We start from the raw sequence: 50,689 nt of genomic DNA, 5'->3' as shown, positions 1-50,689 counted from the left end.
TGTGGTTTACACTATTTGTGCATATTTTTTTATTTTTTTAAATAAGATAATAAAAAGGACCTTGATTAGACCTTAATCCTTAATGACATTTAATTTAGTCAATAAAGAAAAATAAACATATACATGCATTATACTCTAAACTTTAAAGTGTAAATTGCATAAAGAATGAAATAAGACTAACAAGTACTCCGTAACATATAAACAAGAAGAGAGTAGTCCATAGACTAACAAGCAAAATTTCCTAGGATAAATTATTTTCAATGTATGTACGGAGTATATATTTTCTCCATATAACCGAAAATGTTATTTTGTTGAGCATGAGAATTAGAGTCTCCTATGAGAAATTCTACTTACTTAATTAGGTATTTAGGTAGTTGCACGTGAGTAGGCCTAATGACCTATTTTAACAACTTTCTCTGGTAAAAGGTACTGTAACTTCATAAAAAAATAGGACTTTTTATGATTTTGCTAACTAAATAATAATAACACGATATTTAATTCAAACCAAACAAGCACCGCTAAATAAGCCGAGAATATTAGTATTTGTAGGAAAAGTGTTATTTTATATTATGGCAGCTGGACGTACATATTGTACGTGATATTGGATTTTCAAAATCTTGAAAGCTCACCAATGAAGACTTAAACTTGTACATACATTCGATCAATTATTTAGAAGGCCACCAAACTAGAATCATTCAAAGGATCGATCGATGAGGATGTACACGATCCAAATAATGTATTGAGTTGACTATATGTATATTTTTTTTTATTTTTCGCCTACCATATAATTTGAAATATACTACATGTGCTTGTTGATTTTCTTCATTTAGTAATAATGTTATTAATTATTATGAAATTATAAAAATTATTATTAATCATTAATTATAGAACCATGTGAAACAGATTCTTAACAATCAACTAGGTTAAGGCTCATGCCATGCACGGTAAGTCTAATTTTTGTAAAAAAAATTAATTATATCCAACAAATAAAATTTGATAAAACATACAAATCAATTATATAGAAATAATGTCATAATATAGGCAAAACAAAAAAATTTATCTAAAAATAGATTTTTTAGGCTGCCCAAACCCGAGAATTTTTCAGACGGGACTTGGGTTGATCGTGTCTAGTGGCCATATTAGTAATATTTATTAATAAATGCATTTTTAATAAACATCAAAAATAAATCAAACAACAAACTAAAATCTTCTTTGTCAAAAAAAAAAAACTAAAATCTTTACTAAAACTATTAGCAAAAGTGCAAACATACACAAAATTAAAAATACTATATCACCTTTTATATCTAAAAACTCATTTGTCAAACACAACTTTTATTTTATAACTATACACCTATACTATACTCTATAAATCCTTAATTTGTGATAATTTGTACGCATAGTAGTTAAATTTCAGAAACAAATTTGTAAATAACTTCTTTCTTTTTTTTTTTTTTTTTTGAAACCATTTGTAATTAACTTAAATATATAGTATATTACATTGAAATTGAAATAAAATATTAGCTAGTTGAGGTATTTGAAAAAAAAATAAAAAATTAAATGATGTTTTAAAGTAATTTCTACAACAGCTATTATATGAATCAATTTATTATTACTTTTTTTGGAAAAATCTAATAATACTCCATATAAAAGATAATAAGAAAGGAGTTGAAATAATTATTTAGGTAAATGTATATAAAATAATTATGAACACCAAATAAAAAGGAATATATATTTGTCATAAATATAATATAAAAGATTTGAAATGATATTATTATAGAATCAAATATTAACAAAAAAAAAAAAGAATGGGAGTTTTGGAGGGAAAAAACAGCACCAGGATATAGAAGTTGTGAAATTCTTTTTGGTAACACTATACTTTTAAATTTTCTCAGTGGTGATTTGCGAAAAAACTTATTATCCTCGGTAAACCTAAATTATTGATTATTTGATTACCAAAGAGAATAGCTATTTTAATATAAATTCTTTAACCATGGTTAATATAAAACCCAAATAAAATAATTTTTAAAAAAAAAAAAACCAAACCCCTCGACCCCTCCACACCTCCGGCCGGCGACGCCCAGGCGCCCAGCCTCCCCAGCCCCGCACCTCCTCTTTTTCCCTTTATCCCGACCCCCACGTCCTCCCATTTCCCCCACCGCAGCCCGTCAGGCCCTATTCGCACCCCAAACCACCACGAAAACCAGCGCCATTCCCCGACGAACCTCCTACTCGGTGAGCCAACCACGGAAAACCTAAAACCCACCCAAAATCACTAGAAAACCAAAACCCGTTTCCTGGGTTTGGGTATTTTCTGGTTTTTGGGGTGGTTTTTAGGATTTTTGGCCGGCGAATAGGGGAAGAGGGTCGTCGAGGAAGGGTGCCGGTTTTGTGGTGGTTAGACTAGTCCGCGGTGGGGATTTGGGTGAGGGAAATAGGAAGGGTCGAAAAGGGGAAAAAGAGGAGGTGGGGGTGGGGGAGGCTGGGCGTCACTGGCGGGATTGGGGGAGGTCGGGGGTGTCTGCAGGCGCTGGGGAAGGAGTGTCTGCCGGTCTAGTTGTGGCCAGCGCCGGGGGTCAGGGTGGTCGGACTGGGTTGGTGGTGGGGGAGGGTTAGGGATGTAGTTTTTTAGGGCTGGTGGGAGTGACTTAGGGCCTGTTCACATTTACTTAATTTCAGTTCAGTTCAGCTCCAATCAGTTCAGTTCAGTTCAGTTCCAATCAGTTCAGTTCAGTTCAGTTCAGTTCAGTTCAGCTCTTAATTTCCCTCTCACATAAAATATTCATTTCAGCTCAATTCAGTTCAGTTCAGTTCAGTTCCAATCAGTTCAGTTCAGTTCAGCTCCAATCAGTTCAGTTCAGCTCAATTCAGTAAATATGAACAGGCCCTTAATAATTTTTTTTTTTAAATGTGAAAAAATAAAAATAAAATAAACTAACTATAGTTACATATTTAACTACAATTTATCATTAATGTTATAATTAACTTAATATAAAAAATTCAAATTTACTAAGGATAATAAGAATTTTTGAAATTTACCACTAAGAAAATTAAAAAGTATAATGTTACTAAAGAGAATTTCCCATAGAAATTTGATTATTACCGTCGATGTCCAAATCTCCTATTCTCCTAATGTCCTTCTCCGTATTATTGTATAGACTTGCTTACATTATTACATGCTTATCCTATACTAATCTACAGTAATATTCTACTTTTATACCAGAAATAAAAGCAAAGTTCCGGTCCTGAATTCCTCATTGTTGTATGTTAGTTTGAGATTAAAAGGGAATTCTTATTGCTGAATTGGACCAACTAATAGAGTAATAGGTCTTATCACAATACAACCATGCTTAATTCACCTTAGTTTCACTTATATTTATGTTATTGAATAAGTTCTGATAATCTTTATTTTTCATTGTTAATGTTACTCCGTAAATGAATTTCGAATCAATGGATTAATTTTAGTAGAGAGTATATAAACTTAAACAGAGTAATAAATTTAATAATCTATGAGCACATGCCAACAAAAATTAGTTAGGCCTAACATACATCAGTGCTATAGTATTGTATGGCCCAATTCAAGTTTGTTATGCTCATGTTTTGCTCAATAATCATCGTCAATTCATTACTGACAATTGATAAATTGAAAGTAGTTCTTAATTTATGAAGACTACAGCAAATTGATGCAGTATTTACGGACGTTGAGGTGTATTATTGTTTAGCCAAATCAAGGAAATAAGGTTATAATCAGAGAAGCTTTGCTAAAGCATAAATATAGCAATACATAGGCAGTTTGCGGATTTTGTGAAGCCCATACAATCAAGGATTGAGGGGAGAGATTAGGAAAATAAAACGACTCGTATGAAGAGAAGAGGGTAGAGCGAAATCATACTCAAATAAGAGTAGTATTCTATCGCTCCTTTTTGGTGGTTATGCTTTTCTCTGACAAAAACATTCCAAACATGACCATCAAATAGGAATGGAGAGAGTAAGAACATAGATCAGTCACTTTACGATCCAGTCATTTGTCTCAGTAGTAAAAACTAACAAGGGATGCGAATTCACCATTGTTTTGGCTTCACAACAGAGTTCATGTATTAACATATGGTGATTGCAATGAACATAATCAAGTGATTTATATACATGATCAAGTGTACTGTTTGGATTACAATGATAGTGAGCTCATTACACAGAGCCAATTAGGTTGATTAGAGACATTAAATTGATGCTACAGCTTCCATAAAGCTAATTACAACCACCCTATCCAATATTAAGAGGAGAAAATAATGTTAGCTATGTCAGCCAACTAAATTAGAATGCTTTACAGAGGCTGTTAGAAGAATACTGCAGTTGGACTGAGCTGCTGTCGGAGAAGCACAGCCTACTTCTTTTCGGTTCTGAAATCCTAACTTGTGAGATTGCTACTACAAGTACATCCATTAGACCACAGTCATCTTGCTTGTCAGTATCACCAGCCACGAGATGCCTGGTTGTTACAGCCGGATCTAAATTCTCATTTGATGGGCAAGAGCTAGGCAGGAGTTTGTGAGATTCAGGCAACGAGGTTTTGTCTGATTGGTGGGAAGGAGTCACAGATACATTTCTTGAATTAGGCTTGATGGAAAGCGATTTTAATGTCCTCTCCGTATAGAACATTATAAATGGATGCCCTGAAAAATACAAATCAAGGAAAACATATACTTGTATTAGAGTACTCTTCCATCCGAAATTATATAAACTATTGTTACTCGTATTAGCTTATTTGTCAAAAAAAAAACTTGTCATACTTCCTATGATAGTTTCTCCCTCCCACAATTAGATTAACAAGAACTTTGTTTGTCGAAAAGAGCTTATACATAAGTAATATAAAAAAAAACACTTACCAAGAACTTCATCTGCTGAAATCCTTTCTGAAACATCCCTCATCAGCATTTTCTCAACTAAATCTCGTGCAAGTTTGGAAACCGACAGCCATTCACCAGAGTGGAAATCTAATTTATTATTCTTGATTGCCTCAAAAACCGTTTCTATTGACTTCCCTTGGAATGGAAGAGAGCCTGTCAAAAGGGCATGAAGGAGAATGCCAGCACTCCAGATATCCACTTTCTCCCGGTAAGCTCCAGAGAGTACTTCAGGTGCAACATAGGCCGGACTTCCAGCTACTCCATTCAAGCTCTGACCTGTTCACATACACAAAATGAATACAAGCCAAAATTTCTAGAGACTAAATTATGCATAGCATCCACAACACCTAAAGAATAAAGAAACCATCGCACAGAACCAGAACACTGCAGCTTAAAAGACAGTGACTATTAATATTAATCTAAAATATGATCTGGATTACCCTTAAGAAAATATCTAATCTATAAATATAACTAAAGTAGCAACCGCTGACATCATATTGTCCACATGGCAGCTTTACAAGAAAAATTTTCCCACCTAAATAAAATATGATGTCATTATATAAATTTCTTTCGTTTCAAATTTCAAATTTTATTTTACCTCATCTCAATTTATCTATACTCTTTAATTTATTTAATTTATTTAATTTTCTTTTTCACCAACTATTTGTATCCAATGCATACTCTATATTTCTTATATGGGGTAATTAAGCAATATGAATACATACAATATATACTCTATGTTTCAAAGAGATTTCTAATATCGTGCATCGCACGAGACTAATCTAGTACGTAGTATAAAATAACTAGAAAAATCATGTAATCTAAGTATCGAGAAAAATCTAGTATATATCTAGTATCAAATGTATCAAGAAATCAACTGAGGAAAAATCTAGTATATTAATATCGGACTATCTAAATTAATCAAGAAACATTGTAAAAATTATTGTAAGTTGGTAATGCATGACACTGACATAAGTACATGATCTAATATGAAGCAATGTAATGAATACAGGATAATCAAGTTCCACTCAAGTAATTTACCATCAATGCCATTTTGTAACATTTCCTCTCCAGATATAAAATAGCCCACTACTACTTCTTTACAACTATTTCCAGCAGTGACAATAATGTGCCATTCAACCAAAAATATCATACTCATATACTCCATGTCTCATGAAAAAAAAAAAAAAAAAACACATAACAAAATGAACAGATATTGCATGCAGTGTGCATTTGCAGATGAAACACAAGTTTTAAAAAACCCAGCAAGCATAAAGCAAATAACAATTGGCAAGTCAGTTATTTTGGACACTGCACAATGGATGAATCAAACGAATTACAAGTCCACAGGCAATACATTTTGCAGCAAACATCTGATAAGAGCCTAAGAAAGAGTTAGGGAAGCAAAAATCCATCTACAAAAACTGAACTCCCAAATTGGATACATTAATGACAATCTACAGCCAGCATTGTTATGATTGCATTGCTCCATGCTACTAATTTCGATAGACATAATCGTTTAAAAAGTCGTGCAAGTATTGTTCACAAAAGCACATTCCGCAGGGTGCAGGCAACATGAGTTATTACTTGCCAAGCACATACTTCAAATCGTACGCAAGCTTACAACAGCTAACCCTTTTCAAGATCGCATATTTCAAATCGCACACCTTATTTTTCCTGTAACATTCAAATTCAATAGCAGAAAACAACGGGAAAGCACCAGAATGTATCATCCAGATAACAAATTAACAACTAACATACATGATTAATGATAACATGATATTGGACAGCAGAAAATTCCAAGTTTTAAGAGATTTACCACTAGCAACTCTGACAGCCAAGCCAAAATCAGCAAGTTTCATCTTCCCTGAACTTGTAAGCAATATATTCTCCGGCTTTATATCTCTATGCACAACTCCCATCTCATGACAATACTTGATCACAAGCATCAATTCCTTCAATATATGCGCAGCTCGTTGTTCCGAGCACCTATTCTCCTTCATCTCATCAACCAACCTCCCACCAGAACACAACTCCATCACAAGATGAAAACAATCAGAATCCTCATACACTGCATTCAACATTACAATCCCAGGATGCCCTGATAAATGCTGCATTATCTCAACTTCCCTATGCACCGTCTCTTCGCCTTTCTTCAAGGTTTTACAGGCATATTCACGCCCACTCGCCTTACACCTACACAACCAAACCGACCCGAATTTCCCCTGCCCTATAGTCTTGATCATAGCATAATCATTCTCAAGTTTATTCTTCCTACTACCAATTTGTGTAGCAACATCAATACACCCAATCTTCCTCTTCAAACCCCTACTCGGTTCGACATAGGACAACCCAATCGAAGGGGGCACAGTCGAAACCCCAACAATTCTACTTCTAACACATGATGATCCATCAAAAACATTATTACTACCCACATCTTCTTTACACTTCTTCTTCAACCTAGAACAATCTTCAAGCGATAAATGTGCCCTAATAATCGACCCTCTATCTTCATTATTCAATTGCAACGGATTAATTGGGGTCTTAATTAGGTTTTCACAATCATCATCATCAATTCCGCTTCCTTTTCTTTTCTTCTTATTCATCATAATTGTTCGAATTCTAACAACAACAACATTGCCATAAAAATCCAAACTTATATATCTAGAATCGAATTAAGAATAAACTAATTAACCAACCCTAATTTCGGCAATAACCCAATAATATAAATCAATTTCTAGGGTAAGAAAAGCACAAACCTGCGGATCAATGCGTTGGAAATCAAAAATTGAGGGTTTGAAGAAACGGATGATTGAAGAAATAGGAACGAAGAAAAAGGGAAGATATTTGGTGAGAGATTACGTGAAGATGCGGGGATCAGACATTAGAGTAAAGTTGCGCGGAGGTTAGATTTGGGAATAATTTTTTGGTATGGAATGTGAAATTTAACCAAAAAAGTTACCTAGAATAAGGATATACTCGTACGAAGTACGAGCATATACAACTGTATACTTTGTATAATTTACCGAAAAAAAAAAAAAAAAAAAAAGACCAAAGTTAACAAAACTATAATCAGAAATCATGTTGAATTGAATGTAACTTTAATTCACATTATTTTTTCTTCCGATCTAAACCTTATTTTTCTGAAGCGATTTGTCTGATTAGATCAAATTTTAGCGTTATACTCCTTCGTTTTTAAATTTTTGCTCCACTTTTCTTTTTCGGCCGTTTTTAAATACTTGCTCCATTTCCTTATTTGAAAAACTTTTACAATATTTAATTAATTTCTCTTACCAAGTGGACCCAACAATAATTCCATATTCTCTCTCCTTCAATTTTCTCCACTACTTTCGGTTTTTTACAATTTTTTATTTTTTCACCAATCCCACTACCTCCATATGATATTATTTTATCCAATTTCTCCTAAAACTCCGCGCATAGAAAAATGAAGTAATTATTTAAAAACGGAGGGAGTATATAGGTTAATCTTTGAAAAGTGTATTTCTACTATAGTATAAGCCAAGGAGAAAGGGGAGTAAAAAAAATTATTTTATGTGACTAGTCACACCGTGTGGCCATTCATCATAGGGTTACTTTGTTAGTGTTATAGGATTACTCGATCACTATTGTAGGGGTTACTTTGTTAGTGTTGCAGAGGTTAGTCGATCACTATTGCAGGGGTTACTTTGTTAGTGTTGCAGAGGTGACTCGATTAGTATTATAGGTGCTACTTGTTGGAAATAATGCAAAGGAAGTTTTTTTATTTTTGGAGGAAAACTCTTTGTCCCACATTGGTGGGATAAGGAAGGTTTTACTTGGTTTAAATATGTATGTTTATACTTTGATGTTTGAAGTGCTTTCCCTATTGTTGTGGGCTAGGAGGGGGCATCCCCGAGCGCACACCCGCCGTCCGGCCGGTTCGGTTCGTGTTCGTGGCACGTGCGCGGTGTGTTGTGGTGTGACTTGGTTTTTTAAACGTTTGTAACTGTCCATCTCCGATTGCACCATAGTCGGGGCGAATTTGCTTCTAAGACAGTGTTCTAAACACATCACAGCTTTACACATACATTAATTCGGCCCACATTTCAATCTATATTTTCCTGATTTTACAATATATTCTACCTACAATTAGTGTTATAAGGGAAACTTTGTTTTCTTACAAGTGCCTACGTGGTGTGGCCAATTGCACACAAAACGCGTTGAAAAAGGAAATGAAATTTGTTGCATAATAATGTGAGTTTTATGAAATAAGTGAAAATAAGAATAAATCTTAATTATACATTATACAAATTATTATCTAATTTTTTCTACTTTAGTTTGATTTGATATATTAATTTGACTTAAATTTGATCGGATTTTTACACTAATATGTATAAGAATAAACATTACTAATTGGATCTTGTTATATTCGCCTCGTTGTATATTTTTTAAATTTGTAATTTTCAGTAAAAAAATGTAATGCGGAATTTCAAATAAGCAATGATAAGCTAAGTAAACGAGATTTAAAAGTTTTAACCTGGTATTATCTACATATTTCTAGTCTGTTCTGAGTTGATCTGATCAGATTTTATCTTGACAACAAATGTATCAAGTATTTGAAATAAATTGAGAGAAGAAGTCTTTAATGTATTTTTTTTCACAAATTATAGATGACTTTACTTTTAAAAAAATATATATTCTTTTTTTTATTATTTTTTTTTTTCTTTGGTGTTAAAAAATAGAACTAATAATGAGTTGGAAGGTAAAGAAAAATACCGACGAATACATGAAGTTATTAGGTATCTAACAATGGTATCGGATTCATGTAACATTTTCTCTTGTCTAAATCTCAACTAATTGATCAATATTAGGGGAAGTATTTCGTGATATGTTTGGAGTAATAAATATAACCGAGGAGTATACTGATTTCGTTTCATAATAATCGCATTTAATTGGCACATGTGTCTAACTTTGACATTTAATATATATATTCATAAGGACTAATCTTAACTAATGGATCGATATTATGGTAACAAATATATACTACCTCCGTTTTTTTAGTTGATACGTATTCCTTTTTAGGAAGTTTTTTTTTTAGTTGACACGTTTTCTTTTGGGGTAAGTTTGTTACCTTACATTTTCAAGCTACCCCACTTGCTTTATAATTCTCTCTCTCTCTCTCCTCTCCTTAATATACGTGCTTAAATCAAACGCGTCAACTAAATAGAAACGGAGGAAGTATATAACATGGGGCCTTGTTCACTTCACCTTAAGAAAATAATATTCGGTAAAAAATTTATTCCAATTTCAGTTCAGCAAAAAAAATTTGGTTTTGTGAAAATAAGGTTTGTAAAAATAAGTTCAGTTTAGTAAAAAAATAAATTCACTTCATAAAAAAATAATAACTTTAAAGAAAAAATACAACAAATAATTAGTAAATCATTTAAATTCAATAAAAATAATTTACTACTCAAATTCGTAAAAAATTTAATTTCAATAAAATTAATTTCATTTTCGGCAAAAATAAGATGGAGTGATAGCCGTAGTATGAAACTAGTTCGGAACCTGTGCTACGCACGGTTTTAGAGTACAATAATACTTTCATTATTCGTTTATTTAAAAACGTGTAAAACGAAATCATTGTCGGTAAGAAAAACATAAAAAATTTATAATAAACATTGTATTGTGATATTTTATAGTACATGTGAAAAGGAAGGAATACGGAGTAATAAGATTTTTAGTATTCGTAGTATTAAAGCTTAATCTTATTCTCAATTAAGTAACATTTTTTATATACTTTACTACTACACTTTTATATTTTTATTTAAATTATTATGGTTATGCATCATCCCTTCCCTAAATATAAGGTAAAACGTAACAAACTTCTTTCAATAACCGAAAAAAAAAAAAAAAGTAACAAACTTTTAAGCGGGAAATTTTTTTATGAAGTAATGCCAAGTGTACCTTAGGGATAATTATGGGGTAGGGGTCGTTTGGTTTGTATAGGGTAAACGGAATGGAATGAACAAAGGGAAAGAAAGAGAATGGAATGAAAAACCATTCCATGTACAATGTTGTTTGGTTTAAAAAAAACAAAAGGAAACAAACCACCACACCATGATATGTCTATTTTATATAGTGTTTTACCCCCGTCCCTTGGTCATAATTGGTAGTGTTTTTGGCTCTCTAGAGCCATTTTTTATTACTACTTGGTGTTTTCTAGTGTTTTCGTAGTTTTGGTTGAGTTTTGTAGGGAATTGCACATTTAGAGCATTTTCTCGGGATTTTATGAAAGGACTACGAGCATTGGAGGAGCACGACCGTTATACCGAGACAATTGGACCAAGTAGTCAAGCCCCAAGGAGGAAATTTAGTTTGGGCCGAAGTAATATCCCAATCAAGAAGTCCAAGATAGCCCAAGTGGCCTTTCCCGGCTCAAAAGGCTCCACCCGAAGGCGTGCCCGGCCGGGTGGGGCGGAAGAAGAAGAGAAGCCCTCTTCGCCCGATCTTGGGCCTGGCCGGGCGCGAAAGAAGCCTTGATGAAGAAAAGGCGGGCCCGGTTTTAGGAGGATAATTAAGCTCGATTTTAGTTCGTTTAAGTTTAGGATTTTCGAGTTTAATATAAATACGTTTTTGTTAAGCAAGTTTAGTACCCTTTTCTCTTAGCTTTCTCTCTCTACTTAGTTTTCAGATTAGTATTCTCTCATTGTTTCTCTTTGTACAACACTACAACTTTGTTCTTAATTCATTTCATTGTTTCCGTTAATTTAATACCGGTAAATTAACTCTGTGATTATGCATTGATGATTGATTATTGTATCTTACCCTGGAATATAATTTATTGGTGAACCTATGCCCTAGGATTTTATTAATTGATTTCTCCCTATTTTTATCTCCCTTAGTTTAATTCCTTAATTCCTTTTATCTATAATTTAATTACTTTATAATTTAGATTATTTTAATTAATTAGGAATAGGAAGACTTGTTTCCCTATGGATCGACCCTTCTTCCCTATCTGCATAGTTAAAGGAACTTAGGAATTATTTTTTGACTAGGTGATACGACTTTATCCTGTCACACCACCATCACAAAACCACCTATTTCTTTCACCTTTAAACCTTTTCCAGCCACCCCACCACCCAACCACCACCCAGCCTCACTCGTCGCACATCCCCCGCCCTTCGCCGCACATCCTCTCTCCCCGAAAAGCCCTCCCCCTCCCCTGAAAACATTCACCCACTCGCGAAAAGCCTTAGAAACTCCTTCCCCTCCTTGTAAATCCGTCGGCCACCCCTCCCCACACCCTCGAAACCCTAGCTGCCAGTGGTGGTGGTAGGAAACGTGCAAATGGAGGGTGGTTGTGGTCAGAAACATGCGAATGGAGGGTAATGGTGGTCGGAAACGTGCGTGTGGAGGGAGTAGTGGTGGTGTCGGAAAAGTGAGTTTGGAGGAGGGAGTGGTCGAAGGGGAGCTAATTGGAGTTCCGACTTCATCGCCGGTGGTGTAATACCCTGTATTTTTGAAACGTATTTTCTAATTAGTATTCTCTTTAAAAGGGTATTTTAGTAATTTATTTTACTATTTGAATTTTGGAGCCAAAATGATATTTGAATTTCGACGCCTAAAGTATTTTAAAACTTAATTATTATTTTTGGATTTTAGATAAGATTTATTATCCATTTATTTTATTTTAAAAACCGGATTATTTATGTATATTTCGGATATTTTAATTAAACAAAATTATATTTTATTATTTATTTAAAATGGCCGAAAATTCCTAAATTATTAACTATGATTTTCGGATTTTCTATGTGTAGAAAATATGATTTTCTTAGTTATTTTATTTAGTGAATAATTGGTATTTTCCTAATTAATTATTTTATACAAAATATATTATTTACACAATTATTTTTAAGCCTAAAATCTAGCAAAATAATTTCCTAAACACTACTAATATGGTCCGAAAATTTGGAGCTATGGAAGCTCAAAAATTTTCGGCCACTTTGGTTGGATTTTGGGTGATTTATTTTGTTAAATTGTATTTTTAATTATCTCTTTAAAATCTCTTAATTCCTATTTTCCATCTCACAGAGATTTGATCATCTTATTTTCCTACCTTTTATTTCTCTTGATTATTCCCCAAGTAATCTTCCTTGCCATATTATTTTTCATGACAACATACCTTCCATATTTTTGTTATACATAATCACCTTAATATCAAAAGTTTCCATATTTCTTTATTCACTTCTCCAAGTAATTCCTTAATACTTTTTACCATAATTCTTCCCACATTCTCTTGTCATAATTCTTGCATGAGCTAGCCTATAAATACCCCTTCATACCTCTCATATTCTTCACACCAAAACTCAATTATCTTCTTCTCTCTTATTCTTCTTTTCCCTAAACCTTTTCATACTTTTCTTCTCCTCTTTTCATACAAATATTATCCCGTATACCTTTGAAGCCAGTTTTTAGGCACTTCTGGTCAGTTTTTGGGGTATTGATGTTTCACAGAGATTGTTCCTCTCAAAAAATCCTTGAGGTTAGGGTCAAGAATCACCCAATTCGGAGTTATATTAAAGGAGTTATGAGCTATGCAAGTTCTGCCTATTCTTTCCAACGAAAATTCAATTCTCTTTAATCCTATTCTTTTATCTTTTTCATGGTTAGTTTTCTAAAATACAAATACCTATTTCAAAGCAATAATTTTATATTAAAGTATTATTTTAAAAGAGTTTTATAGCCCATGCACATTAGATTTGAGTTTATGTTGTGATAACCTTATGGTTATGTTATTTGCAAGGTGTATTCGTAATTGAACTTTGAAAGTGCGAAGTGTTGATTGATATTTGGAATCAAGGTTCTTGAGGTTCTTTTTGTGTGGTTTTTCTAGCAAGGATCAAGGTACGTTTAGGGGGCTAGATACCTTTGAAAGTGATTGGTTTGAATAACATGTTTTACATGATTTGATTGGTGATTAAATTAAATTGATTTGAATTATGATTTTGAAATAAATTATGTTTGAAGGTATTGATTTTAATAAAAGTATTTTGAATGATTGATTTTTAAATCATGTTTTGAATGGTTTGAATTATATTGGAATTTATTGAACCATTGAATTATTATTACTAATGCTTTATAAGTATGTTGGTAATCCCACTATGCGGATTTGGTTTGTTGATAAGGCCTTGGACTTTGTATGACCGGGTCTTTCCTCAAGAATAGCCTTGTAATATAAGGAGACTAGCTTGGGGGGTGTGCACACTTAGGTGAGGAATTGAATTAAAATAAATTGGTTCTTAATAAAGGAATTGGTTTTATTAACTCTTATTTTGAATATTGAATCATTGGAATCGGTTTTGGAATAATGAATTTGGAATTTATTGGATTAATTATTGGAATTGATTTTTAAAGCATGTTTGCAAATAAATTGAGTTTACATTATCTTGCTCTTATCGTACTTAGCATATTTTGCTAATCCGTATTTCTTGTTTGTTTTGGTTCGCCCTGTTACCTTAATGGTAAGCAGTGTTGACTAATTTCAGGTGGAGTCAATAATTGAGCATATGGAGTCCCGGAAATGGTTTCACCTAGATTAGGAAGTGTTGGTCTTGTGTTTTATTTTAAGTACTCATAACATTGTTACTATCTTTAAGTATTAATAAAAGAAAGTTGAATTTCCGCTGTAAGTTTTGTTGTTGAGTTAAGTATTTTGAGTAGTCTTGCGTAATCACGAGGCGGTAATACGACCAAGTCTATCTCTACGATATAATTATATGTATTATACTAGTATTTCCATAGAGGGAGATTTCGGGGTGTACAGTTGGCCTTAGTGGTTGCTGCGGCTGGTTATGATTTTTTAGGGTTGAGGAGAGTGCGTGAAAGTGATGACCATGGAAAGGGAATGGTAAAGGCTAGGGGGGTGTGGGGAATCAAATTGGGTAAACTAAAAAATAAAAATAGGTAAAAAGAATGACAAAAAGTGACAAACAAACACCAATTAAGGGAATCAGGTCTAATCATTCCTTTTCCCTTTGATTATTACTCGGTACTCCCAACCAAACGGCCCCTATTTTTGTGATTTCCAATTTTCTTTTTGCTTTGGCTGAGCAAGATTCTGAACTTCCTTACGCTACTCTCCCCTCCCTTCTCCTCAGCGGCCGAGAGACAACGGCCAGGGTTCGCCGGAAGACGACTAAACTCCGGCGAGCGGCATCGGCAGCGTAGTGCAACGACTAGATTATACCCCCTTTCCCTCGTATGTTTATTTTCTTCCGAAAACTCAATTTCAATCAATTTTATTATGTTAGGGTTTCATTCTTCTAATTTAACATCTAAATTCAAACATCTTTGTCTATCTTAGAGCAATTCTCTCATTTTACATTATAAATCATCCCTTGATTGTTGAAGAAATGCATGAATTCATAAATTTGACTGTGTTGTTTGCAGAGAAATAATGGTGGATTGTGTTGGATGCTTAAACCCTACTAAAACCCTTTTCAAAGAAACACACTTTTCACCTCTTTCTTCCCCAAATCACAGTTTCCATTGCTATTACGGTCAAAATGGATTCAAGTTGAGGAGCAAATTCAGAGGAATTTATGCTTCTTCAACCATGTCAACCCCAAATCATCCTCAACCCGATTCGTCAATTGATGTTTTGAATCAGGGTAATGCCAATTTAGAGGTTTTGCAAGCTATTGAAGGGTCTCTCTCCAATTGTCTTTCTGAGACCAATCTTCATCTCACTGTTCCTGGCCTTAAGTCCAAAACCCGGGGCAAGGTATAAAACTCTTCAATTCCATTTTTCTCTGCTTCTTATATTAAGTTAATTTTAACTGTTTCTGTTGGAATTATAAAATTTTGATCTTTGTCAATTTTTGTTTTGGTTATGGAGTTTGTAAATACTAGAGATAGTAAGTAAACAATTTTTGCTGCTACCTAGAGATTTATAATTTTTGTGGAAAATAATGGCCATTCCTATATTATTTCAAACACAAGAGTGATCAATTAATATATGGTCTCAATGTTTGGTGAAAAGACCTACATATGTAGTCCTCAGTCTTTGATTTTTGGGTGCTCAAGAATTGGGTGTATTTTTGTTTGGAAAAATTTGAACTTCTAATCAATGTATTCATCGGATTGTGGAGGTGAATAGTTAATGTCATATAGCTCTTGGATATGTTGAATATGAAAAGCTTTTTGCTTTGGTGTAGTAGTTGCTGACAAAATAAGCTCTCTGTAGGTTCGAGACATATATGATGGTGGTGATTTTCTTGTTCTGGTTACTACAGACAGGCAAAGTGCTTTTGACAGAGTTTTAGCTTCAATTCCATTCAAAGGACAGGTATTTACAACTTTGGTATTTGGTTAATGAATAATGGGAGTTCGCAGGTGTAAAATAAGGTCAGTTTCCTTGTTCAGGTACTGAATGAGACGAGTTTATGGTGGTTTGACCAAACTCATCATATCACTCCGAATGCAGTAGTGTCAGTTCCTGATAAGAATGTCACAATAGCCAAAAAATGTACCATTTTCCCTGTTGAATTTGTTGGTAAGTTATACAATTGTGATATACTACCTCCGGTTCGTATTATATGCAACTTTAGAATTTTTTATGTCTCACAAATAATACACCAAAGTTGCATATAATACAAACCGGAGGTAGTATATTTTTTCTCAAGTCTTGGTATAAACTGCAAATGCTCATGCCTTATTGTGTGGATTCTCTGTGTTGTTTGATGCTTGTTTATAGTGAGAGGATTTGTTACTGGAAGTACCGATACATCATTGTGGACAGTCTACAAGAATGGTGTTCGAAATTACTGCGGGAATGCTCTGCCAGATGGTTAGCTTGCCAACCCGCTTAAGCACTTCAGTATAAATTAGTTAATTTCTTTCTCTAGAAACTTATGCTATCATGTGGTAGGCCTGGTAAAAAACCAGCGGCTGGAGAGAAACATACTTACACCAACAACTAAAGCTGCTGATCATGATGTTCCTGTTACTCCAGACGAGGTAATGCATCAGTCTCCAAATTATATTGATTTTGTAGTTTACTTGGTCTTTTTTTGTTTTTTTCGTTGTGCAGCTTGTACCTTGTTATCCTAATCCACAAGAGTGTTGCTTGGATACATGTAGGCCTTTCATCCGTGTTCTATGGTCCTTTACCTTCTTTGTGACCTTAATTTCTTTACCTTTTCCTTCTTCATTCCTTTAATTTAGTGAGACATGAAATAACTATAACAGTACATCTTTTTCTCATTGAAGCTATTGTTGTTTGAGGTTAATATACAGTGATATAGTATTTCTTGAATAGATTTCCTGTTTTGAATTCCAAACTTTTGGTTTTTATGGTAGTTTTGTTGCAAATTTGTTGATTTTGCAGATAATAGAACGTGGGCTAATGACAAAAGCTGATTTTGATGAAGTTAGTGAGAAAGCACTGAGTTTATTTGAGTATGGACAGGTCATTCTACATCTACTTTTGCTGATTAATTGTCTATAGCTTTCTAGACACTTGCTAGTTTCACTTCATAACTTCAAAAATTCTAGCTCATTCAGAACTTCAACAGTATGCCTATTGCTTTGGTTGTTTAGCTGGGTAGTGCAAATGATTTGATTTTTTAAATCATCATTTTTTAAATTCCAGCGTGTGGCATGGAAACATGGTTTGATTTTGGTGGATACTAAGTATGAATTTGGGAAGACAAGTGATGGCACAATTGTTTTAGTTGATGAGGTCAGTAATCAGTCATTAAAGCTTCCAGCATTTTCCCCTTTGGTGTACTAATAATCAGATTGCTGACCCAATTTCTATTTATCTGCCTATTCTTTGTAGGTGCACACGCCTGATTCTAGCAGATACTGGATTGCAAAATCCTATGAGGAACGTTTCCGTAATGGTCTTGAACCTGAAAATGTTGATAAGGTATCAACGTCTGAAATTTGCAGCTTTGTTCTTTTGGGTGTAGAAAGTGTTTATCCATCCATCATCCACTATATACTGCTGGCCTGATTTTCTGGAGTACAAATTGAAAATTGAATTTTCATGTATATCTGTTTGGTTTGTCAGGAGTTTTTGAGACTGTGGTTCAAAGATCATTGTAACCCATATGAAGATGAGGTGAGTCATTTGGGTGGGTCTAGTTAAGACTTATTTGTATGCTCAATTATCTTAAAAATTTGATATCCCTTGCTGATACAAATGTGTCCTTTACTCTTTAGATTCTTCCGGATGCTCCCAAAGAACTTGTTTGTGAGCTAGCTTCGCGGTATGTCTGATATCTCTTTTAGCTTCATATCAAGATTAGATACCCTTTTTTTTTCCCCCTCTTTGGGGGCCTTGGGAGTTGTGTGTGTGTTTGTGTGTTGGGTGAGATCCTTATTCTTTTTTTCATTATGAATCTCTTTAAGGCTTTCTTTGTGTGATGATTGGTGTGAACAAATGATGTAGCTTAAGCCATCTTAAGGCCTTGCTAAGCTTAAAATGACATTTTTTGCATTTAAGTTGTCCTTTGGTTGGATGTAGGGAGTTTCCGTGATAGGCTGCCTTAGAGAGGGGCACTAATCTATATAAAGGGAGTTTGCTTTTAAAGCGCCGCATAGGAAATCAAATTTTAGCAAATGAAAAAAAAAGAAAAAAGAATTGCAATTTCCTTTTGAATTAAATAATTCAAGTGCCACATTAGCAAAATTAACGAAAAATATTTGAGAGTTTAAATTAATTACAAAAATACTTTAAGATATTATCACATGATATTAGGAATTGTATCCGAATATCTTACAGAAGAAAAAAGACATTTACAATTTATATTAAACTAATAAAATCATAAAATTTATCATATAAAAACATAAAGTGTTGGATTAAAAATAATACAACCAAACCGTGTACTGCACGGGTTTAAATCTAATTTCATTATTAATCTGTTATGAGATAGCTTGGGGAAGAACTTGAGAAATAATTAGGATAAAGAGCGGAGAAAGGATGCATAATAGTTATATGTGAAGGTAGTGAGAGCAATAACCAGAAAATTGAGTAGTTTATTTTGTTTTGTCTTAGCCTGTAGTTTTGGAGGCCTGGATTTTAGCTCTTAAGTGTATAATTCAATTGCATCACTAATGCAATCTGTTATCCTCTTCTTAATCTGATCAACCTACAATCACATCTGTTTTCCAGAATGTTATCACCGATTACCATCTTCTACCCTTAGCTTCCATCTCCAGACATCAAGTCTATGACTTTTGCGTTTCCCATGGATTAGCAAATTCAGGGAGTTTTAATTTCTGGAAAATGTAGAAATTTGTGTAGTTGGTCGTAGAAAGCCCACCTGCCTGCCGCGGGGGGGGGGGGGGGGGGGGGGGGGACTAGGGTAACTAGTACCCCTGTCTTATGGGAGGTAGAACTTTTCAGAATATGCTGCTCACTTTGTTTTGTTTCTATACCTCAGGAAGTACTTTCTCCTCTGTATGCTAACCAAATGATCTCTAATACTAGTTTCTCCTTCTTTTCTTCTTCTTCTACATTGGCTTTGGTTTTACTATTGGTTATAGTTTTCTTCATCTCTTTCATCGTAACGTTCATTTGGCAGAATTGTGGGAACAACAATCTCCCCTTTCATTCAGAGATGTGCAAATAATTACTTGCTCTATCTTAGCAGATCTAACTTAGCCTTGATATATTCCTTCCATTCTATTATGTTTCCTGTTGGTTTCTAAGGATGCCTTAGCATGATATTGTCAATAGACTGAACGTTTAATACAACGAGTACTCCAACATGAAGGACTGATTTCACTTTAAGAGCGGTAGGCTCTAGGTACATTTTCTTAGCCTTTGTTAGTTGTTCCAGCCCTTGAAATTCTCAGCGCTTTATTTCAGTGTTAAAAGTAATTAAAGGATTTATTAGAGTTGAGGCTTGGAGTTTGTATATATATGTTAGTTTTTCAAAGATGAGCCCTGGTTTAGTTCTTGACTCTAGTTCCAACTGTGCTCTTTAGTTTATCAACATTAAATCACTTATGTTTTTTTTTTATTTTACTGCAGATACATATTTTTATACGAAACAATAACAGGCTCCAAATTTGATATTCCAAAAACAGAGGTAATTCACTGTGTTGTATTCTTGTGTAGTTTCCTGCACCTTTTAGGATTTGACAAAAAAATTGACATCTCTTACCTATGTGCAGATACCAATTCATGACAGAATCTCTCAAAATGTCTCATCGGCATTGGCATCTCTCAAGTGAAGGTCCTCATTTGGAACGCCAGACATCATTGCGTTGTGACTGAAAGTTTACATTAGGGACGTTGAGTTTCTTAGAGGCTTGAAGTCACATTACTTTTACCTTTTTCTCACCTTCTGCTGGATAAGATAGAAGGTTTCCCAAAATAACAGTTGCTGGTTGCCACACAAGGGGGATTTCAATTTTAATGCCTGCATCTCCAAAGTTTTGTATTACTGTATTCTGCTACTAATTAGTGGTCAAGCCAGATATTCTCCATTGGAGGCAATAGAATACCTAATTGTAATATTGACAACTGCAGGCAGAGTGAGCCATGTAGGAGGAATAAGTTAGTTGCAAAGGCTCCAAATTGTATTTTAATTGACAGATCACATTGAACTGATGCTTACAGAAGCTAGTTGTAGAAAATTATTTTCATTAAAAGTTTCATTTGAAAGATCTGTGATATTTAATTTTTCATACTCTCCTTTGAGTCAATTGTTGGAGGTTCTGATTTGACTCGCGCTCTAGATGAGTGCTTGCTTTTGTGCTTTTATACATTGATGCGTCTCTTGGTTCTTTATTCTCTTCCATTGGAGAGGTGTGAACCAGTGAATGTTGGACCAAAATACCATTCTAATTGTAATGATTAATTTACACATTTGCTGATTAATTTATTGGCATGTAAAACATACTTATTCTGACGAAGGTAGAAAATCATGAATTATGATGTTGATTACTAATTACTCTGTATAAATTATGTTCAAATTTGTTGCCGGTTTTATTGAGCTGCACAAGTACGGTTAGTAAAAATGAATTGTCATTTGCACCATTGCTACGGTTAGTAAAAATGAATTGTCATTTGCACCATTGCTCTTGACCACCTACTTGGGACAAATTGAGCTATGACAAATCAATTTTCGAAATTAGTGAGTAGAAAGATTAGAAACCAATCATGTTTAGGTATAGTATCAAAAATTAATTTATTTGATAAGAGTTTCGCCTTAACCTAAAAGGACGTTACCAAGCAAAGCTTGGTAGAGTTGGTGGGGAACTCACCTTGTGATTTTGAGGTCACGAGTTCGAGCCCCACCAACTACAAAAGGCTTGGGAGTAGGGGGATTCCCTTACCTCTCCCCTCTATTCTCAAGCGATGACCTGCGGAGTTGAACTGGCTAAACCTGTGAAAGATGCCGACTCAGTAGGGTCTTCTTACCTTAAAAAAATAAAATAAAAAAGGACGTTATTTTGCGATACATGTGTGGGACTGTGGGTTGGGTGCACGAGACATTTCGTAAGGGATCAGTTCGGCTCGACTCAGGCATTCAGCCAGCTTCTTCCATCTTTAGTCTTTACTAAAGGCTAAACCCTTTAAACCCTAACCCCCAAAATAAAAAGTAATAAAATTAAAGACAGGAAGAGAATTAATGAACTCTAGAGTAAGACTTGAATTTCATTCATTTCTTCATCTCCAAGCTTCTTACCATTGCTTAGTAGCTCTAACTTAGTTATGCGCCCAGAATTTAATTCACCATTTTCCACTTTTCAATCTCCTTTCTCCCTTATTCCAAATGTTCACTACTCTCTAGAACTTACTAGATAAACTACTTTTTTTGAATAATATTTTTTCTTGAATTTCTAGTAGTTCAGTTCATTTAATTCATCTTCAAAAATGAGGAAAATCAAGCTAATTGGGTTTGCCTCTAAATCCCTAACCCGCATTTTCAATGTAAGTGATCAATTAAATTTGTTTTATTTTTATAATTGAATTTGATTTTATGAATGATTTTATTTGATGCTCATTTATGCAATTTGATAATCTGCAGTCGCGTGGATTCAATTGCAATTCATTTGAAGGAAGTCAACAAGCATTATTAGCTCACAGAAGAAGTGTATTATCATTCCTTTATCTCTTAGTTTCTGTTTTAATTTTTAATTTCAGCTGTAATTGGTCACAAATTTGTTTTCATTTTTATTAATTATATAACTATTATATGATTGATTGACGAATTTCTGTAATACTGCTTGATTTTAGGATTTTGCAGTAATAGATATATAACTGGGATTATTGGGAACCCATTTAGAGAAGCTGTATATACAGTTCCATTGACAAAGCGCTATTTTCATGCCACAGGTTCTAAAAAATTTAATTAAATTTTGTGTTATTATTGGTTTTTTCTTGTATGTATGTGATTTAGAAATTGATTGTTTGGGTTGATTGTGTTTACTCTAGGGTCATTGCGGTTGAGTGAACGGAATTACTATGATATATTGGGGGTTTCGAAAGATGCTGGTCGTGATGATATTAGAAAAGCTTTTCATGAGGTGAGTTTATCTGTGTTGATTGTTGGTTAAATGTTAGGGATTGGTTCTATTTGACCATATATGGATGTTAGGGAATTGTGTGAGCAATGTTTGTGCCTTTAATTTTACCAGATCGATTTGTGGAATTTTGAGATTTTGATGATGTTTAGAATGACCAGTAATGTTTTGATTGTATTGAAGAGTTTTGCTGAATTGTAATTGTTTAACAGACTGAAAACAAATAATAATTCTGGCTTTCTAGGAAATGCTTTGTGAGAATTATAAAACATATTCTTGGGCCTCAACCATAACTTAAGCTTTTGGTTGAGTTGGTCCTTTAACATGGTATCGGAGCCAGCGTGACATAGAGGTCACGGGTTCGAATCTCATCCACCCCTCCTTCAAAGTGGAATTAATTCGCGCACAGGTATGGGTGGGCCTGTGTTGCATCCACATTTCAAGCCTAAAGGGCCTTTCATGTGAGGGGGAGTGATAGAGTATAAAACATATTCCTGGGCCTCAACCATCAGCTTAAACTTTTGGTTGAGTTGGTCCTATAACATGGTATCGGAGTCAGCGTGACATAAAGGCACGGGTTCGAATCTCATCCACCCCCCACTTTCAAGTGGAATATTAAGCGCTGGGTATGAGGAGGGCCCATACTGCATCCACACTTTTAGCCCAAACAAGCTCTCGTGTGAGGGGGCGTGATAGTGTATAAAACATATTCTTGGGCCTTAACCATCAGCTTAAGCTTTTGGTTGAGATGGTCCTTTAACATGGTATCAGAGCCAGCGTGACATAAAGGTCACGGGTTCCACTAATTAATACATATAAATATCAATATCCGTACTAATTTCCACTTTACATGATTGGATATTTGGATATATTGTATATAAATACTAGGGGTTCCACTGGATTTTTCTAATTTTCCTCTAATTAAGATCCCTTTCCCCTGACTGTAGCTATTAATTTGTTTATTTGTAAATTTAATTATTTTTAAATGTCTAAATTTTGCTTAACAAAATCTGCAGTTGGCGAAGAAGTACCATCCAGATACAAATAAGAACAATCCTTCCGCAAAAAGAAAATTTCAAGAGATTAGAGATGCTTATGAGGTCTCTATCTTCACTGTTTAGTTTACCTATTATGAAGTGCATCTTTATTGGATTCTGTAAACTAATGGTCTTTCTTCTTCACCATGGTGGCATGCTTGTAGACTTTGAGAGACACTGAGAAAAGAGCACAGTATGATATGGTAAATTAGCAAGGACATTATTTAGCATTTTAACTTAGTCTGTGTCCGTAAAATTGTGATCTAATGCTTTTGGTCATTGTAATATTCGTAGTATCGATTATCTTGGCAGTATATATGTAAAAATTTTTTAGACATCATAGTGATTATTATTGAAACCCTGTGTATTTTTTATGACCGACATTGTCTATTTTCTTCCCTCTCAAGAGCCTAAATTTAGGTTCGGGCTATGCAAGGCAAAATTCTGGAGGCAGGGGTCCAGAGAATGTACATTATGATTCTGCTGATGCCGAGGCGTTTAGACATGCTTATAAAACCCACTTCTCAGATTCATTCCATAAAATATTTTCTGAGGTATAGTTACTGGCCTTAGTTCTATTTCTTAAATCTTCTTTAGCTATATGTATGTATGTGCTTATTCTTGAGTATGGGCATATGTGGTGTGTTTGGAATTATTGGAACCTATTATTTCTTCAATTATCCAAGCCTTGTTCAAGGATTATTGATTGAGTCATTGAGTAATGTGTCATGTTGCAGATATTTCAAGATGAAGTGGAAAATTTTGCGGATGATATTCAGGTTCAAATGTCAAGAATACTGTTTCTCATTTTCTCTTATCATTTACAACATGATTGCTGAACTTGTTTGGAACTTTTCAGGTTGAGCTCTCACTTTCATTTTCTGAGGCAGCAAAAGGTTGCACAAAGCAGCTGTCTTTTGATGCATATATTCCCTGTGAATCCTGCCGTGAGTTAAATAACCTCTACTGTTCTTTTGATACTGAATGCACTTTTATTTTTTGTTTATAACTAAAATTCACACAGAAAAGCCCTTCTTGGCTGAAATAGGACTTATCTACAGCCAATAACCTGAGGTAATGTGTTTGGAGATGGAATTCTTAGAAGGGAAAATTTTATCTTTTTGAGATTTGGCATCATTTCCTTTTGCTTTAATCTAAGGTCTGGAAGCAGTTGTTGATGTAGTGTCTTGGGGTTTTATCTTTATCTCCTTATAATCTAATATAAGGAAAGCTGGGTCAGGATCTTGGTATGACTTTGATATTGAAATTGATAGTTAGCAGTCTTGGCACTATAGGCTCTAGTTTGTGCCTTCATTTTAAAGAAGGATTTTGCAACTTCTTATAACCTGATTTTGTTAATTTAACTGTTCTGTACATTAACGTATATATGCAAAATTTTCTTTTAGAACGTATCAAGGTTGATTTTGTCATGATTTGGCTTGTTATTTACTACTTTAGATGGACGTGGCCATCCTATTGATGCGAAGGCTAGAATTTGTCCTACTTGTGGTGGGATTGGGAGGGTAAGTTTATCTGGATCCATGAATATGACCCTTTCTCTTTCTTCTCATTATGATGCTCTACCGCATTTGGCCTAGTGTTTACAAAATTAGAATATATGCTGATTACATAATTTATGAGCAGGTAACTATTCCTCCATTTTCATCAACCTGCAGCTCTTGTAAGGGGTCAGGAAGAGTTATTACAGTAAGTAATGTAATTCTTTTTATGTCACATGGTGAAAGAAGTATGTTTTCTTTGTATTTTAGTACTTCAGGGTATACATTTATTTTTCAGGAAAAATGTGAGAATTGCTACGGACATGGGGTGCTTGAAGGTGTTAAGGAAGTTAACGTTACAATACCAGCTGGTTAGTAATGCATACTGCTCATGTACTTTCTTTCCTGATCAATCTTTACAAATAGAATGGAGAGACTCCTTACCAGTATACATGTAATAGAGTTCTGGTTCTTAGTCCTTTGTTTAAGAAAGTTTTAGCTCTACATCTAGAATCGAGCTTCTCAAAATGAAGCACAAAATTTACTATTTTCAGTTAAGAGTTAGGATTTAGGAAGCTATGATGAGTACTCTAGAAATTGTGATTATCGAATTTGAAATGCATTTTCTATTCTCAGTTAGGAGTTAGGAAGCTATGACGAGTGCTCTAGAAATCGTGATTATCGAATTTGTAATGCATTCTTGGAAGTGTGTATTCATCAATTCTTTTTAACAATAGTGTATGAAAGTACTGCCATGTTAATATAGTCCCACTAACAATTGACTTGTGTATTTCCTTCCATGTCTTCCAAATCGTCACGAGTTTTAGTAAAAAAAAAATTGATTTTGGTGAAACTTTTGGTCTACATACATGAATATTATACTCCGTACTATTATGATAAAATGAATTTCTTTTTTTTTTTGGGACTTTTTTTTTGTGGGGGGGGGGGGGGGGGGGGGGAGGGAGGGCATTGTGGGTGGGTAGGGAGAAGTGTCTAGTACTTGGGCTTAAATCTAGGCTATTTTGTTTTTTTATTTGCTATTTATTGCCAATGTTCAGGTTCTAGCCATTATCACTGAAACTACTGATTTTCTTTATGCCTTGGTTTGTTTAATTGCATAGGTGTGGATTCTGGTGACACTATCAACATCCCTAAAGGTGGTAACTCCGGGGGACTAGGAGCAACATCTGGAAATTTGTACATAAGATTAAAGGTATTTTTAGTATTTTCTATCCTGCTATCTGAGTTTTGTGAAAATGCAGGTGTACAACATGTACTGTGTGCAAACTAATAACTCCTCTGTTCTTATTGAATGACATATTTTGACTTTTGACACTAATAACCTGTTCTGCTTTGATTAGCTTTTGTGATGTACAACTATAATAAAATTTTGTCATGTGGGATCTTGTTAGAATAATTTCATTGTATACATTTGTAATGTCACCTTTTTAGAATTTATACTCACTGATAAGTAGAGATATTGATCGTTAAAATTGTGCACTGGAAAACGTGGTAAAAAAAAATGTGTCAACTAAAAAAGAACGGAGGAAGAGGAAGGATATGATACTCTTTCCTTCTCTAGTAGTACAACATATTTGATTGGCGTTCGTTTTAGACAACTGAGTTATATCACCAAAAATATTCTTCACTATGTATCATTATGGTCTTATGGGTTGATTTAGGAAGTGGCCTATGAATTTGGAATGGTTGAAATTAGAACCATGACCTATTCTTTAGGAATAGATTCTGAATTGAGTTCTTACTCCTTAATTGTGATGATTCACTCCCACCCCTCTTCTGCTGTTACTTGTTAGTTATGTTGCTTATCCTGAGTTTCTTGTTTTGCTGCAACTGTGCTATATTTTTAGGGTGACTTGACATGTGATCCTCTAATTGCTTCCTTAATGCCTTTTTTTAACATCCCCATTTCTCTCTTCATATGTAGGTTGAAGATGACCCTAATTTTAGTAGAAATGGTTCAGATCTTCATGTGGATGCTAATATAAGCTTTATACAGGTAATTGTTTAATTACTTCCCATGGTTATTGGTTGTCTTCTTTTTTTCTTTTCTTTTAAAATGATGCTTTTACATGCTTCTGTTACAGTTCCTTTGGTATATTGTTGTTTCTGAAGTTGAGTTTTTAATGTAACCTTGATATGTTCAGTAAATACTGCTGTGACATTTCTGTTTTTACCAAAATCCATCACATTTACAGGTCCATTGGCTATGAGGGTAACAATTTGAGGAAACATTAAAAAAGTTTGTGTAATATCATCCAAAATGTCTTGTGTGCATGTCCAAAGTAAAAAATATCCACTTGAAAAGTTGAAATATATATATTTGTCTTCATTAATTCATGTCACCACTCGTATGGGGATAGCAGTAAGTAGTGAAGGAAAATACATGTTTGCAAGTGGAGAACTGGAGATGCATTAATTCAGGCATTAATTTTTAATAAGACCTTTTTGTATCTGAAATTGATTAAAATCTTCTTTCCTTTTTTCTTTTCTAAATGAAAAGATATCCAAAAACAAACACTTTCAATAAGTTTCTTTTCTTAGACCTTGCTATCGGGTTCATCCATATAAATAATAATTTGAATGAAAAGAAATACTCCCTCCGTTACAAATTACTCGCAACAATTACTAAAAATGGCCGGTACACATTACTTGCAACAAACTTATTTCTTTCCTTTTATGGTAAGTTTTTTTGTGTGATATTACAACATTACCCTTACTTTTTTTTCTAAATACCCTAATTAAACTACTAATTTTATCTTATTAACTTAAACCCTAACATTGATTTAATCACCTCCCATCTAAATTCATCATCACCTTCATTGACAACCACCACCACCACCACCACCATCACCTTCATTGGCAACAACCACCACTACCACCGATCGCTACTATTGCCGGAAATCACCGCCGTTGTCTTCTTCCTTGTCGACGCCTGCGTTTTCTCTCTCTTCCTTTTCTAGATCTGACTTTTTCTGGGTTTGTTGTGTGTTTGGTGGCTCGATTGTGGTGCTTGGTGGGTCGAATTTCTAGGTTCGAATTTCAGGATTTGGTGGTGCTGGGTTTGAATTTCGTGGGTGGTTTCGTGGGTTCGAATTTCTGGGTTTGAATTCGTGAGTGGTCTCGTGGTGCTCTGTGGTGGTGGTGGTGGATCTGGGTTCGTGAGTTGTGCGTTTCGGGGTTGTGGGTGGTGGGTTTCGGGGTTGTGGGTCTAGGTTCGTGGGTTGTGGGTTTCGGGGTGGGTGGTGGTGGGTTGTAGTGGGTTCGATGGTTGTGGGTCTGGGTTCGTGGGTTATGGGTTTCGGGGTGGGTGGTGGTGGGTTGTAGTGGGTTCGGCGGTTGTGGGTCTGGGTTCATGGTGGTGGGTTTTGGGGTTGTGGGTCTGGGTTCGTGGGTTGTGGGTTTCGGGGTGGGTGGTGGTTTGTAGTGGATTCGGCGGCTTCGCGAAGGGTTCGTAGGTGGTGGTGGTGCTGGGGTCGTTGGTGGTGCGCTGGGTGGTGGTGTTTTCGTGGTTGTGGTTTTGCTAGGTGGTGGTGGTTTCGTGGTTGTGGTGCTTGGTGTTTAGTTTTTTTTTTTTTTTTTTTTTTTTTTAATTGATTGGATTAATACTAAGCACATCCCTTATTTTCCAATAATTACACTTAAGAAATTTTGCCTAGGAGTCCGCAAACTCCCTCTTTGTTGCGAGTAACTCGTAACAGAGGGAGTAGATTATAATCTTTGATTAAAAAAAATATATATAAACAAATTGCTTTAATTTTACCTAAATTCTAAGACTAGTAATTAATGTAGTATTCTCTATCATAGCATGTGGCATATTCCATAGTGATTTACCACAACATTTAGTGCCAGTCCCTCTAGTTTTCATCACTTTCTGTACTTGTAATTAATATCAAGCAAGCTGTATGTTTTAAATATTTCGATTTAAGCTGTATTTCAATTTCTTGAACGACTGTTTACTTGTAGTAATTTGGACTATATAAACCCTTTAAAAAGTTCTTCTGGAGCCTGTCAAAGGACTCAAAACAAGGGGTTTTCTCTGACTGTTTGACTCCTGCAGGCTATGCTTGGTGGTAAAGTTGAGGTGCCAACTCTAGCAGGAAAAATTTCATTGGATGTGAGACATTCTCTTCCATTGCAACTCATTTAACTATTTGTGTTTATCTTTCTAACCTCTCCCCACCTTCTGTCCCCATCCTTTTTGCCTTTGTTTGCCTGTCTTTGTGTTTATTAGCTGCTTCCTTGCTAATCATTATTTGTATCATGGGTTAAAACACTGTTTTTGTCATTTATTGAAACACTATTCAACATTGCTACTTCAAATTACAAGTACTATGTTGTGGTGGTTGATAATTGGAAAGCTTTGCTCTGTCCTGGTCCACAACATACATAATAAAAGTTTGCCATGTTGCTTAGTGATTGTGTAATATGTCCTCATAAGGGTGGATATGGATGGATTCGGCTTGGATCTTATGGAGTCCGAATATAATTCGATTAATCATGCAAGATGGACCTCCTTCCTAATCTGAATCAGAATAGAATATAAACCTCGTCCTTCGAATGTGATTTGAATTGAAGTTTACTAACTCTGATCTAACTGAATAACTAAACCTAAGATTGTTGGCTGTTACAAATAATTATTGTTGAGCATGACAGCACTGGCCTGGAAATAGGATTTAATTGGAACTTGGAAGTAATGGGTTGACAGGTTAAATTTGTAGTCTTGTGTCATTCTTCGTGTTGTAGGTTGAGTTGGGGGTGTTATCATCCTTTTAGGAAATGAGTTCTCTGGAAATTGGGGTAGAGTATTAAAGAATAGGATAGAGGAGGTAGAAAATGGATAGAGAAATCCATATGGAGCTAAGTCTTATATGACCTATTCGTGTAACTAGGAGAAAAAAGTAGATCTCTCATGTAGCAAATTGGAATCCTCTCTAGATTTTGGCTTTTTTGTTTAGAATTTGGATCAGACCTTTTTTTATTTTTTTGCTGGGTTCTCATTGAACTGTGGCCTTTTGATCAGGTCAGATTTGATTGAATACTATGGTTTTCCTTAGTTTTCTTTTGAACCACCTTAGCTCCTTAAAGAACATATTGCAACTTATCTCTACATGCGTGAAGCCGTGAACATGCAGAAAAAAAAAAAAAAGACTAATCGTCTGCCTTTCCCTTCTCTCTGGTTGGTTACTGCTTGCTGGGTAACTTAATTCTGTTTATCGCTTTCATATTGGCAACTAATTGTAATGCTTAATGTAATATCCGAGTATTAATTTATACCTGTAGCTATCTTTCAAGTGTCATTGTCCAGTTTCTGTTTCTTTCAGATACCCAAAGGAGTTCAGCCAGGACAGGTTCTGGTGCTTCGAGGGAAAGGTGAGTAAATTGTATACTATCTAATTGCATAGCCATTTAGTTTTCCTTTCTTACTAACTTGATATCAGCAGAAATATATTAATATAATCTATGTGGCAGGACTGCCAAAGCATGGTTTATTTGTCAGTCGTGGTGATCAACATGTTCGCTTCTGCATAAACTTCCCTAAGTAAGATTTCACATTCCTTACTCAAATTCTCTCTCTCTCTCTCTCTCTCTCTCTCTCTTGTTGTTTTTATTCTGAATTTTATAATTTTGGCCCCTTGTGTTCAGTTGATAAGTTACAGGAACTTTAACCCTCACAACTAACCTGTTCCCGGAGAATCATAGGCCTAGCCTGTTTCTGGCAGCAAGGTCCACCAGGGAAATAGCCTTCATCCAATGCCAAACCCCAGTGGCTTCCTTGGTAGATCGGTGAAGTGGCACTTGAGCTGTCAGCTTAGTGGCTATATCTTGTGTAGTGTCGACCACGACAACTTGTCGATAATTTATATTACTTTACATTGTTTTCTAATAAAAGAGGCCCTGGTTGGCCTGCCGATCTCCGGCTTTTTAGAAACCACACATAAAAAGAAAAAAAGTCTATCCTGATCCTTTCCGCAAGATAACTTAGCCCCCTCTGATCCCTGCATTGTTACCCTGGGGTTATCTTAAATGGGCACCTGATATTTCCTGTTACTGTACTAATAATATGGCCTTTTATGTGGCTATGCAAAAGCCTCTTAGCTCTTTTAAGGCCACCTATATTATGAATTTTGTGTGTTATTGAATCACAACTTAAGGGTAAAATTTTCTGCTGATGTTATTCAGTAGGGGTGATAATTGACCAAGTCAGTCAGAAGTTGAGCTGTGTTTGAATTGACTTGAAATGAGTTCCCGTCAACTTGAAACTCGTCAACTTAAACTTGATTCGAGCTGAAGTTGAACTCGATTACTTTTCACCTGTGCTTGAAATAAATTATACATTTTACAGTTATGTTACAAAAATTGCAGAAATAATAAATTGTTCATGGTTTTTGGTATATATATAAATCCCCATACTGGCATACTGCCAAGGCTGCATTGAGGAGCTAAAGAATAGGCTCTGAAATCTCCATTTCTTAAATCTAAAGGGGCATGTTTTCATCTCTGTCTCTCCTCTCTTCTGAAAAAAGGATGGTGATGCAATACCTACCTTAAATGCCTATTAAGCTAAGCTCATAGTATATCATTATGCCCAAGTTTTCTTGTGAATAAATTATTGCGAGCAAAATTGTAGTAACCTTATCATGCCTTTTATTTTATGTTTTTTGACATGGACTTTTATAATCACTTGCTATGTTGAAATTTATTTGCTTTTGATCAGTGCTCTTCCAATTGTGGAATGTGCGTGTTTGGTGTTAACAGTGATCTTAGTAGCTTGTATATTTATCTTTATTCTTATAGGAAGGTAAATGAACGCCAAAGAGCTATACTGGAAGAGTTTGAGGAGGAGGAAATTACTCGTGAAGAACCTTCTTCCGAAGAAAGTTGGTGAGCCATACAAAAACATTTTTGCTCTCTGACATCACTTTGAGGCTTGAGCTGTTAATTATTGATGCTGTTATGGTAATTTAGTGCAGATCATATTTCATATTTACAACCATAGCAAATATGTAGTTGCATCTTGCATGAGAGGCTATTATTAGGCTCTGCCCTTCCATATAGCATTAGTTTATTTTGTTGCTTTATGTCCATCAATCTTAAATTTCCTGCGCTTCTTAACTAATTTAACTAACAGACATTTGCTTCATATCAATTGGAAAAAAGCCTCTTAAAAGAGTAAGGACCTTTACCTCTAAGGATGGGGTAGTTTTATTGTTGATGTGGCTTTTGTGCTGTGTGCATCCTTAATAAAGGAAATAATATCTTTGTAGCAGACTATCAAGGTCCATGTACTCAAAATTTAGAAGTCCTACCTTTCATGATAAGAGTTGTCTGGCAACTTCATGCAGAATATCTTTAGACATACAACACCAAGCTGTTACAAGTTAGGGACTGCTCTATTTCAGCAGTCATCGTGATGGTATATTTGGGATTTTATAGACATGAATTGCCTGCAGACACAATGAACAGCTGTGATAGCTTCTTGCTATAGTAAATGTATGTAACACCAGCTGCCATCAAACTGCACTTTATTCATGAAAAAATTATCCTTAGGACCCTTGTGGAGTTTAGCTGCTTTTTAACATGTTTTTCTTCCCTTTCTGAAAATCATTTTCTTTCTTAGCTTCTCTTTCGCTGTTTAGGCAACTCTTGATAAAAATAAGACCTCAATGTTTCCATCTAGTTCATTAAATGAATAATGATGTATTGGGCAGAATCATACAATACGTCTCCTAGGCTAATTTACTTAATGCCCTTCTGATATATAATATAAATGTTGGATATGGATAACAGGCTTCATCAGCAGCTATCTACTGGTTGACTTTCAGGTGGAAGCAAATTCTTGATTATGGAAATAGGCCGAAAGTAATGCTTGAGTTGTCGGTGCTCCTGCTGATTCTTTTGCTCATGAAGAATATCATTCTTTGAGGTTATGTTGGACAATCCTCCCTGCTGATTGTTGCATCGTTGTCTTCATTATTTCAAACTGCGGGAATGTCGATTGGAGGTATTTCTACTTCTCTTTTGCTGAGTTTGCCATTACTCTTCTGGTCTGACTCAGAAGTTCATGCTGCTGCAATCGGGGCTACAAAATACTTGTGTATAGAAATTTTGACATTCTTTATAGAATAAAAAACTTACAAAACTAATAGTTGCTCTCCACTAAGTCACTGCCCCTTTTGTGTTTGTTGGAACCCCAATAAATAAACTGTCCATATACAGGAAGTTCTCTGTTATACTGTACGTAATCAGTGTTATAGCAACCGATCAATGTGTAGTTGTGTATGCTTGACAATACTCCTGATCAATAGAAACTCAGTTCGTTTCTAATTGTTGCACTTATTTTGTGCGACACGTATCAGCATTTCATTAGTCTCTGTCTCTCTGAATTGGTGGTCCTATAGGTTCGACTGGTTGCTGCATTAATGCTCTGTTTGTTCAGTAAAATTTAGCTAAACCAACTTGTCAAAAGAATATGGAGTACTAAGATTACTAACCACAAAAAGTACATTATCATAACTAACTTGTCATTTTTTTTTTATTATTTTTTTAACATAGGCTTAATCAACAAAATTACAAACTAAGAAAAGTTCAGTTCATTTGCTCTTACAAAACAACAGGAAAACAAAACTGAAAAACTCTTATCTTCAAGTCTTCAAGAGGTCTTGGCTGCATGAACGCTTAACCTTTGAGCATACAACTTGAATACATAACAATCTGTATTTCTAGTAGTCATTTTTAATCCAGAAGTCGAGGATAAGACGGGATTGCTGAGTCAATACATTAGAGAAAGGGAAACCTGTAAATTTTGGGATTGGTAACAAGAAGGAAGTTGTAGAATTAGTGAATAGTCATGGTGAAAAAGCGAAAACTTTGTCAAAAATTAATGATGGTTTAAAGCCATCTGTACATATTTTTTAAAAATTATCTATTTTTTTTTCACCAATGGCTCGTTTTCTTTTTAATATGTATAAAAAATTATATTATTTATATTTGTAAAATAATTTACTGACGGTCTTACCAACAATTTAAAGCTATTGGTAATATACTTACCAATGGAGTTGATGGCCATGGGTAAATTACCGATGGCCTGGGTCACTGATAAAGTTTTTCGGCCATCGTAAATTTTTGATGGCTATTAAATCTATCGGAAATTTTAAAATTACCGCCGGTAAAAACCGTGGCCACCAGTAACAAGTTATCGGTAATCAGCTATTTTGTTGTAGTGACTCACATTATTGTTGCATTCTCCTTTTACCTAATTTTATAATCTACTATAGGGGTGCTTATGATGCGAGACAACTCGCAAGCTACTCGGGCCCGACTCGGTCAAAACTCGGTCAAACCTCGACTCGAGTGAGATCGACTAGAGCTCGGGCTCGACTCAAAATGTTAACGAGACGAGCTGAGCTGAGCTGAGCAACTCCTTACTCGACTCGAAAAGCTCGTGAGATACTCGATTTTTATAATACACTATGGAGTATTATATTTGATAAAAAAAAATATATTTATATATATATAATTTCACTTAATTTTCTTATTCAATTATTCCAATAATTAATGATATTGGGCCAAACTCATATATAACATATTCATACTTACAATTAGGAATAATGGGACAAACTTACTCTTATGCTTCTCCTAACTGCTAGTGATAAGTGAAACATATATTTTGGATTAAAGAATTAAACTAATTGTTGGCTAAAAAAAAAAAATTGCTTTAAATTAATAAGATAATAACTTCACTCTGCGGAAAAAAAAAATTCGAGTTCAATTCGAGTTCGAGCTCGAGTCGAGTTTAAGTAATAGGTTTTCGAGTTCGATTCGAGCTCCATTTTTTTGAGCTCGCGAGTTTCGAGTTCGAGTCGAGTTGTAGTTTTGTGTTTTCGAGTTCGAGTCGAGCTTAGCTGAACTCGAGCTCGACTCGCATCATAAGCACCCCTAATCTACTAGGTGCGGCCCCAACGTAGAACATATGGAGTGGTTATTTCTAGGTCACTACAACTCTACATTAAAAATGTGATATAATCAATATGAATTGATTGAGAGATCAACCCTTCCTGATTGGTTGGCATTGTTTGAATATTTTCAACCCATCATGTTTTTATCTAAAATTTACAGTATTAATTTTTGGAAAACGTCAAGGTCATGAATCCCACATAAATAGGTAAGTTAGCAAAAGTTGCAACGCTACCCTTTTTCATGTTTCATCCTTACACCACATTTTTCTTAGACAATAGTAAACTCAACTTAACATAAACATGAGTGCAGATAAACTACAAGATGATAATACTTCCACTTGTGAAGGCCTTTCTTTCATGACCAAATTACAATACTCCGCCCACTCTTTCATCACAAAATTCGCCTACCACTCCGACGGCACCCTCAACCGCTTCCTCGTAAACCTCGCCGATATCCGCTCACCACCTTCTTCCACCCCTGTCAACGGTGTCACCTCCTATGATCATACCATTGACTCTTCCCGTAATCTTTGGGTTCGGATTTTTATTCCCGCCAATGCTCCCTCCACTCTTTCTCTTCCGGTCATCGTCTATTTCCATGGTGGAGGCTTTGTCTCCTTCACTCCCTCCACCATGCCTTACAACACTTTTTGCCGGAAGATTGCTGGAGATGTTTCCGCTGTCATCATCTCCATCGGATACCGCCTTGCACCGGAGCATCGGTGGCCGGCGCAGTATGAAGACGGTTTCGACGTCTTGAAGCTCCTTGACGACAAAGAGATGAGGGAGAAAATCGGAGTTTTCCCGGCGAATGCTGACGTCAGCCGGTGTTTCCTCGCCGGAGATTGTGCCGGCGGGAATATAATTCACCACGTGGCGATACGAGCTTGTGGGACCCACTTCAAGTCGATTAGGATTCGCGGGCTTATTTCAATTCAACCGTTTTTTGGCGGGGAAAAAAGGACTGAGTCCGAACTTCGGGTGAAGAATCCTCCGGTGTTGACTTTAGCCCAAACCGATTTCTTTTGGAAGGCATTCTTACCTATCGGGTCGGACCGAGACCACCCGGCAGCAAATATACTCGGGCCGGGGTCCCAGGATATCTCGGGTTTGGAGTCGTTCCCGCCAACACTCGCAGTTGTTGGCGGGTTAGATATATTGCAAGATTGGGGAAGGAAGTATTGTGATGTGTTGAGAAAGTCCGGGAAAGAAGTGGAATTAATTATCCAAAAGTTGGTCATTTCTTTTATAGTGCTCCAGAATTGCCTGAATATGAAATGTTTGTTGCTAAAATTGTTGAATTTGTTCAAAGATTGTACACTTAAGAAGTGATATTGCTAAGTATATTCACTCTCCGATGCTTTTTGAAGGTAAGACCGTAAGATAATGTTAATATGTGTAATAATTTAGGAGCATCTTTTGTGTATTAATTAGTTGAAGAAGGTTGTTACATAGTACAAGTAATATTGTTTGTTTAAAGTTGATAGCATTTCAATTTTGTCAAATTTATCATCAAGTGGCTATTAAACTTTTAAAATAATGCTATTTTTTTCCAAGTGAGTTTAATGTTATTAATAAGATAGACTATACCAAACGTTACTCATTCAAGGAAATGATTTAGTCACATCAAAAATTGAATTTAATTTTGATATATCTCTATGTGATAAGAACAATGGAAATTGCATTCTGACAATGGATGATTGGATGTGTTAAACTTAATTTTTGGTGTGGCATGAATCAATTACACTCACTCCCTATAAGTTTGATCTTCTTCTCGATTATTACTTGACAAGATTGCTAGAAGCTACTCATGGGTAGCAGTTATGTGGATGCTAGCTAATGTCGGCAGTCGGGTATACATGTGATAAATATGACGACTTTATGTGAATTATATGGTTGAGGTGAGTCTGTTACTCTGAAAGCAAGATGATCATTTGCATTTATGTCATTTAGTTGAAGTGATGAACATATGTGAAAAAGTTGAGACTTTGTGACTACGAAAGCATGGATATTGAACTTTCAATACTGGAGAACCAAACTATGCGTGTGTACCAGCTTATCTATTTATATGTTAAATAGACTTTATGTTAGATAAAGGGTCTGGGCCGCACTCGCAAACTAAGAAAGAAAGTCTACTTCACAAGTTTAAAGTAGGTTCCATCCCAAAATCATATGGCAATAGGAAGAGTAGCCCCTTAGAGCCTGTTCACATTTACTGAGCTGAACTGAACTGATTGGAGCTAAAATGAATATTTTATGAGAGAAGGAAATTAAGAGTTGAACTGAACTGAACTGAGCTGAAATGAATATTTTATGAGAGAAGAAAATTAGGAGTTGAACTGAATTGATTGGAGCTAAACTGAATTGAAATTAAGCTGAAGTGAACAGACCCTTAGTCTTATCAAGTAATTAATTCTCTTTTATTCAAAAAGGACACTTACATGTGGTGATACTTGAAAGGTATATTATTCACTTTACAATAATGACTGTTTCACATTTTAATTAAGGAAAATTTGACAATTATCACCTACAATTGTTGCTATTTTAACATACCACCTATAGTTTTTTTTTTTAAAAAAAAATTTACTACCTATTAATTTTTAAAACATCAAAACTTCTCATTTACTTTGCTCTCAACTTAAATGTGACGTCATGTGGGGCCCACTAACTACCTTCCCACCCTTTTTCCCTCCCATTCTTTATTTCTCATTCCCCTGTATTGTACTTCTCTTAAAATTGGAGAAAAACTTAAATTCGTGAAATAATTAACATGAATATGTAATTTAATTTGAAATTTTTCCCCAATTTTAAGAGGAATACAGTATAGGAGTATGAGAAATTGAGAGAGTGAAAAAGAAAAGGAGGGAAATAGGATGAGAAAGTAGTTAGTGAGCCTCACATTACATCACATTTTAGAGAGCCAAGTAGGTTGGATTGATGTTTAAAAAATAGTAGGCAGTAAAAAAAAAAAAATAATAAAAAAATAAAAATAATAATAATAATAATAATAATAATAATAATAATAAAATAAATAAATAAAATTAAAGGTGGTAATTGTCAAGATCTACATGTAACTCTACTTGTTCTCTATCTCTCTTTTCATGGATAATTCTATAAAGCTCATGTGCACAAATTTGCTTTGATTCTTAGAAAAATTAAAAAATAATTTTGGGACAAAGTTTATGAAATAGATTTTTGTTAAGACACGAGATGTTGTGAAATTGCGAGAAATCAATGACATCACGGACCCTCCATCGTCTATTTCTTTCAAGATCATTCACTGAATCACTACTTAGAGTTCACAGGTCAACAATACACATATACACATTTGGAATGAAAATAATGGTTAGTCTTCATTAGGGAGTCAGTTATCAAAATTGTATTAAAAACTCCTTTCTTTCTTTTTTTTTTTTTTTTTAATACATGATTTTGACTTTTGTACTATTCACATACTGTGGTTGACTTAGTTTTTTCACCTCTATTAAATAAATATTATTATACTTGATAATAATATAATATATCATAAGATTAGTCATAATGTCTAGTTTCATAATATAATTTTGTTAAAATTTTAACTAATAGACAATTAAAGATATTAATGGTCAAAGTTGTGTCTCGAAAAATATGTCGGTCAAACCAATGCATTAAAAAAAAACAAAGGGAGTATCTTTAAGGGTTTTTTTTTTAAAAAAAAAAAAATTTTAGTATGAAATATTTTAAAGCACTCCTAATAAGAAAGTAGAGGCCTGTTCTGTTCCGCTTAAATTCAGTTCAGTTCGCTTCAATCAGTTCAGTTCGGTTCCTAATTTCTTTCTCTCATAAACAATTCATTTCAGCTTTATTTAGTTTAGTTTAGTTCAGCTCTAATCAATTCATTTTGTATTCAGTTAATCGAAACATAGCCTAAATTAAAATTTCAAGAATGGAGAGAGTATTTAAAGAAGTGTATGTTTCTATTAATTGAACTTACTTGAAATAATTTTAATTTAATTAAACTTAATTAACATTACCTCACAAATTCGAGATTCACCATCTACATGTGTTTCAGAGTATGAAGATTCCCGTACAACCCCACAAAGACTTGCTCCAATATCATCATCCAAATATAGATGAAATTTCTCATTTCAGAATACGCTCATTCTAACGCAACAAAAGGTGACATAATGTCATACAGCAATTGTGTATTTATGTTTAGCAAAATAGTGGAAACAACTAAGTAGAAAACAACGCAACAATAACAAATATCTTTTTCCTAATTTTGCGTCTTGTTTGTTTCTACGTCTTCCTACCACAATTATCCTTTTCCTACTAAGACTCTTGTTTCTTTTTAATTAGTTTCCTAATAAGACTCTAAGAGTATCCATTAATATTTAGTATTTTATCACTTTTATAAAAATAGAAGTAATATCTTAGCAAAAGTAAGTACTATTGAAAATTTTAATTAACGGGAGACTGAATCTATTTGCGCTCAAGGCTATGGTAAGATTTACTTTTTGCTGAATTTTTTTTTCTGATGGTATGCATGAAGCATGATTCTTGAAAATTCTCTGATTAAATCCTTTTGAATTGTTGAGGAGTTTTTGAATATTTGTGTATTTTTTAATCATCTCAGTTAAGTGTCTAATATTGTTGTGAAACTTGTGATTTTATATTTTAGATATTGTTAAGGTGTTATAATTGATTTAGAAAATTCAAATTTCGTGGGAAGTTTTGGAAGTGTTTTAATTTTGTGGTGTAGTTTTGTTTTTGTGGTTGCACGCCGCTAGAATGATATGTTTGAAAGGCCATAATTACTACGGAGTAGTAGGGAATAGGGATGGAGATGACAATTAACAAAATTTATGGTCACAACTTTATTGCCATGTATTTCAAATACTATAGTTTCTTTGCTTGTATTCTGTTTCAACTTATTAGCACCTATAAGGAGACGTATCACTGTCTTGAATGTTATTATTGTTAAGTTTCATATAAAAAAAAAAAAAAAAAATTCATATAAAGTCGTTATCATCTCTAATATAGAATAATTATTATTGTCAATTTAACATGATATAGGAAACTCTGGTAAGAAACTTTTGATCGATAGAAAACATGATATAGGAAACTCTGGTAAAAAACTTTTGATCGATTTACGTGGCCAAAATAAAATATATGATATTATTTTAGGTCAGAAACAATTATTGATAGGAAAATATCTACAAGTACTCCCTCCGTTTTGATTTAAGTGTCACTTTGACTTTGGCAATATCCACATACACCATTTTGACTCTTATCAGTTAAAGTGAGACAAATAAAAATAGGGGGAGTACCTAGGTTGCACAAGAACGGGTACGGACACGGATACGAGTACGAAACGGATGCGGAAAAACGTCTATCTCAAAATAAGGGACACGGGTACGGGATGTTAAAATTCATAAAATATAGTTTAAAAAAAGAATTTGACCATAGATTTGCCATTTCGTCCTCTCATAAGATTATATAGTATCATATTAACAATATGAAGGCACCCATATTATTTAACAATTACCTTATTTATCTTACTCTACTTAAAATTTCTCAATAAAAAAAGTTGAACAACCTATATCATAGTAGGATACGGTCCGAGACGTGTCATCGTGTATAGGGGTGTCCGATCGGTTTTCGGTTTGGATTTAGTCCAAATCTGATCCAATCCGAAATATAATTCGGTTTTCAATTTTCCAATCCGATCCGATCCGAATTTCTCTCTTGATCCAATCCGAATTAAAATTCGGTTATTTGGATCCGATCCGAAAATCCGAATTATAATACATTATTTTTTAGCGTCTAATACGATCATAAAAATAAAGCTTTAATATAAATAAAAGTCTTCAAAATCATGATTAAAATAAATCAAGCCATTAATTAATTAATACAAAGTCTCCCTAATTTACACAAGCTTCAAAAAACATTATTTGTCCTAAACTTCAAAAAACATATTTACACAAGCTTAATTTTACAATTCGGTTCGGATTGGATCCAATTAGGGTCAATCCGATCCAATCCGAAAATCCGAATTTTCAAAAAATCTCAATCCGATCCGATCCGATTTAAAGTTTGGATCCGATCCGAATTGATAATTCGGTTTGTATTGGATTGGATTTCGGTTTTTATCCGAATTATGGACACCCCTAATCGTGTATCCCACGGGTGTCGGTGTCTGACACGGTTTCCGACACGGACACGACAGTTGGATGAAGTGTCCATGCATCCTAGGGGAGTACTAGCATGTGGCAAATAATAACATTTGGATCTTAGAAATAATATTGTAGCGGGCTTTGAGCCCACTGGCTAGTAATATCTTTTTATGGCTAATTTATACTCTTTTTGGGCTCATTTAATAAAGGCCATAAGCAACCAATGATATCAACACTAGGTAGTAGAAAACTGAAAATTTTTAGTTGTGTCCTTGTTTGTGATTGTCAAAGACTAATTGAAGTGATGGTTGAGTGGTATAACAATATAACCGTATACTATCATAGAATTTCTGTCATCTTTTAATTGATGGAGTGATATTTTGTGTTGCAAACTTTTCATTGGATAAAAATTATTTTCACACTTGAAATTTTGAATTCAACACTCCACTTTGTAACATGAGCAATATACAAAACAATGCTTTATAAAAGAGTGCCGAATAAATTTTTAATTACGAGTGGGAAATCAATTTTCGCTTTATTGGAAACACTTTCTTAATAATCCCGATTGAATTAAAATCAATTTGGGCTTTTGAATGCTTTAACATTTAAACCCTATTTCCCCTAGTGTAGATTGTAAAACAATTCTGTTTCAAAGCTGCTATGAATGATAATGCGACGTGAATAATCAATTAGCTTTTATTTTTATGATGTAAAGATAATCAATTAGCCTAATTGATTTAAACTAGCTTATTTGGTTAAAATCCAATATTCATTAATTGCAAATAAGAATTATAATTAGATACAAACTCTTATGTCTTGTTATAGCTTTGTCTTTGTTTTAGGGGCTTGCCCCTCGTCTCCAACAAAAAAAAACAAACTCTTATGTCTTCATTATTAAATTAGGAAACTATCTATTTATCAAAAGCCTATATATATACACAGCTTATAGTGCTCATATGTTTCATTGTTTCAATACACAACTACTCTTTCAAAGATCAGCTACTTCAATTCTCTTGCTCATCTCTTGACCGCGATAATTTTCTTTTAGAGGTAAGGGGTACTAATCAAGATGTGGGATCAAACCCCATCTATATTATCTGTGCTTACTTTACACTAAAAAAAATACAATAATTTTATTTTTGATAGTCCCATTGAATATAGACGGAAGAAAATTGAAATATACTCTAAAAAGGAAAATCGTAGCAATAATAAAAACGATTTGTACTTTCTTTAATTTACCTTTATTTGACTTTCTCTACAAAAGTAAAATTAAATACTCGTATTAAATATGTATTTATATCACAAAAGAAACGTGATTACCGGCGACTTACGGCGTATACTTATTAAGATAAGATTATAAAATTATATCTTTGCTCATAAAGTAGAAAATATCTGTATTATGGTCTTAGAAAACTGACCCACATAAACGTGGTGCACTGGTGTATACTGAAATAGTGAAATGCCGTTATGTTTTTTTGTGATAATTTGCCAAGGATATAAACAATAAAAGCTGTGGCTTCAGGCTAAAATTAATTTTACATCCAAACACGACAAATTAATTGAAGGTCTTGTGTTTCTTAGGTATGCGTATACTATTTCACTAATTTGTATTCCCTCGTCTCTAAATGTTCTTCTTTTGTACTTCATATTATGTCTTGTGTATGTTTGCACTATTTTGCTTAGATATCAAATGAGTGGTGCATAGTTTTTTACTTGTTAACATCTATTCATATTATTGTTTTTTGATAAATGATGAAAAAAATTTCATGTAAATACAAAGTATATGTTATTATTTGTGAGTTGTGACGCATCTTGGTTAGTATTGCTGTCAAAGATGTTGAAAATGTGGCATAATCATCTTGGTTTGTACTGAGATGTGATAGCTTCTCATATTTAGGAAAATTTTCCTCAATTTTCTTATCAAGTTGAGTCACTTGAGTGTCTTCATTTGGGTTTGCAAAGGCCTAATATAATTGTTGAAAGTTGAAAATAGTTTTGTAATAAATGATAGAAGAAGTTTTCCTTTTTGAGAAAATTAAAGAATGTTACATTTTTCTCTATTTTTCCTCAATCTTGCCACCCATCCCCTTATTCTAACTTTTTTCCATTATTTTCTAACTTTTCTGATAAGGAACCAAACAAAAGAAAATGAAGTTTGAGACTTGATTCTAAACAAAAAAATTCAATCCAAATGTTATTGTGTGAGTCGAACATACCCTTATTGGGCGGTAAAGATGATGAGCTTATTATTAAATGTTGTAACAAAAATTGCAGATTTAAAGGCTTAGGAAAAGATAACATTATTGGAGAAAACATGGAAATGGAAACTCCAACAATGAGTCCAAAGATGAAGAAATATTTGTTGATACTAAATTGCATAATGTTAGCAATAGGAATAAGCGGCGGTCCACTAATCATGAGGTTGTATTACCTACATGGTGGTAAGAGTATTTGGCTTTCATCTTGGTTAGAAACTGGAGGATGGCCTATGATGATTGTTCCTCTCCTCGTTGCTTATTTTCGACGGCGAGCGGCTCATCCTGCGCAAGCCAAGCTTCTCTTCATCAAGCCTAGCACTTTTTGTTTTGCTGCTGTTGTTGGTAAGTTTTCCCCCTTCACCTTCCTTTTTGTAGGAATTTAAGTCTTTGTTAATTGTTATGGTTTGGTCCTTTGTTATCTTGTGTAATTAAACTAGTTGATTTTGTAATTAATGTCATTTGGAAACGGGTTTATATTATTGGTTTGTGCAAATGGGTATTGATTAGTTGGATTTTTAGTATTTTATACTTCTTTCGTCTCAATTTATTTGCCTATGGTTATTTGCACAAGATTTTACATAAGTGAAAAAATAGAGAAAAAAAAATGGATGGATGACAATGCATGAGGTCATCTCAAGAGAAAGAAATAGAACGAGTAAATTGAGACACTCTAAATAAGAAAATGAGATAAGTAAATTAAAACCATTAAATAAGTAGGAAAATGAGACAAGTAAACTCAGAAGAAATTGACAGTAATAATTAATTTTTGATTAGTCCTTTACTCCAGAGAAAGATATACTCCTTACTAGACAAAACTTATTTTCTTTGTTCATATGCAAACTCTACTACTCTAGATGACATGATTTATCATTCAAAGGCATAATTAACTCGAATAACCATAATTACTCTTATTAACCAAGTTTACATCCATGTAACAGGACTAATAGCAGGGTCAGCAGACTACTTCTATGCATATGGAGTAAAACACATACCAGTCTCAACATCATCCTTAATCTTAGCAACCCAACTAGCCTTCACAGCAGTATTTGCCTTCTTATTAGTCAGGCAGAAATTCACAGCATGTTCAATAAACGCGGTTGCTCTCCTAACGTTTGCAGCCATAGTCTTAGCCCTTCATGCTAGCAGTGATAAACCCGCGGGTGAATCAAGTGCTCAGTATTATTTAGGGTTCTTCTTTACCCTAGCTTCTTCTGCCTTATTCGCTCTTATGCTTCCTATGATTGAACTCACTTATAAAAGAGCTAAACAAATTGTTAACTATTCTTTGGTAATGGAGATTCAGCTTGTGTTGTCATTCTCTGCTACCGTTATGTGCACTATTGGGATGCTTGCTAGCGGCGATTACAAGGTAATCTATCCTTTTTTTAAAAAAATAAATTACTCGTATTATTATCTGACCACTTAACTAACTTTTACCCCTTCTGTTTTTAAATATCTGCTTCACTTTTTATTTTTGACCATTTTTAAATAGGGTTTTTCTCATTGGTAGCCATATACATTTGCACATTCTCATTGGTAGCAATTTTTTTCCGGAAATCTCATAAATAGCATAAAAAATTATAATATTTCTCTAATATAACATTATTTTAGTATTTTTAACATAATAAATCTTTAATGGCTTACCCATGGTTAATTACAAACCCTCCCTACACAGCACCAAACCCTCACGATCAACTCTATCTTCACTAGTTCACCACCCTCCTCCCTAGCTAAACCCCACATTTACAACAATCAGCCACCCGGCCCCTAAACACCCAGTAACCAGCCTGTCGCCCCTTCCCCACCCCTAAAACATCTTGGTCGCCGCTCTTTTTCACCCCCCGAACCACCCAGCCAAGCACTTCCCGCCCACTCCTGAAATACCATAGCCTGTCGTCCATCCCTTTCACCCCGAACAACCTAGTCGCATCTTCCCTCGAAACCCTTAACCACCCTTTCTCCGCCCCCTTTTCGAAATCCTTTTATGTAGTACCCACTTTGTATTGAATTTGATGGAATTGGAGCAAAAACTACCGAGCCCACTTTAAATTAAATTGAATTGTTGTTGTTGACAAGGCTATTATGTGTGTTTAGACATCGATTAGTTCTAAGAGATGATGTTTGTGCGGCGGTGAGGGCGAGTTTGGTCGGTGGGTGATGTGTGCTTGGTGTTGGATATAGGGCAGCATGTGGGAGGCGAGGTGGGAGTTGTACTGTTGGTGGTTGTTGCGTTGGATGGTGTTGGGTGAGCCGATGAGGGGCGAGTGCAGTGTGGGTATGTGCGTATATTTGCAGGAGTGTCTTGGTTGATTGAGGGGAAAGGGAAGGGCGGCAAAGGAAGGGAGAGGGGAGGTTAGGTACTTAGGTGTTTAAGGGGAGGGTGATGATTATATAGATGATGGTGGTGGCAGCGGTGGTGGTAAGGGTATCAGGTCTGGTAGTGTGGTGGTGAGGATTTATAATTAACCATGGTTAAGTTATTAAAGGTTTATTATGTTTAAGTTAGTAAAATCTAATATATATATATATATATATATATATATATATATATATATATATATATATATATATATATATATATATATATATAAAGGGGAGTTTTTTCCCGAGATTTTAGAGCGCCACGTAGGATTTAATTTTCTTAGCGCGCCACGTAGGATTATAAAGTTTAATTGCAGCCAATTAAATAAGAGATTATTAATTTATTTTACAATTAAATAATTCAAATGCCACGTAAGCAAAATTGACAAATGATATTTTTAAGTTTAAATTAATTAAATATAAAATATTATCTTTTTATATTAAGAATTTTATCTAAATATGCAACAAATTTTAGCACATAAATACAAAAAAATATATTTTAGAAAATTCAAACAAACCGTGCATCGCACGGGCTTCATCTAGTAAAGCTATATTAGAGAATAATTGTAACTTTTGTGCTATTTATGAGATTTCTAAAATAATGTTGTTACCAATGAGAATACGCAATTGTATATAGCTACCAATGAGAAAACCCTTTTAAATAATTGCTCTATTTCCTTATTTTGATAGTTTTTACAATATTTAATTTATTTCTATTAACTAATGGACCCAATATAATTAATATTTTATTAATTTCATATTCTCTCCCTTCCAATTCTCTCAACTATTTTTGTTTTTTACAATTTATTATTCTTTTACTTACCTACTACCTCCATATTTTATTACTTTTTTCAAATTCTCCTAAAACTTCGCGTATGGAGAAATAGAGCAAGTATTTTATAACGGAGGGAGTATCTTTTATGCTTTTGTCTGTTGTAGTTGGTTTAAATAAAAGTTGTCTTCTTATATTATGCAGGGTTACGTAGGAGAAGTGCAAGTGTACAAACTTGGGGTTGCCATGTACTTTGTTGTGATAGTATGTAGTGCAATTCTATGGCAATTCTTCTACCTAGGGGCGGCCGGGGTCATATACTATGGCTCCTCTTTGTTGTCGGGAATTATTATAGCGGTTGCACTTCCGATCACAGAGATAGCCGCCGTGTTTTTCTACCATGAGAAGTTTCAAGTAGAGAAGGGGCTATCTCTTGCTCTTTCCCTTTGGGGATTTATCTCTTACTTTTATGGTGAGGCTAAGGATATCAAGAAACAAAAAAAGAAGGAAAGAAGCAATTTAGAATCTATAAATATAAATGCAGATATGGAATCATAGAATAGGATGTTATAGAATATTCATTTACTTAAAGTACCTAGTGTGTGAATTCTACTTGTTAAAATTAGATAATCTGGATTTGAGTTGGCCCAAATCAAGAAATATAATATTTTTCCTAAGATGAAGAAAAGCATATATATGATTTTAATTGTGTAACCGATCCTCTCAAATCATAAATTTTTAAAAGTTGATTTGAGAGTTTATAATTTAATTATATTTATGATCAGATCATATGGAGGATTTGATCTATTGAGAATTCCATTTTATTTTATTTTTTTAAAAAAGAAGGTAGTAGAAAAAAAAAACAACCATAAACATCCTAGCTAATGAATAGAAATGTAATTAAGAAAATAAATACAAAAATAACATTTTTGCATCTAAGTATTCAAGGAGGAAGCCCCACTTAATCTCTGGGATAAACAAAATTTGTTTATTACATGACATTTTGGTAAATAAATCAACAACTTTATCCAGTCATCACTACTGTGGAACCCACTTTTATTGAAAAGGTTGTTGATTTATTTACAAAATTGTCATGTGATAAACAAATTTTTGTGTATCTCTAAAACTAATTTGTATTTACCCGTATTCAAGTGGTATCCAAAATATATGATCGGGATTAATTAAAATAAATAATTTTTAAATTTATTGTGCATCTCATAGTGACAAGGAAATAATTGAAAATTAAAAACGTACTTATCATACCATAAATAAATAAACCACAATAATGAACATTTCTTTTTAGGTACACTTTATATTTATGTGCAAAAAACTCCAAAAGAGCTGTTTTCTAGCAGGAAAACAATTTATTTTCTCCAACATTCAACAAACTTTGATGCCATATTTCAATTTTACATTATTACAATTTTAAATGACCAAAATAGTTGAATTGAATTTTGCATACAAATTGATAAACATAACATGATAAAATGAAATTCAACCAAATAATCACAACTCAAGCATACAAACAACAGAAATTATCAACAACAAAAATTGAAGTCAAAGGTTGGGAATCATTATTCACTCATTCAGGAAGTTTCTTCTTGCTTATTTAGTAGCTTCAATAACAATATTGTTGGCGGGAGCTAAAAACAATATGTACTATGTACCACCTTAGTATTAATTTCCTTCGGCCGCGCATCCACTAGCAGCACCACCACCACCGTAGCCGATGGAGGTGGTTTATTCAGTTGTTGTAGCAGCTGGAGGTACATGTGTAGGCTTCTTCAATTTCTTAGCTACACAACATAGGCAAATGGCTAGTAACGCAAGGAAGAAGAAACCTCCTAAAGATGCACCCACTATTATTGCAGTGTTGTTAGTACTTAGTAGTATGTTGCCCTGGAGGTGAAGTTGGAGGGGGTTTCATGGTGTCACTTGGTGGTGGTGAAGAGTAGATTGCAGGCGTTGGTGGAACTCCACCACCGCCGCTAGGCCCTCCACCTTGTGGTTGAGGTGGGGATACTGGAGGAACAATCACTCCATGTGGTGGTGGGGGTGCATGTTGGCCCCTTGGTGGTGGTGTTGATGGTGGTAATGATGTTGGCGGTGGAATTCCATGATTTTGTGGTGGTGATGTGCCTTGACCGGGTGGTGATGGTTGTGGGGGTGATAGTGAAGGTGGTGATGTGCCATGACTGGGTGGTGATGACTGTGGGGGTGATAGTGATGGTGGTGATGCACCATGCGAAGATAGTGAAGGTGGTGATGGGCCATGGCTGGGTGGTGATGATTGTGGGGGTGATAGTGATGGTGGTGATGCACCATGCGGAGATGGTTGTGGGGGTGATCGTGATGGTGGTGGGCCAAGTGGAGATGGTTGTGAGGGTGACAATGAGGGTGGTGGCGTGTCGTGTGGATATGGGGGCCATAATGAGGGCGGTGATGGGCTGTGTGGATATGGGGGCAATGGCGAAGGTGGTGGTGATACTGGTGGTACTCCAGTTATAGGTGGCCATGATGGTGGAGATGATTTGTGATGTCCCGAATGTGGGGCACATGGAGGAGGGGGTGAAGTGTATATGTAATGGTTAGGAATTGATGGGGGTGGTGAGGCATAGGTGTAATAAGGCGATGGAGGTGGTGTAGATGGGTGAGAGGGATACTCGTTTAAATATTGCATATTTTAAAAAACAAATATATTGTTGAATTTGTGAATTATAACATGAATTTGTGTATGACTACATAGATTGAGAAAGTGAAGTTATGTTTGATGCCTTATAAAGAGAGAGCTTAAGGAGTGTGAGCCATTAGACACAAATACAAGTATGATTTTGACTTTTTCGTATTTATATACTACGTATTAACTTTGATTTGTTTTTTAACCAAAAAATTAAATCATAGGAAACAAATACTATTATACAAAATGATGCTAGATATCAATAAATTTATGCTAAAAGAAATGACACATGTCATTTATTGGATAAAATTTTTCCCACCATTTGTCCTTTTTTTTGGCAAAATGTTCAAGAAATTTATTTATAACCTATAATATATTCTTTTCCGTTCGACAACCATATCCTTTCCATATATACTCAATTGAAATATTTTTGCATATCTTTTATGTATGTTATTAAAAAAAATGAACACATTGAGTAATTATTAAATAATACTATTATCTAACTTCATTAAATATTACTCCCTCCGTCCCCTTTTGATAGTCCCTTACCCCATTTGCTTTTTCCAACAACTATTAATATTAATTTTTTACCAAAATTCCCTCCAATTTGCAACAATATTTGTGCAATTTTAAGTTTCCCATATAAATTTTGTTTTCCCATGTACTTTTATTACTTTATCTCTATACTTTTTTGCATACCCAATGTCAATTTACTTTTTCAATGTATAACTATCCTTTTTTTTTGTTTATTAATTCCCGTGAAAAATACCCATAAGGGACTATCAAAAGGGGACGGAGGGAGTATCATTTTTTTCTTTGTTTCAACTTTACTACTTTGGCAGTAAACTTTATTTCAATTTAAAAGAGAAAATTCACTTTGGTAGCATTACATTTTTTGCAATAACATATAACATCATGGGGTTTAATCTAAATTTTCACTTTTTTTTTTAATATAAAAGTTAGAACTCTATAGACCTTAATTTATTTTTTTATTTTATTTTTTTTAAAGGTATAATGCTTCAATAGCCTTGCTATTGGTAAAAGGTACTCGTATAAAAGAAATAATGGTATACCATTATTTATGTAAATTATTGAATAGCATTGTACTTTGTTACAATATAAAAGTTACTAATAACCGTGCGTTGCACAGGACTTAAGCTAGTTATCAATAATATAGATTTTTTCTTAATATCATTTATTATAATCTTTATTATACAATTAAATGTATGGATAAAAAATTAAAGTTGTAAATTTACAAGTGTAATGTAAAAGACAAAGTAATACATCTATTGAAAACATAAAATATCACCATAATCAATCTGACAATGTATAAAATGGAGCTGAGAGCATCAAATTAAGTTCATAATACTATAATGAAAGTAGTTTTAGAATATTATTACTCTTATATTAATCAAATTAACTACATAAGATTCTTTATCAACTACTTCTTGGAATAGAAAAGTTGTTAAAATATAATGACAAATAGTTAATGTGGAGCTATCACATTTAGAAATAATTTTCTACAACCATGT

At 34.3% G+C, this 50,689-nt stretch overlaps 4 protein-coding genes and 1 pseudogene across 9 annotated transcripts; 4 read left to right on the top strand and 1 right to left on the bottom strand.

Annotated features, from left to right (window-relative positions):
- Window positions 1-4,108: 4,108 nt before the first annotated feature.
- LOC145585356 (serine/threonine-protein kinase PEPKR2-like) lies at window positions 4,109-7,837 on the bottom strand. 2 transcript variants are annotated; one of them, XM_081642066.1, is made up of 4 exons: window positions 7,661-7,837; window positions 6,721-7,523; window positions 4,881-5,177; window positions 4,109-4,667 (listed from the first exon to the last, which is right to left on the bottom strand). In XM_081642066.1, the coding sequence occupies exons 2-4, from the start codon at window positions 7,508-7,510 to the stop codon at window positions 4,309-4,311; spliced, it is 1,446 nt and encodes a 481-aa protein (XP_081498192.1). In that variant the 5' UTR covers window positions 7,511-7,523; window positions 7,661-7,837; the 3' UTR covers window positions 4,109-4,308. The 2 variants fall into 2 exon arrangements, with proteins under 2 accessions (XP_081498192.1, XP_081498191.1); XM_081642065.1 differs by having other exon boundaries at window positions 6,721-7,837.
- A 7,160-nt stretch (window positions 7,838-14,997) lies between these two features.
- LOC145585355 (phosphoribosylaminoimidazole-succinocarboxamide synthase, chloroplastic-like) lies at window positions 14,998-20,586 on the top strand. The gene is made up of 13 exons (XM_081642064.1): window positions 14,998-15,138; window positions 15,330-15,663; window positions 16,126-16,227; window positions 16,305-16,434; window positions 16,636-16,728; window positions 16,810-16,898; window positions 17,269-17,349; window positions 17,533-17,622; window positions 17,722-17,811; window positions 17,956-18,006; window positions 18,108-18,154; window positions 19,924-19,981; window positions 20,067-20,586. Exons 2-13 carry the CDS (start codon window positions 15,337-15,339, stop codon window positions 20,124-20,126), a joined length of 1,218 nt encoding a protein of 405 aa, XP_081498190.1. The 5' UTR covers window positions 14,998-15,138; window positions 15,330-15,336; the 3' UTR covers window positions 20,127-20,586.
- Window positions 20,587-21,542: 956 nt separating this feature from the next.
- On the top strand, window positions 21,543-33,295 carry LOC145585354 (chaperone protein dnaJ 1, mitochondrial-like). 4 transcript variants are annotated; one of them, XR_014100639.1, is made up of 19 exons: window positions 21,543-21,831; window positions 21,929-21,992; window positions 22,138-22,236; window positions 22,336-22,427; window positions 23,441-23,524; window positions 23,626-23,664; window positions 23,869-24,015; window positions 24,199-24,240; window positions 24,321-24,408; window positions 24,920-24,984; window positions 25,106-25,168; window positions 25,259-25,331; window positions 26,082-26,173; window positions 26,906-26,977; window positions 29,039-29,095; window positions 30,303-30,351; window positions 30,451-30,520; window positions 31,777-31,938; window positions 32,805-33,295. XR_014100639.1 is itself a non-coding variant. In XM_081642062.1 (19 exons), exons 1-19 carry the CDS (start codon window positions 21,775-21,777, stop codon window positions 32,795-32,797), a joined length of 1,368 nt encoding a protein of 455 aa, XP_081498188.1. In that variant the 5' UTR covers window positions 21,543-21,774; the 3' UTR covers window positions 32,798-32,901. The 4 variants fall into 4 exon arrangements, 2 of the variants coding, with proteins under 2 accessions (XP_081498188.1, XP_081498187.1); XR_014100640.1 differs by lacking the exon at window positions 32,805-33,295 and adding an exon at window positions 32,770-32,797; XM_081642062.1 differs by having other exon boundaries at window positions 31,777-31,863; window positions 32,770-32,901.
- Window positions 33,296-35,186: 1,891 nt separating this feature from the next.
- On the top strand, window positions 35,187-36,472 carry LOC145585353 (putative carboxylesterase 18 pseudogene; annotated as a pseudogene).
- A 2,846-nt stretch (window positions 36,473-39,318) lies between these two features.
- LOC145585351 (purine permease 3-like) lies at window positions 39,319-47,211 on the top strand. 2 transcript variants are annotated; one of them, XM_081642060.1, is made up of 4 exons: window positions 39,319-39,416; window positions 43,364-43,689; window positions 44,286-44,716; window positions 46,685-47,211. In XM_081642060.1, the coding sequence occupies exons 2-4, from the start codon at window positions 43,404-43,406 to the stop codon at window positions 47,036-47,038; spliced, it is 1,071 nt and encodes a 356-aa protein (XP_081498186.1). In that variant the 5' UTR covers window positions 39,319-39,416; window positions 43,364-43,403; the 3' UTR covers window positions 47,039-47,211. The 2 variants fall into 2 exon arrangements, with proteins under 2 accessions (XP_081498186.1, XP_081498185.1); XM_081642059.1 differs by lacking the exon at window positions 39,319-39,416 and having other exon boundaries at window positions 42,981-43,689; window positions 46,685-47,210.
- The last annotated feature ends 3,478 nt before the right edge of the window (window positions 47,212-50,689 follow it).

The sequence above is a fragment of the Chenopodium album genome, chromosome 16 (genome assembly GCF_948465745.1).
Source record: "Chenopodium album chromosome 16, dcCheAlbu1.1, whole genome shotgun sequence".
NCBI classification, from domain to species: Eukaryota; Viridiplantae; Streptophyta; class Magnoliopsida; order Caryophyllales; family Amaranthaceae; genus Chenopodium; species Chenopodium album.
This window is presented reverse-complemented; position numbering and strand designations above follow the sequence as displayed.

Excerpts from the sequence above, each read along its gene's own strand:
- LOC145585355 (XM_081642064.1), top strand. The coding sequence starts at position 15,337 with ATGGTGGATTGTGTTGGATGCTTAAACCCTACTAAAACCCTTTTCAAA. Across the intron at positions 16,228-16,304 it reads CAATTCCATTCAAAGGACAG|GTACTGAATGAGACGAGTTT; the intron begins GTATTTACAACT and ends TTCCTTGTTCAG. Across the intron at positions 19,982-20,066 it reads TTGATATTCCAAAAACAGAG|ATACCAATTCATGACAGAAT; the intron begins GTAATTCACTGT and ends ACCTATGTGCAG.
- LOC145585356 (XM_081642065.1), bottom strand. The coding sequence starts at position 7,510 with ATGATGAATAAGAAGAAAAGAAAAGGAAGCGGAATTGATGATGATGAT. Across the intron at positions 5,178-6,720 it reads GGCTGTCAGAGTTGCTAGTG|GTCAGAGCTTGAATGGAGTA; the intron begins GTAAATCTCTTA and ends GTATGTGAACAG. Across the intron at positions 4,668-4,880 it reads TTCAGCAGATGAAGTTCTTG|GGCATCCATTTATAATGTTC; the intron begins GTAAGTGTTTTT and ends TGTATTTTTCAG.
- LOC145585351 (XM_081642059.1), top strand. The coding sequence starts at position 43,281 with ATGTTATTGTGTGAGTCGAACATACCCTTATTGGGCGGTAAAGATGAT. Across the intron at positions 43,690-44,285 it reads TTGTTTTGCTGCTGTTGTTG|GACTAATAGCAGGGTCAGCA; the intron begins GTAAGTTTTCCC and ends TCCATGTAACAG. Across the intron at positions 44,717-46,684 it reads TTGCTAGCGGCGATTACAAG|GGTTACGTAGGAGAAGTGCA; the intron begins GTAATCTATCCT and ends TATATTATGCAG.
- LOC145585354 (XM_081642061.1), top strand. The coding sequence starts at position 21,775 with ATGAGGAAAATCAAGCTAATTGGGTTTGCCTCTAAATCCCTAACCCGC. Across the intron at positions 23,665-23,868 it reads AAAGAGCACAGTATGATATG|AGCCTAAATTTAGGTTCGGG; the intron begins GTAAATTAGCAA and ends TTCCCTCTCAAG. Across the intron at positions 29,096-30,302 it reads CAGGAAAAATTTCATTGGAT|ATACCCAAAGGAGTTCAGCC; the intron begins GTGAGACATTCT and ends TGTTTCTTTCAG.